Source organism: Nicotiana tabacum, chromosome 19, assembly GCF_000715075.1.
Source record: "Nicotiana tabacum cultivar K326 chromosome 19, ASM71507v2, whole genome shotgun sequence".
Classification (NCBI taxonomy): domain Eukaryota; kingdom Viridiplantae; phylum Streptophyta; class Magnoliopsida; order Solanales; family Solanaceae; genus Nicotiana; species Nicotiana tabacum.
The window spans coordinates 59,180,690-59,252,778 of NC_134098.1; the positions used below are offsets into that span (position 1 = coordinate 59,180,690).

Sequence of the window (72,089 nt, forward strand, 5' to 3'; positions counted from 1 at the left end):
ATGACAAATTGGATATTGCAAACAAACATTAAGTGTCATTATTAACGTGCAACACACGTTAATAAAAACTCATTTTAAAACACGGCCCACTAGTTCGACTTGTCATAGCCTTGATAACTTCTAATTGGGTATGGAGACTGTATCGGACAAAGGTTTCACAAAAAAAAAACATGGCCCCCAATTCGGGCCCTTAAGGGTAGACCCGTTCGGTCCGAAACCGAGATCGATATGGCTCATCCTTAAGGGGGTGGGGTTAGGCCCGATAGCCTAGTTGACAATTTACATTAAGGCTATTATGTAACAGACAAGGAAAGAATTTTATGCCGATGTAGGTTAATGGAGTTTAAAAGGGAATGCGCTTAATAACCTATTTGGCCAAGCTTCTAAGAGTTTGTTTGGCCAAGCTTCTCGGAGGTTAAAAGCATTTTTTTTGTTACCAAAAAAGTACTTATTTAGAAATATGAGATGTTTGGCCCAAACAGAAAACTACTATTGAGCAGAAGGAGAAGCAATTTTTCTGCTTCTGGGAAGAAGCTACAATTACTTCTTCCAAAAAGCAAAAGCAGAAACAGAAAATTAATTTTTTCAAGACAAAGATACCATTACTGTAAAATTATTATTTTTTGATCACCCCTTATTAATTAACCCTTTATTTTTTTTATCTCTACCAATCCCTTTTTTCTCTTTTTATTTGTAACGTATTTTTATTCTTCTTCTCTTATTCCTATTTTGAATAATCTCTCCACTATAAATAAATCTCTTTTTTTTCTTCCGTCATTTTTTTTGTCTCCTATTACTCTTTAAAATAACAAGGTTGATTACCAGATTCAAGCACTTTCTTCATATGGTGATTTCATTTTTTCTTTTGTAGTATACCAATGTTATACGATCTTCAGTTAGTTTTATTTATATTTTTTTGATGTGCATGCATATAATATAGTTATTTTTGGTAAAAGCATATAATATAGTTGACATAATGCAATACTACCTAGTTTGTTGTTTTCTCAATAATTAATAGTCTTTTTCGTATTGTAAGCATATATGTTCTTACCAATATTATTGCTTTTACATACTTATATTTTATATTGATTAAAATTTTTAACATATATTACTTTATATTTTATACTTTAATTACGTAAAAATAAAAACTATTATTTACTAAACCTTTAATGTCCTTTTGTCGTAATGATACTCAAAAATATTTTTTGGAAAGATTGGCCAAACATAATTTGTTTATCAAATATCGCAAAAAATACTTCTCAAACGAATTAGCCAAACACAAACTACTAATTTTCAAAAGTATTTTTTTTGAAAAGTACTTCTGAACAAAAGTACTTTTCAAAATAAGTAGTTTTTGACGGCTTGGCCAAACAAGATCTTAAATTAGCTTATTTTAAAAAGTAATTTTAAGTTGTTGTGACATAATTTTTTTAATTTTCTAATTAAATTTTATGTCATGTCAGATTTCTTGTAAGAATATTTTTGGATTTAAGTCAGAATGATGTTTAAGTGATAATAATAAAGTTTAGTGACTCGTAAGTGACAACAAATAGATAAGTGATTTTTGTGAAATTAAACATTAGTTGGATAACTTTTAGTGAAAGATTCGAAACAATTACATTGAAAAAAAACAATATAAATAATATTGTGAAACTGTAATGGAAATTGTATAAATTACAGAAATAATAATTGTCGCTAAAGAAAAGCTAAGGAAGTTTTCTCGGAAGTCGGATCTCAAAGTGAGGTGAATAAGGTTTCATAACTTTAAGTTTTTTGTTTCCGGATCTCAAAGTAAGATAAATGGTTTTGTTGACCCCAAAAAATTGGTTTTAAGTGACAGTTTTAAAACCGAATTCCAAGTGACAGTCTTTCATTAACCGATTTCAAAGTGGCAGTTTATTGATAACGGAAAGAACTAATAGGATAAGTGAGTCTTGCTTAGTTGGTAAAAGTACCTCCACTTACTATTATTAGGTTCTGTGTTTGAGTCATGCTTGAGGGAAAATATGAAAACATTATAGATCCTCATAATTTGTGAAGGGTTTTAAAAAATAAAGTAGTATATTTTTACAAAATGTATAGTACGACAGTACCACGAGGAATAATTCTGTTTTTTTTGTTCAACTGACAAATAGTTTAATTTCTAAAAAATATATTTAGTGTTTAATTGAAGAGTAAAGAATATTTTAAAAAAGAAGTATTTACTACATTAAATATTAATAACAATGTTAGCAAATTAGATGGTTCCGAAGAAACTCGATATTATTAAAAAATTGACAATAATGTGTTAATTGAAATAATAACTTAAATTTAAAAGTTGAGATAATTTATGAAATAAAAGATCTCCTCGTGAAATCATTTTTCTGCATTTGATTAAAACAAGTAAACACCAGACAATAACCTATCTTTTCGTAAAATAGTTACTGTCAATAATGTCGTAGTCACTAATTCACTATTGAACATTTTCGAATCGTGAAAAAAGGTGACTTAAAAAAGGGGGTAAGCTTTCCCTCCAAATTCATTCCTCAAAAATTTCAGGGCATTTTGTTCTGCACACAGCATACGACTATCATCATGATTGCCACCACAAACTAATTCTTTCAAATAGTATTATCCCTTTATCTTTACTCCAACTCTCTCTATTTCCTCTCTCTCTCCTCTTTTCTAGGGTTTTTTTCTGGATCTCTCCCTCTTATCCCGCTTCGCCATTTCTAGGGTTTGTTCCAACCAGTAAGTTCCTTTACTTAATATCTCGTTTCTCTTTACATTCGTTTATGTTAAGAGTTCTATTTGGTTTCTTTCGATCTGATTTAGGATTTTCCTTTTTTTTTTTTTTTTTTTTTTATCCCTGTTGACTTTCGACTGCGGAATGAGGACTTTCGGTTTAACTCTCTATTTTATTTTATTTTATTTTATTTTGTATTACTTCATCTGGCCATTTGTTCAATTATGGTTGCATTTCTCGCTTTTCATCATTTGAATGATTTTTTCTGCTCTGTTAAGCCAGTCTTTTTTTATTAAGTGGTTCGTTTTGATGAGTAATGAGATTCAGATTTTGTGTAATGAATCAAAATGTGGCTTAGGTTTGTACAAAAATAGAGAGCAGTAACCATTTGGATGGAGTTTATTTGTTTATAAATCAACCAGTTATGCCTCAGTTTAAAATAGTTGTGGTCGACTATGTGAATCATTTATCTTGTTCCGCTCTGTTCAGCCATTTTTCATTCTGTTTAGTATATGCATATACAGATATTGAACAAGAAATGCATACTTATTGATGGCCTACCAGGATAACTATGTTCGTGGACTTTATTTGTATGTAAAGGGGAAATGTGATACAACTAGAAATGTAAACTCCAAGTCACTACTTAGGTGGTTTTACTTATACTCTAAGACCATCAGTAGCTTTGACAGAACCCTTGTCTTTCCAATCTTCTCCTGGTGATCTGCAGATAGGTGTGACTTTGTAATGTCCCAGAGATTTTAAAGGAGACCATTCTTAATTCTTGATGGCTTTTGAAATAACAAATATTGAGCACCTCCTTGTATCTCACAACACCAGGAAATTGAATACAAAATGTCTATTGTTTAGAGAAATTCTTTACTTGAAGAGGGAGGGAGGAAGAATCAAAATATGGAGACTCTTCTTAGCCTATGACTATTCTGAAAATGTCCCACTAATAAATGCAAAATGTGAAGAAATCTGTCTCTTGTTTGCCTTTGGAATTGTATTCGAGTTATTGCTTGATGCAAGGGGAAAACTTAAATGATACAAAGTTACAAACTCAGAAGCTTTGAGATATGCCTCGAGCATAGTAACTTTTTGCGTGGTATTTTACTGACAAGGTTAATAAAAAACTATGAGAAGTTTAATCACGGATAGTAGCTTATCATAAATGCATTTCCTTTTTTTGTGGCGATGAGATGTCAGCGAATTCGGATAAATTTGTTCACTTCCTTTTTGAGCTTTTTGCCCCTTAACAAAAGAGAAAGAGTAATATTTTAAAGCATAAACAGAGCTCCTAGTTTTCTAATGAAAAGACTATGGGTTTGCTTAACTGACAAGAGATATATAACTGTTAAAAGTCTGAATTCAACGTGAATAGCGCATGATGGAGTTTGAGCTAATACTTCCAAACAGAACAGTGACCTTCTTTTGTGGCTCAAATATATGATTTGCTATTTTTCTTAAATACATGGTATTTGGTGTACAGGTGAGATGTTATCGGGAAAAAAAGATTTCCTTATTGCACTAGGGGCTAGGACGCTTATATGTAATTGTACCTGTGGTGGATGTTTTTGCAGCTTATGACCATGATCTGAATGTCAATATGCACCAACCTTACTCATGCAATATGACTAATTACCCTTTTAAAAAGGTCTTGCATTTATCAGGCAAATGCTTATTCTGTTTTTCCAGTGAGATAAAATTAATTGTGTTGCATCATTTGACCAGAAAATAGCAAATTGCGTAGAAAATAGCAAATCTTGGTTGAAACCCAACTATGGAACACAACTGTGTAGAAAATAGCGTTGTGTTGCTGATAATGCGTTGTAGCTCATTGTTAGCCCTGTTTATAGTTATTGTTTCTTATGAAAAAGGTACCTCTAAGTCAATCTTATCAATGATTAAACCTTTATCGAAAAAGGTTGAAATAGGAGTAGTCATTATAGTAAATGGCATCTTTCATTTGATCTTCTTATTGTGATCACACAGATGCTTTGCCATTATCTTTTTCACTTATTTTGATATTCCATGTGTCTGTTTGAAGGGAAAAGGAATGTTTAAAATAACAAGGAAACATTTTTCTTCAAGTTCTGTACACATTTTGCAGGATTTTATCTAGAGGGAATTTTTTTGTAGGAAATGTTTTTACCATTTTTCAGACAACTTTCCTGAATGCAAGTTAGTTGACTTTCTAGGCACTTTTCTTTTCATTTCTTGGCAACATATGGTACCAAAGTCTGAGGGGATTCATAATTGCACATGATCAATTGTTGATGTGCTTATCTACTGATGTCAATCACGAACACGCTGAAAGCATAAACATGAACCAAGCACATTTGTTATTGTTTCCCTTGGTCTTAGCTGCCTTATTTCAATATTTCAGTATTAGTGTAGCAAAAGCTCAGAATTTTTTTTTAGAGGGTGTCCGTGAGGAATGATTTGCAAAATTTTAAATGGCATATGTAGTGGATCATTTCCTTATTCTTCTTTTGTTCACAGAATAATCTTCTGACTGCAGCTGCTTTTCCGGGCTATTGAAGATGGATTCTGCAGGATTCTCTATGAAGCTGTGGCCCCCAAGCTTAAGTACCAGACTTATGCTTGTGGAGAAAATGACCAAGAATCTTATTACTCCATCCATCCTATCCAGGAAATATGGCCTTTTGAGTAAAGAAGAAGCTGAGGAGGATGCCAAACAAATAGAAGCTGTGGCTTTTGCGTCTGCCAATCAACATTTTGATAAGGAGCCAGATGGAGATGGAAGTTCTGCGGTGCAACTTTATGCTAAGGAATCTAGTAGGCTTATGTTAGAAGTTATTAAAAGAGGCCCTCAGACAAAGGAGGAATCTGCAGAAGGTGTAATACCTGAGAAGGTTAAAGCATCTGATGAAACTACTGTTTTTGATATATCCAAAGGTAGACGGGATTTCATCAATGCAGAAGAGGCTGATGAGTTATTGAAACCACTAAGTGAACCGGGGAATAATTATAAAAGGATATGTTTCAGCAACAGAAGCTTTGGTGTGGATGCTGCTAAAATTGCAGGACCCATTTTGTCCTCTCTTAAAGATCAATTGACAGAAGTGGACCTTTCAGATTTCATAGCGGGTAGACCAGAGGAAGAAGCACTGGAAGTCATGGAAATCTTTTCTTCTGCTTTGGGTGCCTGTGACTTGAGGTATCTCAATCTTTCTAACAATGCTTTAGGTGAAAAGGGCGTAAGAGCTTTTGGGGCACTTTTGAAGTCACAACGGAACTTGGAGGAGCTCTATTTGATGAATGATGGCATCTCCGAGGAAGCAGCACAAGCAGTCTGCGAGCTAATTCCTTCAACCGATAAACTTTGTATCCTTCATTTTCACAATAACATGACAGGAGATGAGGGTGCACTTGCTATTTCTGAACTTGTGAAGCATTCTCCTGCATTGGAGGATTTCCGGTGTTCATCTACAAGGGTAGGATCTGAAGGTGGGATTGCTCTTTCACAAGCTCTTGGAGAATGTAGGAATTTAAAGAAACTTGATTTGCGTGACAACATGTTTGGTGTGGAAGCTGGAATTGCCTTGAGCAAAGTACTATCAATCTTTTCTGACTTAACTGAAATCTACCTTAGTTATCTGAATTTGGAGGATGAAGGGTCCATTGCTCTTGCTAATGTCCTCAAGGGATCTGCTCCATCCCTTGAGGTTTTGGAGATGGATGGAAATGATATCACAGCTAAAGCTGCTCCTGCTCTGGCAGCCTGTATAGCTGCAAAGCAATTTCTTACCAAGTTGAGGTTAGCAGAGAATGAATTGAAAGACGAGGGCGCTATCTTAATTGCAAAGGCATTGGAGGATGGTCATGGTCAATTAACTGAACTGGATATGAGTACCAATGCAATAAGAAGAGCTGGTGCCAGGTGCTTGGCACAAGCTGTTGTGAGCAAACCTGGGTTTAAGGTGCTGAACATCAATGGCAACTTCATATCTGATGAAGGAATTGATGAGGTTAAAGATATTTTTAAGAATTCACTTAATGTTCTTGGGCCTTTGGATGAAAATGATCCTGAAGGAGAAGATTATGATGAAGAGGCTGATGAAGAAGCAGATAATGAATACGAGTTGGAGACAAGGCTCAAGGATCTTGATATCAAGCAGGAAGAATAAGCTTTTAAAGAAGCACAATATGGCCTAGTCTAAATTCCCGTTATACTAGGTCATAATTGCCAGATTGTGCTTAATAAGCTAATCTAGCTTTTAGTACTATCATAATGTAGGTTAGATTTCAATATCATTTCTTGCCATTAGTATCAGGTTCAAACTCTTCTGTCCAACCTGCGCTTATGGAGGCTGAGAATTGTTCTTTAATAGTTGTTATGACTTTATTAAACTTCATTTGTTGCTTGCATTGTTAGTATAATGTATTGAGTATATTTTCCCAAATACAACCTACAACATGCCAAACTTAGTTTATAATATAAGCTTTTCCCTTTCTCCATTTTTTGCTGGATCAACTGATCAAGTATTTCGCTTACCTGATAACCAACTTAAATGCCATTAACAATAATTGATCTGGTGGAGCATGCATGAGTAACATAATCATGTTTAAATGTGATAGTCTGCAGATATGCCTGGTCTATTTTAGTGCCAATGATGATAGAACCAAAACGTAGATTTTAAGCTCAAGTATTATCAGTAGCGAGACAAATGTTCGAAATTTATGAATGGGACTAAAGGGTGCAGAAAGGGAGCAAGTGTAATGCAGCAAGCCTTGGGCCAAGCTTGTCATTCAACATAAATAACTTTGCACATAACGTGCTGAACAGTTTAGATCATATATCTCGATTCTTGAACTTGATCATTTTCTTACAAAATTTAGAGAAATTGTAGGGAAGAATGATAGACATGCACCTTCTCTATAAATAGCACAAATTTAAAAAGTTGAATGTAAAAATATGCGGGATGAGGTTAATCAAGCAGCAACTGGTACTTTTAGAGCTTCTAGTATCTTATCGTCTAGTTCAAACTTCATTTGTTTCTTATCTCTGCCAATCTTCACGTACTCATCATATCGCTCCTTCAAATCTTCCGGTAGGTTAGTCGTAGCACTCCATCCCAGAATCTCCTTCGCAGCTCTAGGCTCAGAATAGAAATGCTGCAAAGAAACACCAGAGGAAATTAAGATCTGATACAGATAACAATGCCTGGAACATGAATAGGTCTATCATTTGAAAATAAATCATGAAAATTTGTAAAGTGAACACTCAATGCACTTTCCACCTTACATTGACAAGAAAATGTGGATACATACCATGTTGCGGAAAGGGAAAGCTTTTTTTGCATCAACTCCCACTGCTTTGGGATCATAATGCACAATCTCAACAGAGAGTCCAGCAGCTTTAGCGCATAATTTGGCCATTCCATCCAATGTCACAGCACGGTCACTAACACAGTTGAAGATGTGACCGCTAGCAGCAGCTGGATTCTGGACAGCCGCAGTAAGCATGGATGACAAGTCCCTGACATGTGCTATGTTGGTTAGCTGCATTCCAGATCCAGGTATTGGAACTGGTCGTCCACGAACAATACCTGTATGATACGATTAAAAAAAGAGACACGGACCATTAGTAGAACTCAAAAACTGGCTGCAATCAAAATTATGCTATTTGAATCTGAGGTAACCTTCACATGTCACTAGTGTTTCTAAATGGTTATCCAATTATGCAGTGCGGATTCAACAATGGTTAGCGAGTTCGGCAGAATCCAGGTTTACGGAGTCAAACCCGATATATATACATTTCAGAACTCACAACATTTAAATTCTCCAGTTGTCACTTCAATTATGTCATAAGTTATTACTAAAGTGATCTGAAAACTAGCAACAAAAACACAAAAGCAGTGAAACACCAGTCCTTTTTTCAAATACTAACAAAAACTGGTACTGTTTATATTATGCAGGCTTGTTTACTTACGATCAAAGAACCATTCCTCACAATCCTTGTTATTGCCAGAGCCAATCATATACTGGGGACGGAAGCTTGCCCAACTATCAAATATCTCGGAGATGTATTTCTCGACTCCCACATGGCCAGCATCAGCTTTCACAGCATCCTGTAAGGTCGAAAGTTTACTTGACAAAGAAATTTCTGTTTATACAGGCGACAGCTAAACATTAATCCTACCCCTTCAACATGAGGAGGCTCATCAGTTGACTTGTAAATTCCAGCGCTGCTGATAAACAAAAATTGCTTCGCACCTGAACTCTTGGCCCAGTCAGCCACAGGCCTACAGAAGAAATTTATTAGAAAACTTTGATTAACTACTTATGTTGAGATTGCTACACATCTGCAACTTTCATCAAGTTATATAACCAAAGAGGGTAAAATACTGATGGTACTTATGAAGAGTACATAAATGCTGAAGCTTTTTGGTTTGGGAGAATGCTCCGGTCAAACCAATATCAATCAAAAGTAGTATAATTTCTTCGATTTCTGCAAATTGCCAACTTCCCAATCCTCCTAACTTTATGTATTTATACATTCAAATTCACTAGCAATTGCAAATACTGTAGCCCAAAGATGAGCTAGCATCGACCATACAGCTGCTTAATGGATCTAATCCCATTTGGAACTTGTCTAATCATGAAACTGCAATCATTCTTCAAGAAAAGAAAGCATTATTAACCCAAATATGTAAATAAACAACCCCACCTAACTAAACGAGATATTGTCCTCTATTTCTAGTACTTTAGCCAATAGTCTATTAATCCTACTACAGTATCACTGCAGAAAACAAGAAAAGATTATGTGATCAACAGCTTCTAATCCGAGCGTTTGATTCCGCAAGCATTTGTCCACTACCTGAGGCGTTAAGAAAAACTTACTTAACTAAAGCTCTGATTTATTGTTAGAACAAGGGGGAAAAAAACAAACCTTACAGCATCCAAGTCTTTACCGTTGTTGTCCAAAACAGCATCAAATACTTCCCCCTCTAAAATCTTCCCAACATCTGCGGGATCACCCCATACTGTTCGACCACCAGCACCGGTAATTTCCTGAAAATTAGGCGATTTATAGACAAAATTAGATCCAACTTCAGATTCTAAACTCTCCCAGAAACCGTCAATTCAATGTTTGAAGTTCAAAATCACTCACTCCGTCCCTATTTATATGACACTTCCTATTTTAAAATGTTCAAAATGTTTCACACCATTCCACTTATATACAATTTTCAAAATTAGATAGTTTCTCTATCAAACTAATCTTTCAACCATTGCTTCAATATTTTCTCCCATGAGTAGTACTAACATAACAATCCCTCCGTTTTGTTTGATATGACAGTAAAAAAGAAAGAAAGACCTCTGACACAGACCAAAAGTAGGATTTTAAAGAGTGTCACATAAAATGGATAAAGTATTTTATAACTCTACTCCGTGGTCAATCAATTAATATTGTATAAAAAGACAGTAATTCTTAACTGAGAATCTGTTGAAAGGAGTTTTCTTCATCTTATCAGAGCTCTCTTCTCCAACAGTAAGAATGGTAACATCATGACCAGAACCCAGCAATTCTTTAGCAAAGTAGAACCCAATGACTGCATGACCACCGCTGTTTGTATTAACAATAAGCACCTTCTTCTTCTCAGCTGCACTTGCCTGGACAGTGAAGTACTGGGAGATAGAAAACCGCCTAGAATTAGTTGTTGGGTATGCAAGGAAAGATGGTGAAATCGAAAGAGAAGAAGACAGAGAAGAAAAAGAAGAAGAAAGTTTAAGAGAGAAGCGTGAAACAGTGGAGATTAATGAAGTTGAAGAAGAAGAGTTGAAAGAAGAAGAAGAATGGAGAAGAGAGGACGAAGAAACAAGAGTAGCCATTGGAGGAGAGTTTGAGGATTGTGGACTTGATCTTACGAGAGCCAACAATTTATATTGATTCTAATGTATGGAGATAACTCAGATAAGTGATCAGTTGATCTGGGCGCTATGTTTGGTTACAATGAGAAATAAAAAAGGGAAGTGGGAATTATGATTTTTCTTTGGGATTTCTTTTTTTTATTATTTCTCAAAGCATATAAAAGGAAAATAGGATACAGAGGATAGGAGAGAAAATGATCAAATAATCTTTATGGCCACGGGTATTCATAAAAATCCGAAAAATCGAACCAAACTGACCAAAAAAAATGATACCTCCGGTTTGGTTTGGTTTTGGTTTTGAATTTTAAAAACCAAACAAATTTGGTTTGCTTTTTATTTTAATAAAAAAATAACTGAAAAATCCGAACCAAACCGATTATAGAAGTAGCTATTTAAAATTTATTATTACACCTATATATATATATATATATATATATTTTTATACAAAGTTTCTAAAATTTTATGGTACATATTAATTGTCTCCTTTTAGTTTAGTTCTTTGCTATATAATAATCTTTACTAAGTACGAGAATCTATTTTATTTTTAAAATAATCTATTTTTAATTGAGCGCCTAAATTATTCTATCACTATTTGATTCAATTATCATCAATATATCTTCAGAAATGATAGATTTCTCAAAGAGCAATTGGTTTGATAGTGTTACGTTGAAAATATAATCGCCGAAATATGTATTTGGTAGTGTATCTCTCATCTTTAAGAAAAAACGGACAGAAACTGACATAAACCGAATCCATAAAAACCGAATTAATTGGTTTGATTTGGTTACAATATTTAAAAAATCTGACTTATTTGATTTGGTTTCTTTTCAAGGAAAAATCGATTCAAACGGAACTATGAACACCCCTACTTATGGTATATGGGTTGTCTTATTTTGGTCCTTCATATATACCGCTCGATAGATGAAGTCCTTAATATATGTATAGAGGTGACCAATTTAGTCCCAAAATCTAATAGAATTTTCAAGTAGGATTCTTAATAAAGTACAAAATATTAGTTTTTTTTCTTTCAATTATTATATAATCTATTTAGTTTTTGTGTGTTTTAATATAAAATGAAATTTTATCTTAACTTTAGTATACTATATCAATATATGGTGCTACAACAAGCTAGAATTAAAAAGGAAAAAGTATAGGAGCAATATTATTGGTAAGATTTAAATTATTGAAATCATCTTAAAATTGTCTAATTGTGCAATAAATAGTTTCCATATAACTTTACCGTTGAAGATATAAACACAAAGTGATACATTCTTTTTTTAAAGTATTATTTTTACTCAAATTATTTGATGGTCAAAACTTAGATATAGAAGTTTCTTATTTGAATCATGTTATTCAAATTACAATTTAATGTGATTAGTATTTTTTAATACTGTCAGCTCATTGCATGAGTACTAATACTAGTATTTGTAAACAAAGAATATGTCAAACCAATAACAAAAATAACTATTTTAATTATTTCTAATTTGATAAGTTACATTAAAACTTACTACTTCATGCTACAAAATTTATATGACTCTTTCCGTATTATGATATGTATAATAAGTCAAAATGTTTGTCAACATTATGTTCTTATAGAACTTTCAGAAATGTTCAAGAATTTCAATTTATTAAACCATTCAAAATTAAAACTTTTCTATACTGATTTTTTACCAATTAAATCATGAACAATTATATTTCTTCCACTACTATTAATACTACAAATCAAATTATTAATATCTTAATTTTCATTCTAAAAGCATCACATTTTACAGAAAAAAAGAAATTACTTTCTCGTGATTATGATGATTCGGTTTAAAAGGACAAAAAAGAGATTTGATTTTGAATTATAAATCTAAGCAAAAGAAGTTGGTTACTTGATTTTAGAATTGGCGCTTTACTTGAAGCTGCTCCACTGGTTCACACTTCACTCTGAGCACATTATAGATAAGATAAGGCCTCTCCGTCATTCCTCCTTCTCTTTCACCGCCGTGCTCCACCGTCAATTCCGTCGTCGCCGTTACAAAAACAAAGTTTCGTGCACACAAAAATTCGTTATTCTCTATGGTATCTCTACAAACTCCAAACTCCACCGTCCGTTCCACGCCGTGCCCTCTCTTTCCCCATCCCACGCGTCGCCAGTGTTTGCACTTCTGGCGTCGCCGAAATAACTACTCCGTGTACTCCTCCGCTCGGGTCAATGTCAAGCTCGTGATAAACAATCTAAACCGACCCGAACAAACTCCTAGAACGCTTTTCCCCGGTGGATATAAGCGGCCGGAAATCAAAGTGCCCAGCCTAGTGCTAAAGCTGAGCTGCGAAGATGCGTTGGAAGATGAAACCGTTATTAATGAGATAGACCGGGCGGTTTCGGGTCGGGTTGACATTGTGGTGCTCAGTGGCGGTGGAGCAAGCGGCGGGAAGTTGTACGAGGCTGCGTGTTTGTTGAAATCTGTAATTAAAGGCAGGGCTTACTTGTTGATCGATGGACGTGTCGATATTGCCGCCGCGATTAGTGCCAGTGGAGTTCTGCTCTCTGATCAAGGTTATGTTCTGTAACATGGTACTTATCGTTTTGTGTTGTGTACTTCACCTTACACGTTGAGTTTGTGCTATGATGGGTTGTCTTATAATTCGAAATGAATATTGTGCAAAGTGTAAAACTACTTGGCCATCTTAATAGGTGATGATCTTAATTTAGCGCCAATTCACCATTATAGCGAAACCTACTAGTTTGGGATTGAAGTGTAGGTGATTGATTGAGTGATACCCTAAGACGTTCATGTTAGTATGTTTTGTTGCATAAAATTGTAATCTCAGATAACCAAGACACGAACTTTATTTTATTTGTTACATATAGTTGCTAGTACTGGTAACTTTTACTTATTAAAAAAATTACGAGTACTAGTTGCAATAGGGTTATTCATGATGGTGCGTTGAATGAAGCTGTTTCCTATATAATATATATCTGTCCGGTCATGAGATATCGCTAAGTGTAATATGTTGATTATTACATACTGAATGAAACAAATGTTGATTATTAGTGTCTACGGTGGTTCATCCTGAAACTAACTGTGTATGAATCATAAGTTCAAACTTCGCTAACTTTGGTAATAATCTCTAACCAACTTACAATTAGCCACCACTGACTCTCAGTTTTAGGTTCACTCATTTGGCTTTGGTTGAATGCAAACTTTGAAAAGATTTGTGGTTTATCTTTTAGATGCAAGATCTGTTGTCTAAAGTGAGTGGCCTGCTATGTAAATTCGTTGCAGTTGATAACCTATTCTCCTTTGTAACAGATCTTCCTGCTATCGTGGCCAGAAACACTATGATGGATTCAAAATCTGAAGAGTTAGTAGTTCTTCCTTTGGTAGCAAGAATTGTACAAACACGTACTGCTGCAGTGAATGCTTCTAATTCTGAAGGAGCTGATTTTCTTATATATGACGTCGGTGGCAATAGCCAACATGAGGAGCTGGTGAGCTCAGTATTTGAGCATGTGAAAATTCCTGTTTTTGTCATGATTGGTTCCCTTGGCGATCGCAAGTTGTTCAGTGAAGCACTAAATTTTCTTGAATCAGGGGCTAGTGGAGTAGTTATTTCGATGGAAGATTTGAAGTCTGTGACTGATGATGATTTTGGCAAACTGTTTTACAGTGCATATGCATTGAAGAACAAAACAGAGGAAAAAGTTCAAAGTAACAGTCAGCTTAACGTTTTGGACTTGGGGAATGGCTTTCCTGGTAAGAAGGCAATGGCTGGCTTTACCAGTTTACATGATAGGGAGCAGCAGTTGCTAGAAAAAGAAAAACTGGTTTTGCGCGAGGCCATACATGTTATTGAAAAAGCAGCTCCAATGGTGATCTTCTTTTGTCAAAGTTTAGCTGCTGAATTGTGCTACAGATAAGAATTCTTCTGTCAGTGGTTTGCTTGTTTAGACTAACCTGGGCTACTACTGGAATGGCAGATGGAGGAGGTCTCACTTCTCAGTGATGCTGTTTCTCAACTTGATGAACCATTTTTACTGGTTATAGTGGTAATTGTGCGCTGAACTTCAGCAAATTCTGGTTCCAGGGATATGCATGGGTATTAGCTCTGAATTTCAAATGAGTATTTCCTTCTCTGGTCCAGTCTAAATTTTAAGCTAATGCATAAAACTAAGATCTTGTAGATGCGAAAATTCTGTTTATACAAGTTTCTTTTTACGTCTTTTTTGCACTATTTCTTTTTTCCACTTCTTGCATTTGTTACTTCTTATCTCTGTCTCTTTCTGTCTGTCTCTATCTCTGTTTGTCTGTCTCTCTCTCTCTCTCTCTCTCTCTCTCCATATTACTGTTTTCTTAAGACCATATAATATACCATATTCAGCATAAACATTGTTATTAATACTTCATCCCCTTCTTTCTTGTGAATTCTTAATTTCCTGATAAACCAGGGAGAATTCAATTCTGGAAAATCTACTTTCATCAATGCTCTTCTCGGGAAAAAATACTTGAAAGATGGCGTTGTTCCTACAACAAATGAGATCACCTTTTTGCGCTATGCTGAGTCGGATGTCGATGAGTCGCAGCGTTGTGAAAGGCATCCAGATGGTCAATATGTTTGCTACTTGCCGGCTTCAGTTCTTAACGAAGTAAGTTTTCTTGTCTGAAATTGCTACTACTTCCAATTGTACATTTCATCAAGGAATTTAAATAGATATCTCGTTCATGTTGGATAATTGTATGTGCAAGTAATAATGTTGATGAATATGTCAATAACGCCGGCATATCACAGGGCACTATTGACTTACCGTTTTGTGTTTCTCACTTATTGACTATGTCTTTTGGCCTGATTTGAGACACATTTTAAAGTTGGATACTTTGTTTTCTGTTGGTTTAATATGCAATTTTTAACCTTTTGTAAGATCATTTATTACATTTTTTTTTGATAAATAGAAATTTTATACAGTCTTCACAGAAAGCCCAATCAAGAAAGAAAACCTGGAGTTGGACAGAAGGCCCCAAGCTCCAGTATTCATCAAAACTCCTATCTGCTACTAAACTAGCTAAGGATAAATATTTAATTGATCTAATCTTCCTGCCAGTTTATGCTTCAGCTGTCCCCTACACAAAACCTCTTGAATCACTTTTTTTGTTAGCACCTTCAGTTCCCTCTGGTCCCCTTGAAATTGCCTGCAATTTCTTTCTTGCCATAGATAAAAAATACATCCAACTAAGGACATTCTACAGACTTCAGCAAGTGGCTTCTTTCCGTTCATATGTGATATAGCCCAGAGCAATTCATCCTGCAAACTCTGAATGTTCCTTGATATCCCTTGTCATCTAAGTAAACTACTCCAGATCCCAGCAGAATAAGCACACTCAAAAAACAAATGAGCTATGCTTTCATTTTCCTCTTTGCACAAGGTACACTTCTGGCCCTCTATTACCCCCCATCTATGTAACCTGTCCTTGGTATAAAGATTTCCATGAGCAACTATATTATTTCCTCCAATGGACTTTAGGGAAGCTGCCTCTTAATTTCTGATACATGGAACTAACAGACAAGGACTTAGTTTCCTGCAATTCAGCCATACTAATGCCAGCCTCTTCAACATATTTCATTGCCTTCAGTATCTTCTTCTTGCCTTCAATGTAATAGCTATGTACCCTTTGAACCCATACTTTATCCTTTTTCTTGCATAAATTCCATAACAACTTGCAGATAGCAGCTTTATTCCATACTTGAATATCAATGACATTAAAGCCCCCTGCAGATTTTGGTTGGCACACTTTCTCCGATTTATTACATATTGTGATCTGCAAATGTTTGTTTAAGTTTCAAAAATTTATTGCACATATGCTTTTCACACCAATTGTTACTAGTTTTAGTTTCGAAGGCTTATTGCACATTTACTTTGATGCCAGTATTCGGCACATATTTTGCTGAATTTTGTTCTTTATGCGAAATTTAGATGCTTTCTAAACTGTGTGCATTTAAACGCTCTATTTTGTAACTAATATGGGTTAGTTGTGATCTAGATTAAACTTTAGAATTGGACTTCAAATGGGCTGGAGTAACTCTCCACATGCCTGGTCGCAATTCCATAGAGAACTCTTTGAAAGAAAGTTAAATTATCTGCTTTTGTATTTGGCTAATCTAATATTTGATTGCGTGTATAAGCTGCCTCACTACTTGATTTGGGTTCTTAGTTTCCATGCTCTAATTTCTTATTTGTCTGTTCTGGCAGATGATCATTGTTGATACTCCAGGGACCAATGTGATTCTTCAAAGGCAACAAAAGCTGACGGAGGAATTTGTGCCTCGTGCAGATCTGCTTCTGTTTGTCATGTCTGCTGATCGACCATTAACTGAAAGTGAGGTACAGTTTTGTCACTTTTATGATTACCAGTTCAGCGTTTTTAAGGTTATAGAATCTGGGACCTTGTCTGTCTTAGGCCTGTGTCCCGCAAGAATGAGGACATTTGGGTTTATGAGTTTAAGGTGGGATTGCATATGGTTTCAATTTTTCACGACAAGATTACCCAATTTTGTGCTCTCATCTCAATCAATCTACAGTACAAGTGAATATTTACCATTGCAATTGTCAGATAAGGTTATGTGTCAAAATAACTTATACAACAACAACCACGCCTCAATCCCAAGCAAGTAGGTATCGGCTATATGATCCTCATTGTCCACGTCACTCTATTTAAGCTCATATATGTCCAAGATTATATATAATAAAATTAAAAATAAAAACAACAAGTAGTAAAAGTTCTATATATTTTCTACTTACAGATATATTTCTCGGACTAAAAGACTCCTAGAAAATAACTTATCAATTAAAAAAAAACGTTTTGCGTTAAAATAAGGCAAGAAACTGGGGCGAATTGGAACATGCCTCTTTGCATCTTAGTGCCTAAATACAAACTTATTACGAGCATTGTGCTTTTGGTGCACTATGAAACAAAGGGACAACCTTTTTTGTCTCAGCCGATCTGACAACACTAATAGCCTGTTTGGCCAAACTGGAAAAATCAGCTTATTTGAGAAGTGCTTTTTTCAAAAGTGCTTTTCAAAAAAGTACTTTTGGAGAAAAACAGTTTGTGTTTGGCTAATCAATTTGAAAAATACTTTTGAACAATAATTTGTGTTTGGCCAAGCTTTTCAAAAAGTGCTTTTATGTGTCAAATTACAAATAAGGAAATGAAGAGACTTGCTTAATAGTTAATATTATATAAGTAGATAAATAATTACAAATATTTATTATTAAAGATAATAATTAAGTTTTTAATTTTATTTAAGTAAAATATAAAAATAAAATTGAAAAGTACTTTATTCCTTCAAGATAATTTAAATATATCGAAAAATCATCCAATAAATATGAAAATTCATCCCAAAAGTCATTTTATATTACTTAATAGTTTAAACTAAGTAAGGTTATTTTGGTACATATAAAATTTTGCAAAGGGTATTTTTGGTAGGAAGAAAAGTCAAAACTGCTTCTGCTTCTGGAGAGAAGCTACTTTTTTCTGATTCTTTAAAACTGTTTCTGCTTCTAACCAAAAGCACTTTTTTTTCAAAAAAAGCTTGGCCGGATAAAGGCACTTTTTTTGAAAAAAAAGCACTTTTGGCATGGTGAGAAGCTTGGCCAAACATGCTATTAAGTGTCATAGTTGTGGCGAGGGTGGAAAGAGCACCTCCAATTGCGAAGGAGTAAGGGAAGTATATATTTTGTGGTAGCACTGGCCAGCTACCTTTAAGCAACCTTCATTTTCATGCTTAAATGTTGTAGCTAGATTGGATTAGGATAAGGAAATTGTTCATTTATTGGAAGGGTTTTGGTGCTTGAGGAAGCTAAGGACCGGTCTACCGGATATCTTTTGGACGTCACTAGAGCTTCATTGCAACAACAATACCTCCCATTTCCGATAAGTCTCGGATTTGATTATCCCACTCTATAGTTCAAATGTGTTACGTGCTGTAGTATTCATAAGGATTTATGAACTGTCTTTTATGATTTAATTCTTGCCACCTGCTTTATTTAATGACTGTAAAAGAGCATGTGATGTTCCTGATGCTCTTTTGCTTTTAGCTTTTACCAATCACTGGAATTTATAGTAAGTACTGATAACTAGGAACCGTTAGTTGCACACCTCACACCTGTTAGTGCTAATGCCGGCCACTGTCATATTTCTGTTTCAGACCTGTGAGGCTAATGCCGGCCACTGTCAGATTTCTGTTTCAGGCCCTAAAAAGTAATTTTAACTATAAATTTTTCGCGTGGTATTCTTTATGAGACAGTCATGAATTAGCATGTAGTCTTTGGGTATTCTTTTCTCCAGTCATACTCCAAGCACCGATTAGACCTGACTATTAAGAAAACTCTAACACAGAAAATTATTATGACTGAAGCTAAATGAATTTTCAGTAGTCTGGCTAGTTCTTTGAGGGATCATCTGGATGTCCTGTTGTTGCTACATTTCTATGTGCTAGAAATTAAAGATTGGGTAATACTCTCTTCCAAACAGATCGAGTTTCTTTTGCATGTTAAACATAGAGATAGTCTTTCCTGAGCTTTGATTATCATAAACTGATATCTACTTAACTTGGGTGGAGACCTTTTTCTTTCACCACATATTACCTCTAATATTGTACTAACATAAAAGTTTATGAGACCCACTTTGTCTCATAAATATCAAACTCATCAAAGTAATAGTATATAGTTCTGAAATTACTCCTTAAGATCTTTCGGTAGCTAAGTAAGGAAGCAAAATGGTGGATTAAGTACAATTCTTTGTCCAAAGGTGATCCTTTCCTTTAACCCCCCCCCCCCCCCCAAAAAAAAGTCATAAAGGTGGATGAATTCAAGCCGTTAGGTGTTGAAGGAGCCTTAATGAGATTATCACTTCTAAAGGTTTAATATCTCGGGCTTGCTGATATACAAAAGACAGTTCAATTTCATGTGCTTTTCGTCATCTCTCTACCTTGTCTTTCTTTTGGTATACAGTAGGCTCTTGTCATGTTTATTTTAGGTTCTTCTTCTTTTGCCAAAAGTTAACCTCACATGCACTTATGGTGCTTATCAGGTTAATTTTCTGCGTTACACTCAGCAGTGGAGTAAAAAGGTCGTGTTTGTGCTGAATAAGTCTGACATATACCAGAATAAGGGCGAGGTTGGTCATACATTCTTGCTGCTGTGATAATGTTGAGTGAGGAAATAATTTCTTATTATCCGTGGATATATCAGCTGGGCCATTTTGATTAGTCTTGTATTATTATTATTATTATTATTTCATGCTGTAGTTGGAGGTGGCCATTGGATTTATCAAAGAAAATACACAGAAATTGCTGAACACAGATTGTGTAACACTGTATCCAGTTTCTGCACGGCTTGCTCTTGAAGCGAAGCTTTCTACTTTTGATGGTGCTCTCAGTCAAAGTAATCGTAGTTCAAATGATAATTTTCATTGGAAAACCAAAGGCTTCTATGAACTTGAGAAGTACTTGTATAGCTTCTTGGATGCATCAACAAGTACCGGAATCGAGAGGATGAAGCTGAAGCTTGGAACTCCAATTGCCATTGCAGAACAACTAGTTTCAGCTTGTCAAGGACTTGTGAGACAAGAATGCCAGCAAGCCAAACAGGACTTGCTCTTTGTTGAGGATCTTATCAATAGTGTAAAAGAATGCACAAAGAAGCTGGAAATTGATAGCATTTTGTGGAAGAGGCAAGTTCTATCTATGGTATGTGCTGCTTTTATTGTGACTATCACAGTATTATTATAAATTTTAACCAACACATGGCATATGCCCTTGTATACCTTTGTACTAATATTCGCTGCGTACACTAAAATGCAGATAAACTCTACTCAAGTACGTGTCGTCCGGCTTGTAGAATCAACATTACAATTGTCAAATGTTGATCTTGTCACTTCATATGTATTCAGAGGAGAGAAATCTACTCAGATGCCAGCCACCACTAGTGTCCAAAATGACATACTCGGTCCTGCGGTTCTTGAAGGACAAGTGAGTGCATCACTCCTTACTGTTCTTAATTAGAGTCAACTCAATTATCTGTTTTTCTTCTTTGTTATTGTTGAAGTATGTGACCATCTCATCTAAAAGCTTAAGCTTTAGAGAGAGCACACTTTATTTACTTAATTTTGTCTTCAACACGCTCTTCCACATGCGGGCTTGATTCTTTTTTCATGGGCCAAGCATGTGAAAATTCTTTTTGATAATGGGTGGTGGTGAGACTCGAACTCAGGACCTTTGCCTGCTGTGATGTTGAAATATGTGACAATGTCATCTAAAAGCTTAATTTAGAGACGGCACACTATTATTTACTTAATTTGTTTTCAACAGTTATCAAAAAGCCAAAGTTACGTTTTTGGAGTTTAACTCGGTCATCCTCAGCTATTAGAACGTTGGAAGCATGATTGAAATATTCAGGAGTAGTTTATTATTTTCCCTTCTGTTGCCACGATGTGAAGGTGGATATTTCCAGAACTTGATTTTTGCAGGTTATTCGATGGAGAAGATATTTTTCTCTCCACGTAACTTGGAAAAATTGACCTCCAATTGATATTCACTGTGATTATCTGTGTGTGTGAAAGAAAAAAACCTCTTGAATGGGCCCAACGCTACAAACTTGCCTTCTTATTTAGGAAGTAAAGCAATTGATGAGTGCTAAGCAACCATGTGAAATTGCCCTTGTACAAGTCAAATTATAGTATAGAGAAGTTATCGTTTTTCAAGGATTGGTTTCTCCACTAAAACATGATTATGCTAGATTACTTATTTGGGAAATTGTAATTGGTGTTATAATTGGTTTAACGAAATAAAGAAATTATATTAGACGTAATTAGAAACCAAAGGAAGGAACACAAGTTAGGTTGGACTTAATTCAATTCGGAAAAAAAAAGTCGAAAAAGATGAGAATCGTGACTTCACTTGATGATTAATGTAAGACAATCAATTAATTCTATCAATTAAGAGACAAATTTTGGATCATATTCTTCAACCTTCTTGCTACTGCATCTTTAGGAAAACCGAACACTGCTTTGTGGTCTTCTTTTTCTTCACCCTTTCCTTCTACCATATGATAGTCTTATCCTAATACAGAAAATTTCATCGAAAGATATTTTCTTCGATATCTGTAGCTTTAATTTGTGTGTATATATTTGTTAATTATATTGTTTATGTTAGTTTACAGCATGTATATAGTGTAGTATTGTCCCACATTGGTAGAAGAGTAGTATGTCCTTGTATAGTATAGCTATAAATAAGGATCTCTTGTATTGTATTGTTCATCTAATATCAATAACATATTTTCTCCCGTGCCTTCTCACATGGTATCAGAGCAATTGTGAGAGACTTATCGCTGTGCATAAATTCCAGCGATTCCGGGAAAGAGAAATCAATACTTTTTTAAGGTTGTTTTCTATCTGCTTCATTTCTGTCAGTGTTGTGCAAAATCCAACACTACCACAAGAGTCGTCACTGTCCGGCGACCAAACCCCAGTGAAAAACTCCGGCAGCAGCCTCCTCACGCGCCTCCACGCGCCACCAGAAGCTCACGCGCGTGAGCTCACGCACCGGCGCGTACGACCACTTCCGGCCATTTTTTGAAAATCTTCCTTCAGAACAGTTGGGTCGCTTGGTAATTCCGATCCTACCCCTACTGTTTTCATTTCATTCCGAAAACTTACAGTACTATTCCGACAGCTACAGTACTATTCCGACAGCTACAGTAGATTCCGGCAGCTACAGTTTCAGTATTCTGTTTCTGTGTTTCCGTACACTGTTTCAGTGGATTACAGTTGATTCTTTCTCCTATTTGGTAATAATTTGCAACAATGTCTTTGGGATTTGATGCTTTTGGGTCTAGAAACATGAGTTCTGGAAGCTCTAGTACTATTATTACCTCGGAACCTTTAATGGGAGGTTCAAACTACTTAGCTTGGGCTTCATCTGTCGAGTTATGGTGTAGATGTCAAGGTGTTCAAGATCATCTAATCAAACAGTCTAGCGATGGAGATGAAAAGGCAATAGCACTTTGGGCAAAAATCGATGCTCAGTTATGTAGCATCTTGTAGCGATCTATTGATTCCAAGTTGATGCCCTTGTTTCGTCCATTCCAGACATGTTATTTGGTTTGGGCAAAGGCACGCACCTTATACACTAATGACATATCTCGCTTCTATGATGTGATATCACGGATGACAAACTTAAAGAAGCAGGAATTGGATATGTCTACTTACTTGGGTCAAGTACAGGCAGTCATGGAGGAATTTGAGAAGTTGATGCCAGTTTCTGCTAGTGTGGAAAAACAACAAGAGCAGCGACAGAAGATGTTTCTCGTTCTTACCCTCGCTGGACTTCCTAATGATCTTGATTCAGTACGCGACCAGATTTTGGCTAGTCCGTCTGTCCCTACAGTTGATGAATTATTCTCTCGATTACTCCGCCTTGCTGCAGCACCAAGTCCACCAGTGATCTCATCACAGATACTTGATTCCTCTGTTCTTGCATCCCAGACAATGGATGTTCGGGCATCTCAAACTATGGAGCATAGACGAGGAGGAGGTCGTTTTGGAAGATCTAGACCCAAGTGTTCTTATTGTCACAAACTTGGACACACTCGTGAAATGTGCTATTCCTTACATGGTCGTCCACCCAAAAATGCTTACATTGCTCAGACCGAGACTCCAGGTAACCAAGGATTTTCTTTATCTAAAGAAGAATATAATGAGCTCCTTCAGTATCGAGCAAGTAAGCAGACATCTCCACAAGTAGCCTCAGTTGCTCAGACTGATACTTCTGTTACTGGTAATTCTTTTGCTTGTGTTTCCCAGTCTAGCACTCTTGGCCCATGGGTCATGGAATCCGGCGCTTCTGATCACATCTCTGGTAATATATCACTTTTGTCAAATATTGTATATTCACAGTCTCCTCCCACTGTTACTTTAGCCAATTGATGTCAAACTAAGGCAAAAGGAGTTGGACAAGCTAATCCCTTGTCTTCTATCACTCTAGATTCCGTTCTTTATGTCCATGGCTGTCCTTTTAGTCTTGCATCTGTTATTCGTTTGACTCGTGCCCTCCATTGTGGTATATATTTTATTGACGATTCTTTTATTATGCAGGACCGCAGTACGGGACAGACAATTGGTACAGGACGTGAATCAGAAGGCCTTTACTACCTTAACTCACTCAGTCCTTCCACAACATGTCTAGTTACAGATCCTCCAGATCTAATCCACAGACGTTTAGGACATCAGAGTTTATCCAAACTTCAGAAGATGGTGCCTAGTTTATCTAGTTTGTCTACATTAGATTGTGAGTCGTGTCAACTTGGGAAACATACCCGAGCTTCCTTTTCGCGTAGTGTTGAGAGTCATGCATAATCTGTCTTCTCCTTAGTTCATTCTGATATATGGGGCCCTAGTAGAGTCAGTTCATTCTTGGGATTTCGTTATTTTGTCAGTTTCATTGATGATTATTCAAGTTGTACTTGGCTTTTCTTAATGAAAGATCGTTCTGAGTTATTTTCTATATTCCAGAGTTTCTGTGCTGAAATCAAAAACCAATTTGGTGTTTCTATTCGCATTTTTCGCAGTGATAATGCCTTAGAATATTTATTTTCTCAATTTCAGCAGTTTATGACTTCTTAGGGAATTATTCATCAGGCATCTTGTCCTTATACCCCTCAGCAAAATGGGGTTGCTGAGAGAAAGAATAGGCACCTTATTGAGACTGCTCGCACACTTCTAATTGAATCTCGTGTTCCGTTGCGTTTTTGGGGCGATGCAGTTCTCACAGCTTGTTATTTGATTAATCGGATGCCTTCATCTCCCATCAAAAATCAGATTCTGCATTCAGTATTGTTTCCCCAATCACCCTTATACTCTCTTCCACCTCGTGTTTTTGGGAGCACGTGTTTTGTTCATAACTTAGCCCCTGGGAAAGATAAGTTAGCTCCTTGTGCTCTCAAGTGTGTTTTCCTTGGTTATTCTCGTGTTCAGAAGGGATATCGTTATTTTCCAGATCTTCGTAGGTACCTTATGTCAGCTGACGTCACATTTTTTGAGTCTAAACCTTTCTTTACCTCTGCTGACCACCATGATATATCTGAGGTCTTACCTATACCGACCTTTGAGGAGTTTACTATAGCTCCTCCTCCACCTTCGACCATAGAGGTTTCATCCATACCAACCGTTAAGGAGTCTAGTGTTGTTCCCCCTAGTTCCCCAGCCACAGGAACACCACTCTTGACTTATCATCGTCGTTTGCGTCTTCTATCAGGCCCAACTGGTTCTCATCCTGCACCTGACGCTGCTCCTGCTGCGGACCCTGCTCCTAGTACACCGATTGCACTTCGGAAAGGTATACGGACCACACTTAACCCTAATCCTCATTATGTCGGTTTGAGCTATTATCGTCTGTCATCTCCCCATTATGCTTTTATATCTTCTTTGTCCTCGGTTTCCATCCCTAAGTCTACAGGTGAAGCGTTGTCTCATCCAGGATGGCGACAGGCTATGAGTGACGAGATGTCTGCTTTACATACAAGTGGTACTTGGGAGCTTGTTCCTCTTCTCTCAGGTAAATCTACTGTTGGTTGTCGTTAGGTTTATGCAATCAAAGTTGGTCCCGATGGACAGATTGATCGACTTAAGGCCCGTCTTGTTGCCAAAGGATATACTCAGATATTTGGGCTCGATTACAGTGATACCTTCTCTCCTGTGGCTAAAGTGGCTTCAGTCCGTCTTTTTCTATCCATGGCTGCGGTTCGTCATTGACCCCTCTATCAGCTTGACATAAAAAATGCCTTTCTTCACGGTGATCTTGAGGATGAGGTTTATATGGAGCAACCACCTGGTTTTGTTGCTCAGGGGAGTCTCGTGGCCTTGTATGTCGCTTGCGTCGGTCACTTTATGGTCTAAAGCAGTCTCCTCGAGCCTGGTTTGGTAAGTTCAGCACGGTTATCCAGGAGTTTGGCATGATTCGTAGTGAAGCTGATCACTCTGTGTTTTATCGGCACTCTGCTTCAAGTCTCTGTATTTATCTGGTAGTCTATGTTGATGATATTGTTATTACTGGCAATGATCAGGATGGTATTACCAATCTGAAGCAGCATCTCTTCCAGCATTTCCAAACTAAGGATCTAGGCAGATTGAAGTACTTTCTAGGTATTGAGGTTGCCCAGTCTAGCTCAGGTATTGTTATTTCTCAAAGAAAATATGCTTTAGACATTCTTGAGGAGACGGGGATGATAGGTTGCAGATCTGTTGACACTCCGATGGATCCGAATTCTAAACTTATGCCAGGACAGGGGGAGCCGCTTAGCGATCCTGCAAGCTATAGGCGGCTGGTTGGAAAATTAAATTATCTCACAGTGACTAGACCCGACATTTCTTATTCTGTGAGTGTTGTAAGTCAGTTTATGAATTCTCCCTGTGATAGTCATTGGGATGCAGTTGTCCGCATTATTCGATATATAAAATCGGCTCCAGGCAAAGGGTTACTCTTTGAGGATCGAGGTCATGAGCAAATCATTGGATACTCAGATGCTGATTGGGCAGGATCACCTTCTGATAGACGTTCTACGTCTGGATATTGTGTTTTAGTAGGAGGAAATTTGGTGTCCTGGAAGAGCAAGAAACAGAATGTAGTTGCTCGGTCTAGTGCAGAAGCAGAATATCGAGCAATGGCTATGGCAACATGTGAGCTAGTCTGGACCAAACAATTGCTCAAGGAGTTGAAATTTGGTGAAATCAGTCGGATGGAACTTGTGTGCGATAATCAAGCTGCCCTTCATATTGCATCAAATCCGGTGTTCCATGAAAGAACTAAACACATTGAGATTGATTGTCACTTCGTCACAGAAAAGATACTTTCAGGAGAGATTGCTTCAAAGTTTGTGAGGTCGAATGATCAACTTGCAGATATTTTCACCAAGTCTCTCACTGGTCCTCATATTGGTTATATATGTAACAAGCTCGGTACATATGATTTGTATGCACCTGCTTGAGGGGGAGTGTTAGTTTACAGCATGTATATAGTATAGTATTGTCCCACATTGGTAGAAGAGTAATATGTCCTTGTATAATATAGCTATAAATAAGGACCTCTTGTATTGTATTGTTCATCTAATATCAATAACATATTTTCTCCCGTGCTTTCTCACAGTTTATTAGAACCAGGACTAGTGATTTGTTGTATGTTTAAATCTGATGATAGGGGTTTGTGTTGCAATAGAGCTAATTTTTTGTATTCTCAATGAAATTATCTTTGGATGCAGAACCTTCTCGGTGAGTACACTAAGTGGTTACAATCAAAGAGGGACCAGGAAGGACAATTCTATAAGCAGTCTTTTGAGAAAAAATGGACTTCATTTGTTAATCCGTCTGACCAGGTTGAGCTCGACGCAATCGGCGTGTTGGAGAGAAAATCTGAAGTTAGCAGAAGAGTGATAGAAGATTTCAGTGCTGCAGCTGCTTCAAAATTGTTCGAGAGAGAAATTCGTGAAGTGGTACGTTTTTCTGCTAATGTTAACTGGTTTATGCCTTCTGCTGGAGTTTGGACCACGTTGCCGATTTTGCATGAGTTTAAAGTCAGCTATCACATTTTGCATGACTTTAGACTCTATCCTTTTCTTTGCTTCATTCCCCTGCCCCACTCCTCCAAACACCCCACCTCGCCGAAAAAAAAAAAAAAGAAAAGGAAATCTCCATCATATAGTAATAGTGTTCTGGCCTCAGTAGAAAATTAGGTATGATTCACAAGTTGTTGACTATCATTCTGTCAAGACACTTCTTTTGCCTGTTCATTCTTTATTTTAACCTTTGAAAGAGGTGGAATCTTTCCTTTTTGGGAGTGGAGGATCAGGTAAAATGTGTAGACACACTTCATTCATGGTAATAGATTTAGACAGAGGTCTGTGGGGCTTTCCTGTTTTCTCTCACAGACAAGGGAGAGGGAGAATTCTGTTATATTGTTGTAGTTCTTTTCATAGTGTCAAAGAAAGATGCCTTTTCTACATTCACTCTTAGCAGTTGAAATTCTTTTAGTTCAATGCTAATATTCGTTGTTGGACTATAACTTTTTGAACAATAGCAAAAAAATACGGAGGTTCTTGTGCATCTGGAAGACCAAAACAGATGCTCTTTTGGGAAGTAATGATTGGCACTAATCCTGCCCTATTATTTTAAGCTCCTCTATCTATTTTATTCCCCAATAAAACCACATTTCACCATTCTATATCCAGTTAGGTGATAGATAATATTTCATACCTTCTAAGAGAGTTTGACGCTCTTTTCAGGTCCTAGACTGATTCGAGATAGTTAGGAGTGGAAATCAGTCACAAAAAAGTTCATCTTTTGCTTGCTAGGTCTTTGGCAAAGCCATTTGTGGGGTGTGCAATATGACTTGTATAGGTGTCCGTAATTTTGAAGGATGCATATGTTATTTAAGATATGATTTACCCAAAACAAATGTCTGAGGTGCTCATTCCCTTTTCAGTTCTTGGGTACTTTTGGTGGTCTTGGAGCAGCTGGTTTATCAGCATCACTTCTAACATCTGTTCTTCCAACGACATTAGAGGATCTCCTTGCTCTCGGCCTTTGTTCCGCTGGCGGGTAATCCTCATTTTTTAATTTAAATATTGCTAATATGTTCTTTAATTTTCTCAAAGTGGTACATCTTTATTTTCATTTAATAGAATTTCCAAAACTTCTTGATAGCGGCCACCTTGCTTGTAGTTGGGTACAACCCATGCTTTCTTATGATGAATCAATTCATAATGTTACTAATAGCTCTGATTTGCATTCTGTTATTTGAGAGGTAATGTGCTTTGTTTGGCACAAAGATCACTAACCCATTGAAAATCTTAGGTTGTCTAATCAGAGCATATTGCATGTTTGGTTGATTTAACTAACATTAAGTCAGCTAGAGCTTCAAGTTTTGTTTCAATATGTTGTAATTGGACATTAACTGCTGGCTCATTGAGGTTAACGATTTCTGTCTCCTGGCGTTTGAATGTTAAGCGAGTGTACTAAATTGAGCATATCTTAATGCCATATGGCCCTGTAAAATAATGCCATACTGTAGATCCTGATCTGAGCAAATATATATAGTTGTTCCTTTTGTTCCAATTGAAAGTCTTTCATTGTTGTCCTCGTATGTGTCTGATTGGCTTTTAAATGGGGAATCACTTGATAAAGCGTAAGTGCTAATGAGATGTAAGATTTCCTCTGAAGAGGAAAAGAACAGAGAAGAAAAGAGAGGTGTCTACTAGGTCCTCCACTGGTTGTGTGAACTAATTATTTCCTGATGAATATCTTTATAATTATTTGCTCATTGAGTTCTTGCATGTCTGGAGAAGTGTTACACATTATCTTTATTTGAAAGGAATTTGTTTCCTTCTTTCAGCATTTGTTTGATTTCTTCGTCATGGATAGTATCTTAACTAAAGCTGTCTTTAATAGTTTATTAGCAGTGTCCAACTTCTCAACCCGGAGGCAGCAAGTGGTAGATAAAGTAAAGAGGACTGCTGATGGCCTTGCACGTGAACTTGAAGAGGCTATGCAGAAGGATCTCTTGGAGACAACAAGGAATGTGGAGGACTTTGTAAAACTCATTGGCAAGCCATATCAAGATAGAGCGCAACATAGACTGGATAAACTTTTGGCCACTGCAGAAGAATTGACAAATATTGAGAAGAAACTGAAAGCATTGCGAATTGATATCCAAAATCTTCATGTCTCATAACAGGCAAGTGCACTTTTTACCTTTTCTTTTTTGGAGCTCATAATTCTTCCACATAGGCTGTTGTAATATCTATATATAGCATTCGCTATTGCATGCCAGGATTGTAATTAGTATTGTATAAGCACAATTGATATTTCTCAAAAAATTAGCTATGTATAAGCAATTTGATTAGACTGAAAGAAATAATCTGGAATCGAATGGAATTTTAATAATAAGCGTTTGATATTATATGATGTCAACAGTAAAAGGAGTAATTCATCTATGATAAAGATTATATCGGAACTCTGATATATTTGCTCGCTTATTGGGCTGGAAGTTTTTTCACGATTATACTTTGCCTGGTGTAGGGTCTTTATACCATTTCTATTCCTGGTAGAAGCATAACATTTGTGATCACTGTCGTCTATCCTAAAATGGAAGCCATGACATATTGTATACATTTATTCAAAACCATACAAATAAAATTACGGAGAAAAATATGATGGAGATCAAAATAATATACAACGATCAAAGACACTCATAATCATTTCACCCATTTGAGCTGGCGTTTAGAAATTGTTTCATAAAGGTAAGCTCTAGCTTTTAACCAAATGTTAATATTGTGTGTATTGTCGCTGGCTTGAATGATTGATTATAGTCCTTGCTAGCTAGTGTGAACAAGCCTATAAGAGACATGCACGATTATTCGAACAAAAGAATGGTGGGGGAGTACTAAGCACTTTCAGGGAGAGAGGATTTAAGTTGATGGTGTAAAGATTGTTTACGCTGTGCATGGAATTAAAACTCAGAGATAAAAAGGTAATGAAGGGCAAACCGTTGAGTATCGACAGGCGTCATTCATGAATGGGTTCCTTGATCTTTATATTTGAGGCCTTTGGAAAAGTGTGTCTTATTTTAAGTTTTAATCAAGATCCAAATGTTCATGCATGTGTTGCTTGAGAGAAAAGGCCGGGTGCTGCAACTAGGTTGGACTTTTACCTGGTCGGCCAGTATGATTTTTGGAAAAATTCTCTTAATAAAACCATCAAACCTAAAGGCAAGAGGTCAAAAGGACGGATATTGGTGGCGAATTAGTGAGTAGTGTTGTATATTAGCCCAGCTTTTTAGAGTAGGAGAGAATCTTACCAGCAGCCTAAACGGGTGTAATATGCTCCATTCGTTCACTTTTAAGTGTTCATTTTGAATTTTTCACCTTCTTTAAGAAACAACAAATAAAATACATAATGTATCATGATACTCATATTAATTGATGCATATTTTTAATGAATTTGAGAAAATAATTTGAAATGAGTAATTAATACTGTAGGTATAAATGAAAAAAAGAAATTGTCTTATCTTGATATGCTAAAAGTGACAAGTAAAAGTAAAAATTTATTTTTAAAATACTGGACAAGTAAAAATGAACGGATGGAATAATTGTACTGGTATATAAGTAGAAAATTTGGAGCGACACAATTATTTTTAGCTATTTTTGCCTTTTTTTTTATGCACTTTAACGAGGCGGTACTATCTTTTTCTTCTCAATAGTTTTTTTTTCCGTGATCTTCTCGATAGGTTTACTTAGCACTTAGCAGCAAGCACTTAGCAGGAAACGGAGAAGAATATAACCTTTTCTTTTCTTTTTCTATTTAGATATTTTGGTGTGTTTCGTTCCATCTTTTTCTCTCACGAAACTTTTAAACCGAGTAAACCATAATTGTTATAAATATATTATATTATGGATGTTCATTTAGTACTCCGTTGTAAATAAGCTTCCTGAAGAAGTTTATCCATATGAGACTCCGTCGTAAATATGTTTATCTATTTAGTACTCTATTGGAAATAAGCCTCCTGAAGAAACTTATCCTTTCGGTACTCCGTTATGGATAAATATTACCCACGGTAGAAGATTATCTATATCTGACACAACAACTTAGAGTAGCAGCTACACATCAGCTTACAAACAGCTTACACAACAGCTTCCTTTCTTCTATAAATAGAGGAGAATTCAGTTCATTATGTACATAAGTTTGAAGTTTGAATAATATATCAGTTTCTCTCTATACTTGTCTTTACTTTACTGTCTTTATTTTATAACACGTTATCAGCACGAGACTCTGTCATCTCGATAAAATACTTTGAAAGTATCACATGTACGAACTTTCTTTTTCTAAATAATGTCAAATCTTTCTAAACTTGAGTTTATAGCCCTGGATATATCAGGCAAAAGCTACATGTCTTGGGTGCTTGATGCCGAAATTCATCTTGATGCGTTGGGTTTGGCAGACACCATCAAAGATAAAAATCAGGCATCAAACCAAGACCGTGCCAAAACAATGATATTCCTACGCCATCACCTTGATGAGGGCCTGAAAATAGAATATCTTACTGTTAAAGATCCAGTCATACTGTGGAATAATTTGAAAGATAGATATGACCACCTGAAGATGGTCGTTCTTCCACAGGCACGTTATGATTGGACTCATCTAAGGCTACAAGATTTTAAATCTATCAGTAAGTATAGTTCTGCTATCTTCAGAATTATTTCCCAATTGAAACTATGTGGTGAAAATATTACTGATCATGATATATTGGAAAAAACTTTCACTACTTTTCATGCCTCGAATATGCTCCTGCAGCAGCAATATCGAGAGATGGGATTCAAAAAGTATTCTGAACTTATCTCACATCTTCTTGTAGTCGAGCAACATAATGGGCTATTAATGAAAAATCATGAAAGCCGACCTACTGGTACTTGTCCATTCCCTGAAGTGAATGAGACGAACTTCCACCAAGCTAAGCGTGGAAGAGGACGTGGCCCCAGTCGTGGTCATGGCCGTGGTCGGGGAAGAAACTCTAATCGTGGTAATAACAATGCACCAAAGAACCCTCCTCACCACCAGCAGTGGAAAAGGAAGGAACAAAAGCATGAAGCGGTTCAAGCAGCAAAGCCAGAAAATGCATGCTATAGATGTGGAGGAAAAGGGCACTGGTCACGTACATGTCGTACGCCAAAGCACCTGGTTGAGCTGTATCAAGCCTCCCTGAAGAAGACAGAGAAAAATGCTGGAGCAAATTTTATTTCTGAAGATAATTTAGACTTCATGCATTTGGATGTAGCTGATTATTTTGCACTCCCAAAAGGAGAAACAAGTCATGTGATCGGTAGTGAATCTGTAGAAATGTAAATATTTTAATTTTTGTTGTTTGTAGTAGATAGTATGGTTATGTAATTGTTGTACATAAATAAAAGTTATGCTTTGAAAATGATGTTTACTATCATATTTATTTTGTTTATGTCATTTTGAAGAATATGGATAATCCTCAAATTATGTTTGGATCAAAGACCAATCATGAAGATATTTGTGTAATTGATAGTGGAACAACTCATACCATATTCAAAGATCAGAAATACTTTTCTTATTTGCATAAGGAAAAAGCAAATGTTTCAACAATTTCTGGTAGTATAAGTTTGATTAAAGGCTCCGGAAGAGCTACTGTATTTCTGTCTAAGGGAACAAAACTTATTATCGACAATGTATTGTTTTCCTCCAAGTCCCGAAGAAACTTGTTGAGTTTTATAGATATCCGCCGAAATGGGTATCGTGTTGAGATAATAGATGAAATGAACGTGGAATATCTTTGTATTACAAAGAATATTTCTGGCCAGAAATGCATTGTAGAAAAGTTACCAACTTTATCTTCTGGCTTATACTATTCAAAGATTAGTACAGTTGAAGCACACTCTATCGTAAACCAGAAGTTTACTGATTCAAATACTTTTGTGCTTTGGCATGGCCGTTTGGGCCATCCTGGATCAATAATGATGAGACGAATTACTGAAAATTCGAGTGGGCATCCATTAAAGAACCTGAATATTCTTACAAATGATGAATTTTCTTGTGATGCTTGTTATCAAGGCAAAATGATCACTAGACCATCACCAATGAAGGTTGGCATTAAGTCCCCTGCCTTTTTAGAACGTATATATGGGGATATATGTGGACCTATTCACCCATCAAGTGGGCTGTTTAGATATTTTATGGTCCTAATAAATGCATCTTCAAGATGGTCTCATGTGTGCCTACTATCATCTCGCAACCTGGCGTTTGCAAAGTTATTAGCCCAAATAATTCGATTAAGGGCACAATTTTCAAATTACCCTATAAAGGCTATTCGCCTTGATAATGCTGGAGAATTCTCATATCAAGCTTTTGATAATTACTGCCTATCAGTTGGAATAAAAGTTATACATCCTGTAGCTTATGTTCATACTCAAAATGGCCTTGCAGAGTCATTTATTATACGGCTGCAATTGATAGCAAGACCACTACTTATGAAAACAAAATTGTCCACTACTGTTTGGGGCCATGCTATCTTGCACGCAGCATCACTTATCCGTCTCAGACCAACACATTATAATAAATATTCTCCGTCACAATTAGTTTTTGGTCATGAACCAAATATTGCCAATCTATGAATTTTTGGATGTGCTGTATATATGCCAGTAACACCACCACAGCGCAGTAAGATGGGCCCCCAAAGAAGGTTAGGAATATATATTCGGTTTGAATCACCCTCTATTATTCGCTATCTTGAACCATTGACGGGAGATTTATTTACTGCTCGATTTGCAGATTGTCGATTTGATGAAACAAATTTCCCACAATTAGGGGGAGAGAAAAATGAAATCAAAAGAGAAATTGTATGGAAAGTTTCATCATTATCTCACTTTGATCCACGTACCCCTATATGTAATCAGGAGGTCCAGAAGATCATCTATTTACAAAATATAGCAAATCAAATGCCAGACGCATTTACTGATTTGAAAAGGATAACTAAGTCGCATATCCCTGCAGAGAATGTGCCTATCCGAATTGATGTCCCAGCAGAACCATCTACTAGCATGAGAGCTAGTGAACCTAAAGCACACCTGAAGCGTGGTAGACCTTTGGGTTCTAAGGATCGAAATCCTAGAAAAAGAAAATCGATAAATGATTAAAATGATATTATGAAGGGATCTCCTGAAGAGACCCAAGATCTGATTAGTTCTGAGATTCCTGAAGAAATCAATGAACCCGAGATTCAAGTGAGTGAGGAACTTTTAATAAGTTCTACTGGTGATGGGATTAATTTAAATCGATCTGAAATAGTGGTGAATAATATTTTTGCTTATAATGTTGCACTTAACACTATGCAAGATAGTGAGGATTTTGAACCCCGATCCGTCGAAGAATGTCGACAATGATCTGATTGGCCAAAATGGCAAGAGTCAATTCAATCGGAATTGAAGTCACTTGCTAAAAGAGAGGTCTTTGGACCAGTAGTCCAAACACCTGCTGGTATAAAGCTAGATGGTCATAAATGAGTTTTTGTGCGAAAAAGAAATGATAAAAATGAAGTTGAAAGATACAAGGCCCGCCTTGTTACACAAGGATTCTCACGACCTGGAGTCGATTATGAAGAAACATATTCACCAGTTATGGATGCCAAAACATTTCAATATCTCATCAGTTTAGCCTTACGTGAAAGGCTTGAAATACATCTAATGGATGTGGTTATAGCTTATCTATACGGGTCACTTGATAATGAAATTTACATGAAAATCCCTGAAGCATATTCAAAATCTCGGGAAATGTACTCAATCAGATTGCAAAAATCTTTGTACGGTTTAAAGCAATCTGGGCGCATGTGGTATAATCGCCTCAGTGAATATTTGCTGAAAGAGGGTTACATAAATGATGTTATTTGTCCATGTATTTTTATAAAGAAAATGGCTTCAGAATTTGTTATACTTGTTGTTTATGTTGATGACATAAATCTTGTTGGAACTTCAGAAGAGCTCCAAAAGGCAATTGAATATCTTAAGAAAGAATTTGAGATGAAAGATCTTGGAAAGACAAAACTTTGTCTTGGTCTGCAAATTAAACATTTAGCAGACGAGATCTTTATCCATCAATCTGCCTATACAGAAAGGGTCTTAAAATGCTTTTACATGGACAAAGCACACTCATTGAGTACACCAATGGTTGTTCGATCACTTGAAGTGAATAAAGATTTGTTCTGACCTCCAGAAGAGGATGAGGAACTCCTTGGTCCCGAAGTACCCTATTTCAGTGCAATTGGTGCACTAATGTATCTTGCTAATGCTACAAGGCCTGACATAGCATTTTCTGTTAATTTACTAGTAAGATATAGTTCTTCTCCTACACGGAGATATTGGAACGGGATTAAGCACATATTGCGATATTTAAAGGGAACTCTTGATATGGGTTTGTTTTATGCTAACAAAGATAGTGCAGATCTTGTTGGTTATGCAGATGCATGTTATTTATCTGATTCCCATAAAGCTAGATCTCAAATCGGGTATGTTTTTACATGTGGAGGTACTATCATATCATGACGTTCCACAAAGCAATCTATTGTTGCTACTTCTTCAAATCATGCTGAAATAATAGCTATTCATGAAGCAAGTAGGGAATGCGTATGGTTGAGATCAATAATTCATTTTATTCGAGAAAAATGTAGTTTGGAATGTGAGAAAAGACCCATAATTTTATACGAAGACAATATTGCATGCATAGCCCAATTGAAGGGGGATTTATAAAAGGAGATATAACGAAGCACATTTCACCAAAATTATTCTACACACACTATCTTCAGAAAAATGGCGACATTGATGTGCAACAAATTCGTTCAAGTGAAAATCCGGCAGATTTATTCACTAAATCTTTACCAACTTCAACTTTTGAGAAGATGGTATACAAGATTGGAATGCGGAGACTTAAATATTTAAAACAAGATTTTCATCAGGGGGAGTAAAATACGCAATGTACTCTTTTTTTCTTACTAAGGTTTTTTCCCACAGGGTTTTCCTTATAAGGTTTTTAATGAGGCAGCTAGCAATGCGTATTACTAAATATGTGTACTCTTTTTTCTTCACTAGGATTTTTTCCCACGGGGTTTTTTCCTAGTAAGATTTTAATGAGGCACATTACCTTTTAATGAATATCCAAGGGGGAGTGTTATAAATATATTATATTATGGATGTTCATTTAATACTCCGTTGTAAATAAACTTCCTGAAGAAGCTTATCCATATGAGATTCCGCCGTAAATATGTTTATCTATTTAGTACTCTATTGAAAATAAGCCTCCTGAAGAAGCTTATCCTTTCGATATTCCGTTATGGATAAATATTACCCATGGTAGAAGATTATCTATATCTGACACAATAGCTTAGAGTAGCAGCTTACACAAAAGCTTACAAGCAGCTTACACAGCAGCTTACAAGCAGCTTACACAGCAGTTTGCAATAGCAACTTACACAGCAGCTTGCAGTAGCAGTTTACACAGCAGCTTGCAGTAGCAGCTTACACAACAACTTCCTTTCTTCTATAAATAGAGGAGAATTCAGTTCATTATGTACATAAGTTTGAAGTTTGAATAATATATCAGTTTCTCTCTATACTTGTCTTTACTTTACTGTCTTTATTTTATAACAAATATATATTTATTGTAGTACTTTTTATTGTATCTTATAGCTTTTAATTGGATCTTAGGTTATAAGTATTGATATATAAATAGATGTATAATAATTTTTTCTTTACACTAATTAAAAACAATTATTCCTTATCCTATCCTTTTGTGTGTGTGTGTGTGTGTGTGTGTGTGTGTGTATTGTACTGATTGACGAGATGCAAGACGGTATTAACGCGAGACTAGAGGTTTGGAGACAGGCTCTTGAGTCTAACGGTTTCAAGTTGAGTAGGACTAAAATAGAATACTTAGAGTACAAGTTCAATGATGAGACCAATGAAACAGGCATAGATATGAGGCTTGATACACAAGTTATCCCCAAGAGAGATAGTTTTAACAACTTGGGGTCTATAAGCCAAGGAAATGGAAAGATTGACAAGGATATTACGATCGCATTAGTGCCGAGCGGGTGTAATGGAGTTTCACATCTAATGTTTTATGTGATAAATATATGCCGCCTAAACTTAAAGGTAAGATCTACAGAGTGGTAGTTAGACCGCCTGTGTTGTATGGGGCAGAGTGTTGGCTAGTCAAGAACTCCCATGTTCAGAAGATGAAAGTAGCAGAAATGAGGTTGTTGAGATGGATATGCGGGCATACCAAGATACTAGCAGGAATGAGGATGTTGAGATGGATGTGCGGGCATACCAAGATTGATAAGATTAGAAAATGAAGATATTCGGGTCAAGGTGGGAGTGATCCCGTGGAGGACAAAATGCGGGAAGCGAGACTTAGATGGTTTGGGCATGTGAAGAGGCGAAGCACAGATGCATAGTAAGAAGGTGTGATTGGTTGGCCTTGGTGGGTCTGAGGAGAGGTAGAGGTTGGTCAAAGAAGTATTGAGGAGAGGTGATTAGGCAGAATATGACGTTACTTCAACTGATTGAGGACGACCCTTGATAGGAAGGTGCGGGGGTCGAGAATTAAGATAGAAGGTTAGTAGGTATTCGAGTTTGTTTCCTTCCTATTCCAGTGATATTAATGTCAGTCTTATATTTTATTATTGTTAGATTTTTATCACTACAAGTTGTTCATTTCGCCTAGTTTTCTTATTATCTTGTTGTCGTTACTGCTGCTTTATTTTCATCTTTCCTTACGCCGATGATATATCGAAAACAACCTCTCTATGTTCACGGTAGGGGTAAGGTCTGCGTACACTATACCCTATCCAGAACCCACTTACGGAATTATACTGTATTGTTGTATATATTGTTGGGAAAGAACGACTATTAAGCGTCTATCAGATAGAACCATTTTGGTAAGCCTTTGCTCGTCTATTTTTGGTAATGTTTTGTATTTAGGGATTTCGATGTAACTCTTGTTCACAAATAGAATAAAAATAGTAAGACAGATATTTGCACATCTTATGAGAGTTGTGGTATTGAAAAGTTCTTATGATAAGATTACTAGGAGATTTAAAATCAAGATGATGATCGTAAGGGAAACATTTTTACAGTTGAAAAAAATAAGAGGGCATGATTTTCCTTAATGATTATGACATTTGGTGGTCCTGTTTTTGACTCAAACGAAGAAGAAATTGCTAACGGACGGTTTGTCACCAAACGCAAACAGTACAATGGTCAAAAAGTCTCCTCCAATCTCTATTATTATGAATTTAGACCTGTTTAATTGTATTGTTACGAGTTTGACACATATAAGCCTTCCTTTTATCTTGTTAAATATTTGTAAAAAAAATAATAATTAACGAGTTCGCTAAGGTTGGAACAAATTGTGATTTGTGTTAGCATTTTGTAGTGATCAAACATTTATTGCGATTAGGCTAAGCAGTAAGCAGTATAACAAGTGAAAACTGACTGAACATAAATGGTATGGTAAAAAAATGCCTACAAGTCTTTAATTAACATACTTTCCTTTTGCACATCAAGAGTAGAGATTAATTATACAAGTTATTCTGTGCTACTCGAACTAAAATATATGTTAAGCACAGTGACGAACTCATAATTAGCATAAAAAGCACTTCAAAGTGGAAATCTAGAAAGGATGGCGTGGCTAATTGGTAGAAAAAAGACAAGCTGACCATGTAGATACAGTAGAGGACAAAAGGTCAAAAAAAAAAAACACTGATTGGGAAATACAAGGTTGCCTGATTCTTACTGGTTAATATTAAATATTAATGAACCAATCAGATAAAGCATTAGTGGGACAGAATACTCTACTGCACCTCTCTAAATAAGTTTCTTACTTTAAAGTCTAAACAAATTAAACGAAACAATGTTTATTTAAGTGTTGGCTTTCCATACATTTTTACATTTACTATAATGAGCTCAAAGAAAAGATTGACCAACGGTGAGCTGACATTCAAAAAGTAACGAAGTGTTGGACCCTTAACCCCTCAAAGAGGCCATGTTTGCAATCTTTAATAGGGGCTGAGAAAGTTTGGAGGATATATCGTCGAAAAAACTAGTGTATTTTGTTTTCTGCAGTTAGTGCTAAGAGGACATCATTTGGTCGGTGACTTAAATAAGCTTTTTGCGATACTTATGCTATGAATAATATTTATGACAAGGACATTTTGATTCTTGTATTTTCTTTACAAACCCATTGTAATTTCACTAGATGAGTCTGATAAAGGTATATACGCAAATATTATTCCTACCTGAAGAAGATAGAGAGTTTTACTACAGTAAAAGAACTTCTATACGAGTATATTATTTAAAAAATAATTATAGGTAATTGCATTATTAAATTGAATTAGTTACCTAAACAAAAAAGAAGGCAACCAGTTATAATATGTTAAATTATATTAATTGTGTAGATTTCTTTATTAGCCAAAAGTTTACGTGGCGTGGCTCCGCGTTTGCTTGATCTTTAAAGAATATCTCCTGTTTTAACTTTGTTGCCAAAATAGCCCTCGCATGTTTATTAGGCGAGCCAAATGACATATATGTCCTATGGATATAACATATAAGCTTGTGTTCTCGCGCCATTCATGTAAATAAGTTGATTATAATAGAGCTAAATTATGCATATATTGGTAGAATGCATATACTTTATAGTCTATCATGTTGTCTTAGCTTGTGTAAAGTTAAATAAACGAGTAGTTTGAGTTAAGCTCTGCCAATTTGGTAGAATTTTCTACCAAATGAATTATTGTAATATGATCAATATTACAATAGATCAATATGATCATAACTTGTCTCTTACCGGGGGTATTTGCATGAATTTTAATAAGCTGTGTAGAAACTTATAGAAGAATGAGAATAAATAGTTATTATATTTGTAGACAAGAACTAGTCTTAGTCCATTAGTTTTGTTGAGTCTTAAGTTAGAAAAGGTCCTTAGATCAGGATTACTTCATTACAATTACCACAGAGACTCCGTCAAATATTTGCCAAAAATATGTTCTAGCTAAGGTTCAAACCGCCAACCTTTTAGAGCAAAATCAGGCACATAACCAACGCGCCAAGAGACAATCTATGTCAAGTTGTGTCACTTTGTTTTAACTTATTTGTTTTCTCACAGTATTAATACATATATAGTAAAGTTTTCTGACGAAGTAATATCGCGTGGCACCGCTTCGTTGAACGTGCGTCCGCTCTTACCTACTACCCTTATCTATTTGTAGATTTGAAATTATGATAACCCGGTAGAGTTTGTGCGTTATGCAATTGGATAGCTAGGTTTAATACAACATGAAGTCCTACCAATTTGTCATAACTTTCCTGTCACCCTTCTAAAAGGTATTTTTTTCTCTTTTTGTTTGTAGCTTTAAAATTATGACAACCTGGTAGAGTTTGTTTGTTATGCAACGCGATATCTAGGTTTAATGCAGTATGAAGTCCTGCCAATTTATCATAACTTATGTATGGCAAAGTTCACCGATTTTGGTTGCTCTTGCCACCATCTTTGCCGCTCAACCTTAGGGTATTTTAGTTCGATTGTTTTTCACTAAACGAGCATCTGTACATATTGGGGCCATTTTTGCAATGTTGTTAATTCCGGAGATAAATTTTCTAGACCAGCCCTAAAGAATCCCCTTTGTGTCAATCTCCCTTTATTAGCAGTGCATATAAATTAAATCTCGAACAAATTATAATTTTGGTTCTCTTTTTTTCTTTAAGTAGTTGGGAAGGGCCATAAAATATCGAAAGATAAGAAACTTAAAGAGATTGTTGCACAAATAGCCGGTCAAATTCATTCTTTACTTTTTCTAACCGGTATACATAGATTATACATATTTATACATATATCATATGTGAATTATATACTATATATTATACATCCGTCGGTTATTTTTAGTTTAAGAAATTAGATGAGCGATTGTTTGGCTTAATTCTTCCAACTTTTAAAAAAAAGGAAAGACCATTTGATGGATTAAAAGCCTGCATCCATGCAGTGTAGGATAAAATACAACCACTAGATTATTATAATTTCAACTCTATTCGGGTTTTTGTTCATTGCTCAAATGATGTACGACAAATTTTAGGTTTTCAACCCTAGTCAAAGTTAAAGAAAAGAATAGGTTAAGTGGAGGTTGAAAAGCACAAGTGAGAAGGGGGTGAAAAAAGCAATATCTATCAAAAAATATTAGAACGAATCCTTTTTGTTGGCTCACTTTGGGATGGCAAAAGAAAATGACCCTCCAAAATCCACACGTTATTTAATCATTCGTTTTAAAAGTAATTCTTAAACTCACCAATCAAATTTTAGCTGTTGTAACCAGCCAAAATCAATGTCTTCTACCTAAAATTGTAAAATAAGAAAAAAGAAAAGAATAAAAAAGAGAAAGAGAGAAAATAATACACAAACAAAAAGGACCAATGAGCTTTTGTCCAACTTCAAATTATTTCTAGCGTCCCATTTTTCTTTGATCCTTTTCTCAATTTATTGTGTGGCAGAGTGAAAGCAGAATAATTCCAGTGGCACCAAAAGTTCAACTCCTCCTCTTTGCAAATTGAGAACCTCTTCCCCCACCCCCAACCTCCCACACCCACCCACGCCCCCCCCCCCCCAAAAAAAAAAAAAAAGAGAAAGAAAAAGAAAACCCCTCAAGTGGTTACTTTTTAGTCCTATAAATTCAACCTTGCCCCTTTCACTTCTCTTTCATGTTCTATCCATTCTCTACCTTCCCTTTCTCTATCCTTGTTTTTTTTTTAAATTTCATTTTTACCTTCAATTTGCCACCCTCATAAGCTTTATAACCTAGGTACATTTTAGAAACCAAAAATGGCTCAATGACATAGATTATTTATCCTCATTTAAGCATATGATTTTCTCAACGCTAAAAAAACTTCACATTTCTAGTTTCTAGTTAAAAGTAGACCAAATCCTCTGTTTTCCCCTGTTTCTGCCCTGTTCTTGCTCTGTTCATTTATTTATTTGCATATTGTTCTAAAACAACAATGACCTCAACTTCCACTCTATATCAAGGTCTGCAATCTTGTCTAGAGCCTACACTTCTTGAACCACATGTCTTAATGAACAAATTGCCTCCTCTTATATCAAATTACCTACAATCTACCACATTGCTTCAAATGTCTAATACATCTCCACAAGAAGCAGAAACTGAAGAAGAGAATGAAGTAAATGGCCTTAGTTTCAATGAACTGCAAAATCAACATGACAATAGTGACATGGGTTGTGGATGGAGCTTCATACAAGAACTGGAAAATCCATGTCAATACCCGAAAAAAGGCTATTTAGAGGACGAAGAAGTTTATGTTCATCCTCTGGAAAAGTTGTGTACTCTCAACACAAAGAGTTTGGAAATGTGCACTGAAAGCTTAGGAAGCGAAACAGGCAGTGACATTAGTGAAAGCATGGAAGAATTCTCTCCTTTCTTGTCCGAAAAAGAGACGAATTTTCACCGATCAAAAAGTCGAGAATTCACGAAAAAATTCAACAGGGCAAGTAGTTTTCCACCTCCTCTAACATCAATGAGTGGAAATGAAGGTGTTCAAGTTAGACCTCATCGCGAAGGTGGTCGTTTAGTATTAAAAGCTGTGATAATCAATTCTTGTAACTCTTATTTCCAAGCTGAACGTTCAGATGGTAGGCTTAGGCTTTCCTTGTTAAGACATGAAGAATGTAGCTATGGAGAAGAAGATGACGAAATTAGCCAAGAGAATGAAGATGAAAATGAAGATGATGAAATTTGTAGTAGAAAATTAGGAAGTCATGATATTGGGGTAGGAGAGTATGCAAGACCAAGTAGGTGCAAAGCAAGTGAGAGTAGGAATAAAGTAATTCCAAGCTGGGAGTCATTTTGGGTGGCTATTTCCTAAATGCTAGTATAGTACATTAGTACTCCTATTATTTATTTCTCATCATTGTTGCTACTATATTAATATTATGTTTTTCTCATTTTTAGTTTTCTGACTTGATTATGTAAACGGTAGTTATTATGGTTATTGGACATGCGATCCAATTTACTCTATTGTTAATTGGAACGCGTCTATAACTTTTTATTACAACTTCTTTTGTATGAGTTGCAACCATGTGAGGATACTGACCAAGCAACAATATTATTATTATAGTATTTCATATTTCTGTCATCACGAACCAACTACCATAACTGCAATGCATGAAGGTGAGGGTGGGGGAGAGCTGGGCGAGAGCATCCAACGTTTGAAATCATTGGTCCCAGTAATTCAGACTCGCGTTGCATAGGGTTTATTGATGGGAAATCACTTCCTATTAGGAATTTGTTTATTTCCAAAACTCAGATGAAGGGTTCCATCTAATATCCCACCACACTTTTTGGGGTAAAATTATCAATGGTCTCATCCACATGAAAATAGCATATTCCATCTAACAATTGGTTCTAATAACTGTTTCAAACATGGGAAAAGGGGGAAGAGGGCCCTTTTTGTTACTTGTTATAATCATCAAGATTGTACTAAGATGACTTTTCCCAACTAATGGCGTCACTTTTCCATCACTGATCAATAATATCTGTGAATATATCACATGCATGTCCATTGGTCCATTCCCACTATAGTACTCAATAGGGAGCTAATTTGGGACAGTTAACTAAAACATATATGGCAGCAATGTCCCTCATGGCTAATGCAAGTGGGGTTTCGTACTAGTGGTGTGTACGTAAGCCTTGTAACTGTCATTGCTTATACCACATTGGACTGGCATCATAGTCTGATGGCAAAATATCACATGTCCATGTACCCTAAACATTCGAGACCTACTAGGGTTTTGATAAACTTTGGACTGCATGTCGGATAAGTAATGCTTTTTGGAGGATCCAACATGGATTTAACAGCATTTTTTGAAGAGTACAAACAATATATTTGAAAATTACAACAACAACAACAACAACAACAACCCAGTATAATCCCACTAGTGGGGTCTGGGGAGGGTAGTGTGTACGCAGACCTTACCCCTACCCTGGGGTAGAGAGGCTGTTTCCGATAGACCCTCGGCTCCCTCCCTCCAAGAACTCCCCACCTTGCTCTTGGGGTGACTCGAACTCACAACTTTTTGGTTGGAAGTGGAGGGTACAAACAATAAATTGTTGAATTCTCCGTGTAGATGCTATTGTGGCTCAAAAATATTGCTTTAGCGTGCATGTTTGAATCCTAGGTATGCCACTCTTAGCATTCCTAGCTCCTCCACTGATTGTGCAGGCATGGGCGGATATAAGCTAGAAGCTAACTAGTGTCTTTAGCTCAAACACTAGATATATGTTTAAAAATCTACTAAAATAAGTAAAAGTAAAAGATTCCGAACTTGATAAATCAAATGGGTTAGATAGAATTTCGAACTCGAATCCATAAAGTTGAAATTTTAAATCCGCTTTCTGTGGAGGTGGTCCTGGAGGAAGAAGCAGTAGGGTTGTTACTAGTACAAGAAGTTAGGTACTAAGATCAGACTGTTATCTTATAAATGTATGTGAAGGTACAATGGGCCATTAAAGGGCAAAGGAAGAATGCTCCATATCTTTGGAAAGAGGACCTAAATGCCCGAGCGTGGACTCAAGCCTTCCATTCATTAAGGTTCCCTTTGATAGAGAAAGGAAAGCTCTTAACAAAAAAAGTTACCGCGAAGAGGAATATGCCTAACTGGTTAATAAATATACTGATATACAAGTAAAAAATCTAGACGCCAATATCAGCATCTCTGCCTAATATTATCTGTTTATTTCGTTATGCAAAAGAAAACGTTGTTTCAGTATATAATTAAAATGGGTTGGCAACATACTTCTAAAAAATACAGAAAGCATGGCGGTAAACATGGTAGAATTAATTACAGAAACATGAATTGAAAAGTTAAATCAATCATCACAGTCCATAGATCCAACTACCGTGAAAAAAATCACAGTTGGTTGCTCTTGGTTCTCTGAGTGACTGAAAAGCATCATTTATAATATTGTGAAGTACAATAAATCTCGTAATAAAATTAGTATTAAGTATCATTAATATAAAGAAAAATTGATTTGCAACTGAAATGTTTCATTAATTGTTCGTTTGGGTAATAGTCGTGACTTTTCGGATTGTTGTAGTCTGGACCAACGTTTACAGTGGTGTCTTTTGGGCTTTTACAAATATCACATAAATAAATCAAAATAAAGGAGAAAACAGCAAAAATTTGGGAAAAAAGATAACTGTGAATTCTGTGATTATAGCATGCCACATCACCTCCCCAATGCCCCTCAATTATATAAATATATAGATTACTTCCAATAAAATAGCAATCTTTAACATAGTTAAGTTCGCACTCTTCGTGAGATATTTTGATCTCCAATTTCACATCAAAGGTTTATTTAAGGTAAACTAACGGATTTTCATGATAGAAAACACTAAAAAATTAAATTATCAGTTGAGCAGCACACAATTAGGTCAGGTCTCTTATCATTTGTATGTCTGCTTTCTCTGTAAAGTGATTACCTAATTTAGAAATTACTAGCTTTAAAAAGGGACCCCATTTTATGGTCATGTGACCAGTCCCCAGGCGTTCATATGGTTGGGCAGAGGTTTCCATCATATACCAGAAAATTCGAAGGGACCAATAACAATTAAGTGGTCCATCTACTAGTACCAACTCTATATTTATTAGATTTAAATTATATACATCGACAATATTAATTTTTTTTATATCGTAGCACGTTAGTTGCCTCAATTTTCAGGTTATTAATTTCATACTTATTATAAACAATTACTTTTAGTTATATTTTAAATGTTTTAATAGCTATACATTATCAGTTTATGAAAGTTAATTAAGCTCCTTCGCCTGCAAAACACTAATTAGGAATTTCAGTTTTGCCGAGCAGGTCAAGACAGGTTTTACAAATTCTCAAACTACAAAAATCTCTGTTCCAATTTGTTTGCCATAGTTTGACTCGGCCTTCGATTTAAGATATTAGAGCACTCTGTAATGGCGGAGAGGGGTTTCGCCTCTAATCCAAACGATTTCTCTTCTTCTCTTAAGATATTTCTAACTTAATCGAGGGGAGTAGATTGAAGGAATTATCTCTTCTCCTACTGCTGCTCTCGGCCCCGTCCCGCAGTCGACCAATCTGCTGCCTTAACTTTAGAAAGATCGTTGTTGTTCAACATTTTTTTTCTAGAAGGAGGGAAAGTAAGAGAAGCGTGATTTAAGACCCTCACGGAGCGGTAAGGAGATTGATGAGTTTTTAATCTTCTTCTTTATGTATGAAATTACAGACATATAATGAATGGACGAGCCTTCAACTTCGAAGCAACTTCTTTTGTACTCGACGTTTAAGAAAGAAAATAAGGCTTTTAAAACTTGTGTCTTAAATGTCATAATATTAGGGTTGCTATAAAACTTTTAAAATTTGTGATCTTTAACTTGCCATAATAATATTTGTACTATTATAAAACTTATATATATATATATATAAATATATATATATATATATATATATATATATATATATATATATATATATATATATATATATATATATATGGGACTGGACAAATAAAAAATAGTGCTAAACAAAGTGGAATTACATATATGAGCATTGCTTTGAAAGGCAAAATTAAAGGGAAACCTTTCTACAAAAGCAAGAAAAGTTGAAAAAGCTTCAAGAAGTTAGGGTAAGTGCTGTGGAAATTGGACCCATCTAACCCTCTGAAGATAGTTTTGCATATGATGTTGGTTAAGTTGTGAATGACATGTGAAGGGTGTAAGGAGTTGTTTTTTGAATTTGTCCATTGTGATACTTAGAGATTAGAGACCATGTTATTTCACATGTGAAGTTGCTCAATCTGATGGCATTCCCTACGGCACATTGACGCTTTCCTAAGAAGGGAATTAAGCTTCTTCGTCTTTCATTTGAAGACATAATAAGAAAAAGATCAAAGATAGATTATACTGACTTTATGACTTTGCAAGAGTAGTTTCATTAGTGGAAGGGAAGGAGAAGGTTGTTCGACTGAAGCCCGACCTCTACGATAGCTAATTACTAGAAGTAGAACATATTTATCTCATATGACTTAAAAAGAAATAAGAAAACGGAAAATAAGTATGATAAGGAAACTGTCCAACATATATTGCTATTGTACTATCCGAATTGTTCAATTTTACTTAACATCGCGCTTTCTATTCATTCATAATTTTATCATTAGTAAATCGTCTTTTATTTGCAATTATTATTAATAGAGCTTCAGCATGAAATAGGTGGACTCCACGTGTCTGGTTTTTTTTATTTATTAAAAGGATACAAAATTTACCCTTCAGCTTTTGACTATATTCTAAAATTACTTTCAGGTTGGAACTCCGTTAAGGGCCAAGGACAAAATTATGATTTTTTTCCTTATGGCAAGAGTAATGTTAGACCAAAAATTTAATGAGAGAAAACTTTGTTCAACTTCAAATTAAATAGTACAAGAAAAGTTTAACCCTTTTCCCTGTATATTAATGTACAATGTCAAGTAAACTTTGCTTTAAACAGAAGAAGGTATCTGGGTTGTGTTGCGTCTAATTTAGTCATAATCGTTGAATTGTATGGCTACTTTATATAAAAGTTTAAATTAGACTGCTTAATTATGTTTTCAATAATACGTTCCTCACGTCCGTGTTTGACTTAAATCTAATCTCTCTTTCTTATTTGATGCTATGTAAACTTGTGTGACTATACTCATTTAAAAATTTAAACTTTTAAAGAGTACACTTATATTTATTTAATTTTGATTTCAACAATACTCACGTTAACCAAGCACCGTACCTATATATATGAGGTATTATCATTTTTACCCCGTACCAGAAACTATTTACATTCGCTAGTTGAAAAAGTATATGAAATTTGTATAATTTTTGTATATGACATACATAATGTATATATACAAAAAATATACATACATTTTTTCGGCTATTATTTTGAAAACGGCTATACAAGTCATTTTTCTTTTATATATATATATATATATATATATATATATATATATATATATATATAATGGATAAACAAGACAGCAGTGTGGTGATTGTTCTTTTTGTAGAACGATTAAGACCTCATGAGAAAGAGAAGAGGAAACCAAAACTAAGTCGTTATGGCAACGGGCATTGGCTGCTGATTTTAGATATTACGCAGCAGCACAAAGAAAATAGAGATATAAACAAAGGGATGACATCCGAAGTAGACGACGTTTGACTGGTTCCCCATTTTCAGCAAAAGTCATAAGTACATTAATGTTTGTAAAATTAAGCTGTCCTAATATTCAGGATAACGCATCTCATATATCAATATATACACCCACAGGTGTATTTTGTACGACGGATCATTACGTACTTAGGTAACACTCAACCTATTGCAATATCTTAAGATAAAATTGTCTGTTTTAATAAATTAAATTACAAAGAAAATTTGTATGATCAAGATATATAGTTGACCGAAATAATTCTTTTGAAAGAGGCAATATGATAAGTATATGGGGGACGTGGTCGAGGTCATGGCGCGACCAACACAGCATATCTTACGTGTTTTACTTCATTTCTCCCCACAAATATAAGCTAGCTAGCTAGTTTATTTCTTGAATTTGTTTCAACTTTACATATTCTAGTCACGATCCTTTGGGCTTTAATTTGCCCACATTAACTGGATTTTTTTATACTATATACATGTTTATCAATTTCAATGTACTGCATATGTGACTGTCATCAGTCTAATCCACTCTCTCTTAGTAATCCTCCAACTCTTTGCTTGGTCAGCACAAGCAAAACTTATAGTACTAAACTCCGATTCTGACTAGGATTGGTATTTCCAACGTCCTTCTTGAAACAGATACTTTAAAGTTTAAAGTTCAAATATTTAGATAAATGAATTGGTATATATTTCCTATTCTTCTTCTTTCTGTCGTGTGTTCACCGTTGGCCGACAGACACCTAGTGATACATAACATAGAGAGAGATCCATTCAGAATATGAAATGGGGGACCCCAACCCCCCCCCCCCCCCATTTCTTTGAAGCAATTCATGATTTTTGGAAATCTTTTCAAGCTTTTTGGGATTTAAGAGATTCTCTTGTCTTCTCTTCCTCCCAATAATACTCCCTACTTAAGCAGCTGTAGTAACCTTCTCTACACCATATAAAACATCCTACTTCAGTTTTTATTCTCAACTGAAAAAACGTGTGATCCCTGCGTTAGGGATTAATGTAAGATAAAGGACCAACTATGCAAGTAATTAATTCAGTCAAATTAAATGAGAATCTGGAATATTTAATCAATTTTTAAGCCCACAGCTGGTAAGTTTCTATATGATTTCTTTTGAGTGGATATAAATATGTTGCAGCATGTGATGCTTTTAGAGGGGGTAGAATCCCCATGATTGTGGTACATAAACAAAATGCAGTGGAGGAGGACATGACCACGACGTAGATAAGCTTGTCCTAGATGATTTATATGCTCAACGACTAAGATTCTTGGAAAAAACTTGCTAGAAATTGGTGCTTATACTAAATCAACGATACCGTGATAATTGTTTTTTACATGCACTTTTATCACTTAACTATATATAAATAAGCCTGTCCTAGATTATTTATATGCTCAACGACTAAGATTCCTGGAAAAAACTTACCAAACATTCGTGTTTATACTACATCAATGATAACATAACAAGTGTCTTCTACATACACTTTTATCACTTAACGATATATAGTTAATTAATTATTGCATATTTTTCCTTAATTTATTAGTTAGCTACTATGTTAATAGTATAATGTTTTTTGGTGTAAACATCACTTACACTCAACAATACGTGAAAATAAATACGAAGATGCAGCAAATGAAAGGACAAGGTCATCTTTTTTGGGAAACCAGTGAAGTGTGTTTTCTAATTGTAGGAGAGATCCATTATTCTTCAACAGCACCTGAGAATACGTTTCGTGTTCCAATTGGTTTTACAACTGTTTTTTTCCTGATGAGACTCCCACAGAGACAAGGCTTGTATTTCTTCTCCTAAATGATTATTCGTACCTTGGGCAAATTATAATCTTTACATCAGTACATGTATGCATCAAACGTTTTTATTGGTCAAACGGATAATAGATGTCGATATCAATAGTACACGGAGGGATTCTTTTTAGGTATAAGCTTTACCAACAAGTTAGGATTACATGTTGGTAAATATTTAGTACGTACCCAGCGACAAATGAATACAAGATGCGTATTTTTCATGCACGTATGTACTTGTAGCGAAGCTAGGAATTTTCTTAAGGGTATTCAAATTTGAAAGAAGTGAAAAAATAATTCTCGACAAAGGGTGTTCAATATGTGTTATATACCTCTAAAACGTAATATTTTAATTATATACACAGTGCAATATTTCGACAAAAGGTGGTCAGTTAACCACCCTTGTGACCATGTGACTTCGCCACTGCGTATGTACCAATTAAACTTGATAAGTGATTCTTTTATTTTAACTTTGTTCAATTTAAATTATTTGATTTAGTGTAAATAAATATTTACCTTAAAGATTAGTGTTTCTCAATAGCTATACCAGTGATTTGGAGGAGATCTCTCAAAAAAGTATTTAGTGCACACTTCGGTCAACTCTCCATCATCTTTCTTTGTTTGAGCGGCATGTATTTCCACGGTACTTGTTTTTCTAATTATGAAGCGTGGCTAAGTAATCCAACTCACATTGAGCGTAGTGCTCAGGTGGTTTGGCCAATGATGGGCCAAGAAATATTAAATGGTGACGTAGGTGAGAGTTTCCGAGGAAATCTAAATGGCTCATCTTCGTATTTATTTTTTATTTCAATTTAAGCATATTGATTTATGCCTAGTTTATTCCTGGGGAGTTATACATTTGTGTATTCATAAGACCGTTTACTCTTTCTTGAAGTTCAATCTCTCCCCCGGATGAACCATATAGCCAAGAGAAATCATGAATCAGAGTAGAAAAGCTTGTCCCACCCATGAGTAATCCTATGAAACTTTTGATTTATTTAGAGATTTTAGATGGAAATTAATGTATTTATGTTAGAAAATCCTAAATTTGTCTCAATTATATTGACAATTGAATGAAAATGGTAGACATAGAGTAAAATATATAAAAGATTAATTCATTTTGCAAGCCCACCTAATAATTTGGCATTACGACCTAAAAACAACGATGGTTGTTGTTGTTCTGTATTGTATCTAGCCCCAGAAAAATCCTTTACAAAAGTATCTGATGCTTAAGAAAGTAGAGTAATATATTATAGTACATAGTTTATCCTACGAGAAAACCAGTGGTGGAGCTAAGATTACAGCTTCCACTGTAGGACATGTGTTGAAATGAGTGCTTTAGGTAGATAAGCTTCAGCGCTCTCATCTTGGTTTGGTTCGTTAGGATATGGCTCTGCATTCTTTACGATCATAAGCTCGATCACGAGGGTCCAAATCAAGGTCTCCATCTCGCCTTAGTGATTAACTAAGTTCGTGTGACGACCCGCTAGGTCGTTTTGAGTACTATCCCTTATTTTGTGTATTCCGAGATCTCTAATAGTTTCATTTGATGTTTCTTGATTTGCATGCATAGTCCGTGTTCAATTTTTACATAAATAGTTGAAGACAATATAATTTTTGGCTTTAAAAATAATGTGAGTTGACTATAGTCAACATTTTGGGTAAACGACCCCAGATTGGTATGTTGACGATTTCGGTAGGTTCGTATTGTGATTTTGGACTTGAGAATATGCCCAAAATTGAATTCGGAGGTCCCTAGGTTAATTTGACTTGTTTTACCAAAAGTTAGCAATTTGAATGTTTGAAAATTTTCTAGATTTGACCATAGGTTGACTTTATGGTTATCATGTTTGAGTTTTAGTTTTCGGACTTGGAATAAGTCCGTTCTTCTATTTGAGATCTGTCTGCAAAATTTGGTGCAATTACGAGTTGGTTTGATAGGAATCGAACGCTTGATTATGTTTTTAGCTACTCTTGAGTTTTCTTTTGTATTTCATGTGTTTTGATGTCCGATTCGTGGTTCCGGATGTTATGTTGGTGTTTTAATCACGCGAGCGAATTAATAAGATGTTATTACACTTGTGTGCATATTTGGTTTGGAGACCGAGGGGCTTAGACGAGTTTGGGGGTGTGTATCAAATGAGTTTTGGATGATTTGAGTTAGCTGGTGTGCGTCCAGTTCTAGTGTTGATATGCAAATCTTGCATTTGCGAGGACTGGCTCGCAAATGCGAGCCTCACTTTTGCAATCAAGACATCGTATTTACGATCATGGGCTTGGGTTGGGTGACCTCGCATTTGTGAGAAAAAGGTTCGCTTTTGCAAACTGACTAGGGTCGCATTTGCGACCACTGGAAATCTTGGACATATTTGCAAATGCGAAGGGCGTATCCGCATTTGCAAAGGGGGAAAGTTTGCATTTGCGATAATAATGTCGCATTTGCGACTTCTGAGAATCTGATACACTGATCGCATTTGTGATCCGTGTGTCACATTTGTGATGTTCGCAATTACGAACAAGAGTTCGCATTTGCGATACCTGTAGCTGGGTAAAAAGGTGATAAACGGGACTTAGCTCATTTTATACTATTTTTCAACCCTAAACACTCTAGAGGTAATTTTTCAAGAATTTCTTCTTCCCAAAATCATTGGTAAGAAACTCTAATCCACTTTCTTTCAATTGCCCATTACTTTTCATGAGTTTTTAATATAAAATCTAAGATTTCCATGGTAGAAATTAGGGATCTGGGTAGAAATAGAGAATTTTATAAAATTGAGATTTAGACCTCAAATTGATGTCGGATTTCGAAACAAATCACATAACCGGGCTCGGGGGTGAATGGGTAATCAAATTTTGGTCTGAACCTCAATATTTTACCAAGCGGGACCGCGGTTGAGTTTTGTTGACCTTTTCAAATTCATCAAAGATTGAACCTTTTTTCATTCGTGGATAATTTCTAAAACTTAGTTTGAATTGTTTGATCAATAATTGGCTAGATTTGGTTGGTTTAGAGGCTTGTTCGAAAGGCAAAGTCGTGGTTGATTGTTGAGTTGGTTGTGCGAAGAGATAAGTGTTGTGTCTAACCTTGACTTGAGGGAATTGAGACTTATTGGCCTATTTGCTATGTGAATTATGTGGGAAAACAATGTATATGCGAGGTGACGAGTGTATATGCTCCGTCGTACGGTTAAAGCATGTGTGATTATGCTATTTATTTCCATGTCTTCTTTTATTCTATGTTATCTCTTGTCATATGCTTTAGTTTATACATGTTCTTACTTGTTATCCATGCTTTATTGTTACTTATTGTTTAATTGTTACTTATTTCGATTTGTACATTTCTCACGCAATATCTGCTTACCTGCTGCATGCTTCTAATTGTATTAATTGCATATTTTTGTTGTCTTATGTTCTAGTTGCTTTTACCGTACTTATATTGCTTGAAGTACTTTGTTATGTCATTCCGTTTATGTGAGCCATCTAGCTATTTCGGTATTATTGATTTGCCAAGGTTTGGGATTGCGAAGTGTTGGCTATTCTTCATTTCCTTATTGTTCCGCACGTTTCATTTCCTTTTTATGTTCATATTTCTTAAATACTGGTGTTGAGTTATTTATGCTAATAAAATAATATTGGGGGATTGGATTGCGCGCCGCAACAAAATGAGAAATGATATGATATTGATATTGGAAATGAGTTGTACATTGTAAAAGATCTTGTGTTGAAACTTGGGATCGGGTTGCATGCCGTAACGAATTTGATGTATTGTAGTTGTTTGTGGTTGTAGTGTTTATTCTTGGCATTGTGGTATGATATTTGAGATTATGTTATTCTGAGGCCCTCTAGTAGTTGACCCTCGGGTCCGTTTATATCAGTTTAATGCTTTATTTATGTTACTGTTTTCTGTCATCATTATTTCGTACAGGTTATTTGTGAGTGACTTCCTATAGCCTCGTCACTATTTCGCTGAGGTTAGGCTCGACATTTACAGAGGACATTAAGTCGGTTGTACTCATGCTACACTTCTGCACTTCTTGTGCAGATACCGGTGTTGGTCCTGATGGCGCGTAGCTGAGACTGCTCAGATTCAACTGCTTTTGGAGACTTGAGGTAGAGCTACTGGCGTTCGCAGTCCCTGAAGCCCCTATCTACAATATCTTTACTGTTTTCCTTATTTCGAACAATTGTAATTCATTCAGACTTTATCTGTAGAATTCTAGTATGCTCATATATTCGTGACTCCAGATCTTTGGGATATGATTAGACTAACGCTAGTTGTATTTATCACATCTATTTGAGACTATTGTAGTATCGTATTATTAATGTTCTATTTTAAATTATTTAAATTGGTTAAGTAATTAACTAATATTGGCTTGCCTAGCAAGTGGAACGTTAGGCGCCATCACGACCCTAAGATTGGGATTCCGTGTCGTAACAGTTCATGGCCGAAAAGAATAGAGGAGTAGGATCCGAAGCGGTGGCTGTTACAAGAATAGAATATTCCAAAGCATTCGCTTCTGAAAGAATTTGAACTAATTGTGCCACAGTTGAGCGTTTCTGTCCAATCGCTACATAGGCACAATACAATGTCTCACTCTCAGAAAAAGAGATAATCTATTATTTTTCCTTTTAGAAAATTCAAAATTCAATAAAAAGAAAATAAGTAAATAAGAGACTGGAAATGAAAGTCTCTTTCTCGGATCTATTCTTCATCATACTGTTGGACAAAATAAAAATACCGGATGCAATGACATTGAAATATTTGGTACATGAAGTCACGATCTGATAGATATATATATATATATCGAAATCTACAATCTACTTAATATATAGATAGTAATTAATGATGAAATTAATCTTTGATCTGGAATCAAAGAAAGATAATGAATGGATCTTATGTTGTGACTTGGAAAAAAATATTTCTCTGTAGAGGAGCGGCTGGATTACCTCCTATTCAGGGAGAGTTAATACTTGTTGGGTATTTTGGTTTGACAATGCTTCACATCCCCAAGAAAAAAGAAGGGAGCTACGTCTGAGTTAAACTTGGAGATGGAAGTCTTCTTTCCTTTATCGACGGTGAAGTAAGACCAAGATCATGATCTTATTATACTAGGTCGAAACAAGTTGATAGGACCTCATTTTATACGTCCCCATGTTGCCACATGCTAGCGCTCCTCGTTGCCTTTGTTTGCATGGTCTCATCATTTAGTGGTCTGATATGCAATTAATTTCATCTTGTCTAAGATGCTCCATTGTGTCATGAACTACAAGTTAACTGTTGTTTATCCTGTTTAATGGTATTGGACAAAGTTAATTATTATATATGATGGATAAGATGAACATAACCAAAACTATGACTAAATCTTGAAACTGGTGAGCCACATGCTTTCTATGGAAAACTCGAGACTCTTTATAATTGTGAATTTCTAGTTATCACACGCACTTGGTGCTTGACTTTCTTCAAAATTCATTTTTAACCAAGTGTTCAAATGACACTTTTGGGGTATTCTGAGCCCGTAAGCCAAAAAAAGTTTGACTTGAACCTACCTGTGCTAAGAGAAGGGAAAGACAGATTCAAACAGTTGAGCGGCTGCCGGCCAGCAACTTCCGTGCACAGAAATAGATTCATTCTTCATACCTGGTCTACCCTCACAATTCTTTGCGGGTTAGTAAGAAGTCAGTCTTATTTGATAAGATGGAGTTGGACAAAGAAAAGAGAGTGCTCGACCGGAACGAGGAGAGGGAGTTGGCTGTAATTTAGATATATTTTTCGAGATTGTTAACCACTTTTTTAACCGTAAACCATCATTGATGGACGTTGCACATGATACGATCAGTTCAACTCAAGTTCTGACGCTAATAGAAGTTGCTTACTTTCATATTAGTGAAGGAAAAAGCAGGGCTTTTTTTTGTTGTAGTTCCTTACTTTCTATCTTGTCTAAGCTTGCTGGATTTTCCTATTCTGTTGTATTGAATCAAATCCTCAGTAGCCATACCGAAAATGAACCAATGCCGACCCCCCTCCATACCCACAACAAAGAGTCATTGCTCCAACATCCGCACTACAACAAAAATATCGGCTGGTATTAAGGTAATATTCTACTTCTCCTACATATACTTGAGTTCACACTAGTTGTAGCTAGATTTTTCGGTTGATAACTTGTGAAATAAAGGTCGGAAATCGTATATGATGTTGTTGTGAGTTGCTGGACTATTTTGAATTTGTTCTAAGTTATTTTGCGACTGATTTTTGAGATTTAAGGCAAGAATCTTGTTCTTCTTCATATATAAGAGATAGTTTAGGTGCTTGATATGCTGGATGATTTAAAACATGCAAGATGTCGACTAGAAGTTGTAAACTCGATATTGAATATTGTCATGTCGTATTATTGAGCTGCTTAGGTGTGTTGTGGTGCTGGAAGTATATAATTGAAGGTTGTATGTGTTATTATTATTTTTATATACTCTAAAAGTAAGAAAAATGGGGGAGATGTTGTCCGATTTTATATAGAATAAGCTCACTTTCAAGCTCATAAACTTCAAACCCTAACTCAGTCTCTGTAGAATCTACCGTAAATTTTTGCTAGCATATTTGCGACTTTGTTGCTTTCTCCTAATTATTAACCTCCAAATTGCAGTCATTGGTAAGTACTGTAATTACCACCTTTTGAATCTTCTTAATAATTGCTCAAGAGTCTAGGCTTATTTCCAATGGCGTAAACTTGTGTTGAATAGTGTTTACCCATAAAACGATACAGTTAAATTTATACATGGTTTCTAGATAGGTGAATTAATTTGATCCTGAAATAATAAAGTAATCGAAGAATTATGCAATACTTAGCCTTATGATATAAACGAAACAACATAAGCAACAATTCCGGTAATAGGATTTCCGGGCAGATCAACAATGAAATCAAAAAAGTAAGAAGATAAGATTGTATTGAGCTTTGTATAGAATGTAGCGTAAGTCTGCCAGAAAATTCGTATCCTCTACAATGATAATAGAGCTTACTATTTATAGCTACACCTAGGATTAAGGTCCTAGGATCAAGCCCCTCTTTAATGTCAATTATGAGGACATTAATGAGGATGTAACAGTGAACATAAATGCCAAATTACCTGTAACGGGTAATTATTCTTAATGCCACAAAATATTCTCTATTAAATGCTACCGAGTGAAGAGAATTTATCACATCTTTATGAGCGTTATTCTTTCCGGTGACAAACGAAACAGCTGCCTTCGGTCTTTGGCCATCCCCTCATCTTGTGTTCCACGTGTCCTTTTTTTGGACGGCCACGTGTCATAGCATATTTTACCCTATACAGATAGTCCCCCTACTTTCCAGTAACATAACTTTGTGTTACCGGAAAGTTGGTAAAAATACTCTTTTGACGGGAATTACTATAATTCCCTCTCAAAGATTTTGACGATTGATTAGACGCACGTTTCTCCGCATTTAATGCCTTTAACACGCGTCATCCCATGATTCAACATAACTTTTATCGATTATCGAGGTAATCATGTCCATGAATTTACCCGCTAAACCTTTACTTATACGTATCAAATTTCTCCCTTATACTTCATAATTTTTCAAGCTTTCCTTGTCTAACTTACATCTTGCTCTTCATCTTTTCTTTAATTATCTTCAAACAAAAGAACCTCTCCTTCTTCCATATAATGGCTTCTTCCTCAAAGCGTATCGGTTTTTCAAAAAGTAAGAATAAGGCTGAGGACTCTGCTCCTCCAATAGTGGGCTCCATCATCCCTAGAAGTCTTATTACCATAAAAAACTTCGAAGAGAAATTCCCTACTGCTAACTCTCGAACATGGGCCACCAGTAGATAACCTTCTTCCTTACGTCCTTCTAGCATTCCTGCTGTGAAGGAAGATTTTCGCTGCCATGACTTAGATATTATTGCTCCTGATCTATGGAGTGGGTCACCCTACCCAAGGAGGATTTTACATATTTTTACACGTATCTCTTTACTTTGGGTGCGTTCTCCTTGAGCGGAGAGCTTGACTCCGTGATTGCGGAGTTTTACCTTCGCTACCAAGTAAGTTTAGCGCAAGTAAGTCCTTCTATGTGGAGGACGGTTGCTTGTCTTCGGCGTTTGTGCCAGGAGATTGGAGAGGAGCTAACCTTAGCTCATATGATGAATCTCTATTCTCCCAAAATCATCCGCGGGGGAATGATAAACCTCTGCAAGCATGGCCACCATGCTCTATTGTCTAGCATGGATGATGACAACGACCATGGGTGGATGGAACGGTTCATTGCAGATACCCACCAATGACATCATTCCGGCAATGGCTCCATCCTTTTCGGCCGTTTGGAACTGCACTCGTAAGCTTTTTGTTTAGTATTTCCTTTTACGAAATATTTTTCTGTAGCCGTGTTGATCCTCTATCATTCGCCCATTTCAGCAACTTGATGGATCCCTCTGGTGGTTGAAGGTTTGGACCGGTGGGTACAAAAGATCTTGGACGTTACGACGCTCGAGACTCGCTTGTGGAAAGAGTTGGCCCCTAAATACAGGTGGAAGGCCAAGAATCATGGTAATTCAAACTCACCTTGTTTCACTTTTTCATGTGAAGAACTTGATTGATCCCTTCTAACCTGTCTATGAAATTAAGTCTACATGCGGGCTCTGTTGCTGTTCCCGAGGAGGATTTTTTGGCTGATCCCACTGATGCAGCGAGGCTGCTTTAGTAGGCTCTTACTCGAACAGGTGGCTCCGGGCATGCTTCGGGAGCAAATGTTTCTTTACGGAGTCTCCGGACGAAAGACAAACAATCAAAGAGAAGACGCTCCTCTGAAGCTGGGGAAAAGAATAAGAGGGAAAGGACTGATGCCCTCGAGTCATCTCCGATAGCGATGGTGACTAGTTTTCCTCCCGGGTCAGTCATAGACACCGTGATGATCGACGATGATAAAGAAGCTAGTGATGAGGGAGATTATCTACATAGAAGACGACAATCCTCATCATCTCAACAATATGCTGGACCTGCTGAGAGAGGTACACCAACTCAGGATGATACCTCAGCACTTTGGAGAGAGTTTGATTTTGTAGATAATGTCAACTCCCGTTTTTAGGCCCGAATTGTTGTGTCCGGTACTGCGGGGCTAAATACCGGGTCCCTTCTGTCTTTGGTTGGCGAGCATCCTACGACCAACACTACATTAGATGCAGCTACTGTCACGCCCCTACCTCGGGGGCACGACCGGTGCTCAACCGAGTGAACCCGGCCGAGCAAGCCTGCTAGATTTCTTCTACCCAAGCTCATCCATGAATAAAGAAGAGATGCACTCTATTAATCAAACACTGAAAAGATTTCATTAACAACTCCCATTTCATTTTCATTAGTAGCTTCATTCATAATTTTCAAAATATTACAAGTTTATAGATATAATGAAAAATATGTTTTCCAAATACCAATATTTCTAGTTCAATTCCCCACATCAAATACCACACACAACCTGTCTACGAAGCCTCTAAGTACAACAGAAGAGTAATATGAAAATTTCGGCAATAAGGCCCCGGCTATACCTCATAACACAAGGTACAACATCAAATGATATCAGGCCCGGAATAGAGTAGGGCTCGCCAAAACCTGCTGAATAGGAAGTAACTGCTAACGAGGACCAAAGTTGCCCGCTCATGAACCATCTGCATCCATTGAAGATGCAGCGCCCCCAACAAAAGGGACGTTAGTACATATGGAACAATACTAGTATGTAAAACTAAATGTCCTCTTTCAAAATAGAATGCCCATATATGAAAGGGAAAACCATAGAAACATCAAGTCACAATCAACCATATCCAATTGTCCAGTTAAAACATAACAATTTTTAAAATACGAAATTAATATATATTTTTGGTTGGGAGATCATTAGCACCGATATACCACCGTATTATTAGCACGGAGTCCGATCACGCCCGATCGGCTATGCCATCTCCCCACGAACAATGTGGTTTGACATGTGATGCGAAAAAGGTGTTACCAAGAGTAGTACCACCATGTGCGCAACATGGCATCCGATCTACACCCGATCAGCTAGGCCGCGTTCCTACATATACCGTGTGGGTTGACTTTTCCAATTCACAACTATTATCAGTTTCATCCCAATTAAGGGGAATAATATCAACCTATCAATCACATCCCAAATAAGGGAAATAATCACAATCCACTCCTACACTGGCATATGTAGTTTTAGGTGTGGGTTGTTACAACCCACCCTTTCTCGATTTGCTAATAATACTCCCAAAAATATTATTTTTATTTTTACACACAAAGGTAACATAGGTACAAATGTATTTACCTCATCATATTTCACATTGTATAAATCTCCACTAGTATTTTCAACCAATCACAAAAATAATATTTCCTTGGCTCTTTTGGCCATTCACAAGATTCTTTATTCAAGACATGATGGACGTATTTTATATTCCACACTTTTATATCTTTCCTTCCATGGATCATCATCATAAATATCAACATCTATAATATTCCGGAAATCACAACTTTAAGTTCGTTAGAAATGAAGGCTTTAAACACAATAGATTTCTTTCCAAGAAAATGGAGTAAAATGATTGGCAATCGAAGAGCAAGTTAAAATCATAAACAAGCAGCACATCATTTATTCTTGAAATACTTTTTCCCAAAAAGGAAAATACACAATTTCCACTCACGAATATGTAAGAACGCAAAACACATTGAAAAATACTTAGAAAGCATAACATTTGTTAAAATAGCCACATATGGGCACGACTTGAGTACATAAGCTTTTAGGCAATTCTATTTTCGAAGTTATTTTAAAACAGTTGAATCAAGGCTTATTTCTTAACCTCTCTCACATCATCTAATTTCATTGGCACCATTAGCCACAAGTATAACTTTCATTCTTGGCATGTTGGCCACACCCTATATCCCTAATTCACTTATTTCCTTTTCAAGCATCTTTATAAATTACCAACAACAAGGCATTTTTAATCAAGACCTTAGGTACACATATGAGCAATTAAGAGTCATAAGCATATCGAGTTTTTCTCACACAAGTTGGCATACTACCTTTCATTTGAACACGACTCAAAGCCATAACATTTTAATACGCAACCCATACTTTGAACATGTATCTTTTGACATAAGGCTCATTCGGAATAGTCAAGTTTATAAGGGATAACCCGAAACATAGGAATTAGGAACTTGAGCCAACCATACTTGAAACTTACGAGAACATTATGAATTTTGATTCTAAGAGAGAAATTTTAGCCAACATACCTCGCTTTGAGCTTTCCTTAAAAAACTACAATGTTCCGGAAATCCTAGCAACTTACAATCTATTTTGATACATAACAAAATTGAACACAAATTAGGAAGATATTCATGGTCTCAGCTCATTTTAGCATTTTATCAAACACTAGATGTGCAAATTTGATTAGAAGATTCTTCCACAAGATTTCCTTTATTCCACAACCCAATCTCTACCCATTTAAGCTCAACAATATTCCCACAAACCTTATTGGTACATGCATGTATACATAATACTTTTACTCCCAAGAATCATACTCCCAATTACCCATCTTTTACCCCAAACTCGAAATTGAAGTCTACGATTAGAACCTTACCTCTTGAGTGAAGATCTTGTGAGATTTCCTTATTGGATTTCAAATCTTGGACAAGATATTGATGAACAAAGCACTTGAGCTTCTTCCTCTCTCTAGAACACTCTCACTTCTCTCTAAAAATATCAGATTTATGCCTTCAAAACGAGCCCCAAAGGCTATTTATCAAAATGGGGCCGGATTATAAAAATAGGAAAATAAACCCTCCGAACTCAGATATGCGATCGCAGAATAGACCATATAATAGGTATGCGGTCCACAAAATTGACCGCGAAAGTGATGCCCAAAAAACGGAAATGATTTGGACAGGTCTGCAACCGATATGCGGTCTGCATACCTATTCTGCGGTCCGCATAATGCAACTGCTACATCACTTCCATCTTTATCCACTTTTCCACTAGCAGTTGCTACATCATCTCCACCGGCCGCACCTGACCATGAAGAAGGTGTTCCTCTTCCCCGGTCCACAGTTCATGGGAATTTGGGGCAAAAATTATGCTGCCCCTTCTGAAGTTCCACAAAGGAGGAGGAATGTTACTCTTTCGATTTCTATCAGATGTAACTTGCTATCTCGATAGGTGGAGCTTGCTAATTATCTGAAGCCTTTGGCTTCACAGAAAGACTGGGAAAAGATTCAGGAACTCTTAGGAGAGTGTTTGTTGAACAACGCCATGCACAACGTCGCAACAGTACGTTCCTTTCTTCCTTTATTACTCCTTATATTTTTAGGTAGGAACATATTTTGAATTTTACCCTCCTTACTTTGTAGGCCAACGTTCTTGCATCCGAGGGCCTTCAGAAGCTGATTTTTGAAAAGTAAGAGATTACCTCCACAAGAGATCAACTTTTGGCAGAGCAGGGGCAACATGTCGCTCGCCTTTCGGAACTGGAAGCCAAAGCTGCTGAGGCTGTTGTATTGGAGGCTCGTTTGTGGCAAAGCGAGCAAGAAGTGGTAACCCTTAGCCAAGAAATTGGCCCGCTGATGGTTAGATTTGACGAAGCCAGGGCTGAAGTCCATAATGTCATTCTTGCTGCAACTGAATGCAAGGCTGCCTCCGCTGAAAGAGTGATCAACTTAGAGGCATCCTTGAACTCCAAAATTGAAGAGCTTGCTGCTACGGGGGCAAAACACGCCCAGTTGGAAGAGAAGTACAGGAAAACTATCGAGCATAATAGGCTTTTTAGTTAAACTATCTGTGACCTTGACGTTAGCCTCAAATCTGCTAGGTCCGCCCGGGAAAACCATTTTGCCGAGGTAACCCAACTCAAACAAGAACTTAAGTGTCGAGCGACTTCCCTCATTGTTGAGAAAACTTACGCTATGTACAACATGAGGAGAAAAACCTTGGAAGAGGCCAAAGATGGTGTCATTGATTTTGATGCCGAAATTGCTAAGGCCCGTGAGCTTGAGTTGGCTGCTAAAAGTGGACTCCCAGCAAGGTCTGATGCACCTGATCCTTTTGGTTCTGGTTCCAAGTTCTCGGGAACTGAAGAAGAATCTGAGGATGACGATACTGAAGGCCAGACTGGTGAAAATATTGGGCCATCGGTGGGTCCGTCAACTTCTCCCAGGGGCACGGACACTTCTCTTCCTCCTGGTTTTGGAGATACTGCAACTTAGCTTTTCTTTTCTTATTCCAATTCTTGTACCTATGCCATTTTAATGTGTTTTTGTAAATAAAAACATCTATTGCTCAAGTATTATTTGAGTCTTCCTTTCGTTTGAATAGTCATGCAAGTCTTTAATCCTTGCATTTTCTTCCTTTTGCTTAAGAATTTTGTGCAAGCTTTTCTGTTTTGCATCTTATTATGTGAAGCCTTGGGTGTATTCTCCCCGAAAGCATTTTTGGCATCAACCATTTTTTCGTGAGGGCTTTGATAAGTATTTGCGCAAGTTTACATTTTGCGTCTTTTCGTATACGACTTCGGGTGTATCTTTCCCCGAAAACATTTTGATTCAGGGCATAAATTCTTCCGAAACCAACCCTTTAACGTGAGGATTTTTGTAAAAGAGGGCCCTCTTATGTTTACAGTACTCTTGAAGAGAACATCTGTTGTTCATTATGACACTAGCATTTGAAGTACTTGTTTAACCTTCAAATGACAAAGTTGATTTATCGTTCAGACAAGAAACAAGATAAATACAACAGGATTTCATTTTATTCCTTGTATTTTCAAAAAGTACATAAGCATTTGCTGTGCTGTAAAGAAATTGCCATTACTTGTGGCTAACTTATATAACTTGTTTCTACGGGCTGGCCGCGTAGTCCCCGGTCCTGATGATGCAATTATACTTCCATTTTTTTGTTTCTCGGTCGTTGTGGCAGTCATTGTTGCCGTATCCTTATATCATTCCCCCTAGTGTTCGAATACGAAGAGTGCGAATTGGAACACTGGAAGTCTTGTATCTTCGAAGATTCCACTAATGCATTTCTAGATAATCCTTAATTTGGTAACACACTTTACTTCCCCTTAGGAATTTATGCTATCGAGCGAAGGACTATCTAACAACCCTCTAGTGGTTTATGCTCGTGAACGATCAGATAACCTTTATTCAATAGAAAACTTAACTTCCGATGAGAATTTGCTATAGAGCAAAAGATTATCTAACCATCCCCGAGTGGATCTTTGCTTGTGTGCCTTGCTATTAAATGTCTTATTGCTGATGTCTTCGTAGTATGCTTTCTGTTACTGCCTCGTTAAAAACCTTGTCAGAAAAAACCCAATCGAGACAAAAACTGAACGAAGGGAAAAAAAAGTGTAGCACATACTTTCTGACGGATCATGTTCATCAGCAATAATATCTTTTGAGGTGTGCCACGTTCCAATTGCTGGGAAACGTTTCTCCATTTTGGTTTTCCAACTCGTATGAACCTTTCCCGGAGATAGCTGAAACCCAGTAGGGGCCTTCCCATGTCGGACCTAGCTTCCCCGCGTTTAGCTCCCGGGTGTTTTGAGTTACTCTCCTTAAGACCAAGTCTCCTACTTTGAAATAATGGAGGTTGGCTCTTCGATTATAATACCGCTCCATTATCTGCTTTTGAGCTACCATTCTTACATGCACCAAGTCCCTGCGTTCATCGAGCAATTCCAAGTTGACTAACATTACTTCGTTGTTCAATTCTTCATCTGCCTGGAAGTATCTCAAGGTGGGTTCCCCTACTTCTACCGGGATTAAAGCTTCTGCACCGTACACGAGGGGAAAAAGGGGTTTCCCCTATGCTTGACTTGACGGTAGTTTGGTACGCCCATAGAACTCCGAGTAATTCCTTGAGCCATTTACTATTAGCTATTTTCAACCTTTTCTTGAGGTTTTGAATAATCACTTTGTTCGTCGACTTTGCTTGACCGTTTGCAATTAGATGATAGGATGAAGATGTGATCCTCTTTATAATCAAATCTTAGAGGAACTTTGTAATTTTTGCGCCGATAAACTGTGGGCCATTGTCGCATGCTATTTCTTTTGGTATTTCGAACCTGCAAATTATAGTTTCTCACAAGAAATCCACAAATTCGAGTTCTCTGATCTTCTGATAAGGCTTTGCTTCCACCCACTTAAAAAAATTGTCAGTCAAACTTACAAGAAATATTACCTTTTTGACGATATCCATCCCTCATTTCTTGAATGGCCAGGGGGATATAACCGAATGTAAGAGTTCTGCTGGTTGATTCATCAGTCGTGCATAGCGTTGACACTTATCACATTTTCATACGAAGTCTTTGGCGTCTTGTTCCATGCGGGGCCAATAATATCATGTCCTTACCAACTTCAACACTAAGGAATCTGCGCCCGAGTGATTTTCGCATATCCCTTCGTGAACCTCTCTCATGATATTATTTTCTTCAGATGCCCCTAAGCATCGGGCCAACAGACCTTGAAAAGATTTTCTATATAATTGGCCTCTCTTGAAGCTATATCGCGCTGCTTTGGCGCATAGTGCCCGGGATAGTTTAGGGTCTTCAGGTAGCTTCCCGTGTTCGATATAATCAATGATTTCATTCCTCCAGTCCCAAACTAGATTAGTCGAATTTACCTCACAGTAACCATTTGTATCCAAAACCGAGTTCATCAGTTGTACTACAGTCCCAGACTTTGATCCTTTATTTCCATCGACGATCCTATATTTTCCAATACGTCTACTTCTGCGTTATCTTCCCTTGGGATATGAGTAATTGACCCTCCCGGAATCATGCCAACAGAGCTTGAACCTTTACCATATATTATTGCAAGCGCTCCTCTTTGGTATTGGAGATCCTGTAGACTTGATTTACCACCAGCTGTGAGTCGCATTTAATTTCGATGACCTCGGAGTCAAGTCCCTGGGCCAACTCGAGCCCTGCAATCAAAGCTTCATACTGTACTTCGTTGTTAGTTAAATGGACCATCCTGATGGCTTGCCTTAGGGTTTCCCCTGAAGGCGTGATTAAGACTATACCGAGCTCGAACCCTTTTACGTTGGAAGCTCTATCCGTAAATAAGGTCCAAATCTCTGATGTCGATTCTGACACCATTATTGCTTCCTTGGATGCTAGAGGCAATAATCCCTGACAGAAATCGACCACGAAGTCAGCCTAGACTTGCAAGTTAATTGCAGTCCTTGGTTTATATTCTATGTCGAATTCACCCATTTTGATGGCCCACTTGTCCAATCTGCCTGATATCTCGGATTTATGGAGGATATTCCATAAGGAAAAAGTAGTCACCACAGCTATCGGGTGGCACTGGAAATAAGGCCTCAGCTTCCGAGCGGCGACTACCAGAGCTAAGGCCAGTTTCTCCAAATATGGGTAGAGAGTTTCTACTCACGTTAAGATTTTACTAACATAATAAATGGGAGATTGCGTACCTTTGTCTTCTTGGACTAAAACCGCACTTACTGCAACTTCTGAGACTGCGAGATAAACCAACAACGTTTCACATTATTTTGGTTTTGAAAGCAATAAAGGGCTTGACAAATATTTCTTTAAATCCCTCAAAGATTGATGGCACTCCGGGGTCCATTCAAAATTATTTTTCTTTTTGAGCAGTGCGAAGAAATGATGACACTTTTCCGATGACCGGTAAATGAACCTGCTCAAAGCTGTCAATCTCCCCGTAAGCCTTTAGACTTCCTTCACGTTTGATAGTTGGTCTGAGATATCTTCTATGGCTTCGATCTTATCAGGGTTTACCTCAATTCCCCTTTGTGATATCAGAAATCCCAGAAATTTACCAGAGCTGACCCCAAACGTGCGTTTCTCGGGATTAAGTTTCATATTATATTTCCTTAGGATGTCGAAAGTTTCTTGGAGATGTTTAAGATGATCACATGCATTTAAAGACTTAACGAGCATATCATATATATAAAATTCCATAGTATTTAATATTTGATTTTCAAACATCTTGTTCACGAGTCGTTGATAAATGGCTCCGGCATTTTTCAACCCGAAAGGCATCACATTGTAGCAATATATACCGTAATTTGTTATAAATGAAGTTTTTTCCTGATCCTCCGGGTTCATCTTAATTTGGTTGTACCCAAAATAAGCATCGAGGAAACTCATTAACTCGTGCCCGGATATAACATCAATCATTTGATGGATGTTTGGTAGTGGGAACGAGTCATTCGGGCATGCCTTGTTAAGATCTTTATAATCTAAGCACATGCGAAACTTATTGTTCTTCTTATGAACTACTACTACATTTCATAGCCAGTTTGGATATCTTACTTCTCGGATCGAACCGATATTAAGTATGCAGGTTACCTCTTCTTTGACGAATTTATTTCTGGTCTCAGCAATCCGGCTTTTCTTTTGTCTTGAAATCGGCCAAGATCGAGGAAAGCTTATCGAGCCAAAAAATAGAAAGCCGGAATATCCGCAATTAGGCGAGAATCTCGGCGGAAATTCCGGCGCATATTAAGGAGAGGCCAATTAATTAATCTATCATAGGATTTCTTGTTGTATTTAGAAATTCTATTTAGAATAGGACTTCTCTGCTATATAAAGGGGGTCTGATCATTTGTAGAAGGATAGATATATAAAATAAAAAAGCAAGATACTGCTTTTCTTCTAGTTCCCAATATTCAGTCATTTTATTCTTGTATTAGTTTACCCTTCATTCAGTTTGAGGGTGATCAGACTTGAGGGTCTAGGCCGATTGATTCATTCGGTTTACATTTATTTCGTTTATAGCTAATTTCGATGCCCGATATGTATATTTTCTCTATTTATACCATGCCGGGATCCAAGCTTAACTTGTGTACTACTATCTCTATCAGGATGCCTGTCATATCCTCATGGGACCATGCAAAATAATCAGCGTTAGATTTAAGGAATTTAATAGAGTCGGACCTGAGTCTGGGTGCAGTCCTGTCCCCAAGTGGAATTTCCTTTCTAGAAATTCTTCGAACAATGCCACTTGCTCCAGCTCTTCCGCTGTGGACTTCGTTGGATCGGTCTCCTCTGGAACTTGGAAATATCTTGGCACCTGATAATATTCCGATGCCTCTTCCCTCGGGTTAACTTCATCTTGTTCGGGAGTAGGTGTCGGTCCCTGTAATTGCTATGACGCGTGTTCCTTTCCTTTGCTAATGGAGACCAAAATTGCACTCATCTCCCTTGTCACCGGTTGATCACCCCTTATCTGCTTAATTCCTTTGGGCGTTGGAAACTTCAACAATTGATGATAAGTTGATGGTACAACTTTCATCTTGTGCAACCATGGCCTTCCCAGAATGATGTTATATCCCATATCACCATCCACTACTTCGAAGAGAGTTGTTTTCATTACTTCTTCAGCATTTGTGAGTAATAAAATTTCTCCCTTGGTTGTCACACTTGCGAGGTTGAATCCGGCGAGGAACTTTGTGGACAGAATAATGCTTCCGGTGAGTTTAGCTTGCTCATATACTCTCCATTTTATGATATTAGCTGAACTTCCTGGATCCACTAGAACACATTTAATCTTAAAATATAGCACATTTAATGAAATTACTAGTGCGTCATTGTGTGGTAGCAGCAATCCGTCTGCGTCTTCTTCTGTAAAAGTGATATCGTCTTCCCGAAGCCTTTTGCTATGCGTTATTGATACTATCATCTTCTTTGATAATGAAAAAAGTGACCCTGTTAATCTCATTCCCTCCGAAGATCATGTTGATTGTTTGATATGGGGGATCTTCTCCTGTTTTTGAGGGTTCCGCATTGTCCCGATTATGACTATAATTGTTCTTAGCTCGGTCACTCAAGTATTTTCTCAGCTGACCCATCTTCAATAATGTTGCCACTTCTTTGCGGAGGTGTCGAAAGTCCCATGTCCGGTGGCCATACGTCCCGTGGTATTTACACCACAAGTTGGGATCCCTCTAGCTGGGATCAGATCTTATCGGTTTTGGGAATCGTGCTTCTTTGATGTTTCTCATGGCCAAAACCAACTCCACTATACTGACGTTGAAGTTGTATTACAATTACTTAGGGTAAGAAGGGTCCCGTGATCTTAATGCTTCTTTCTCCTGCAGTGATTGATTGTTCGACTGCGATCAGTCCTCTTATCAATGGCGAACCTGTCCGCTGTCCAGAAACCTCTGTTGCAGCCTTCGGTCCGTTCGTAGGGCAAAAATTGGCCCCTCGAAGTCCGCATGTCCTTGTCATAATAATCCTTTGATTTTTCTCTATTCTTTTCTCGTCCCTTGGTCGACGATGGAAAATTAACCTAATCATCCTCGATTCTTATTTTTGATTCGTACCAGTTGTGGACATCCGCCCAGGTCGTTGTTTGAAACTCGAGTAGGCTTTCCTTCAATTTTCAGGAAGCATCTGAACTCCTCGGATTCAATCCTTTGGTGAATGCTTCAGCCGCCCATTCATCTGGGACAGCCGTGAGAAACATTCTCTCCTTCTGGAATCGGGTAATGAATTCCCGTAGTAGCTTAGACTCTCCTTGCGCAATCCTGAATATGTTAGCCTTTCAGGCCTATACTTTTCTAGCCCTAGCATGAGCCTTGATGAAAGAATCCGCGAGCATTTCAAAGAAGTCTATAGAATGCTCGGGTAACAATGAATACCACGTCAAGGCTCCCCTCGTGAGGGTTTCTCCAAATTTCTTTAGCAATACTGATTCAATTTCATGAGGCGCTAAATCATTTCCCTTTACTGCCGTTGTGTAGGTGGTAATATGCTCCTGGGGGTCTGAAGTTCCATCATACTTTGGCACTTCAAGCATTTTGAATCGCTTTGGGATTAACTCTGGTGCCGCATTTGGCTTGTATGGCAATTAAGTATACTTTTTCGAGTCCAGACCTTTCAGCACTGGTGGCGCGCCCGGGATCTGGTCCATGCGGGTGTTCACTTCCCTCTTGAAACGTAAAAATTCATTCTTGAAAGGATCATTCTTGTTGTTGAGGCTGGATCCATTCCCCCTGCCCCATCTAAGCCAATTTCACCCCTGGGAGTGTTGTTGTCGACCCTCTGTATTGTTTCATTCATTGGAACCCCGGGAGGAATCAGATCTCGTCTGTTTGCATTATTTGAAGCTCCCGACAATGCCTGCTTCGACTCCGTCAAAACATTATCCTGTCACATGAGGTGACCTAGAATGATACCCTATTGCTCTTGCAAGACCCTTACCACGCCAACGACATGTTCCTCATCAACATCATCGGGACTGGTCTCCCGAACATATTGAGGATATTGCTTGTCATGCACCGGTGTAGCGTCATTCTCCTCATTATGAGTGTCACTGATTGAGTCCTCAAAATGAGGCTGATCCTCTCGAACCTCGGGGTTGTGCATGTCATTAAATAATATCTGCCATTTCTTATGATTTTTTCTAAGACAAAATAATCAAAACACGTTAGTAAAAAAGACAAGGATCAATTTAATTACATGACTGTCTAGGCCCCACGGTAGGCGCCAAATTATTTACCCGTAAAATGGTACAATTGAATTTATACGTGATATCTAGACACGTGAATTAATTTGATCATGAAATAATAAAGTAATCGAAGAATTATGCAATACTTAGCCTTAGGATATAGACGAAACAACAGAAGGAACAATTCTGGGAATAGGGTTTCCGGGCAGATCAACAATGAAATCAAAAAAGTAAGAAGATAAGATTGTATTGAGATTTGTATAGAATGTAGCGTAAGTCTGCCAGAAAATTCGTGTCCTCTACAATGATAATAGATCTCACTATTTATAACTGCACCTAGGAAACAAGGTCCTAGGATCAAGCCACTCTTTAATGTCAGTTATGAGGGTCATTGATGAAGATGTAACGGTGAACATAAATGCCAAATTCCCTGTAACGGGTAATTACTATTAATTTCATGAAATATTCTCTATTAAATGCTATCGGGTGAAGAGCATTTATCACATATTTATGAGTGTTATTCTTTCCGGTGATAAACGAAACATCTGCCTTCGGTCTTTGGTCATCCCCCGTCTTGGGTTCCACGTGTCCCTTTTTTGGATGGCCACGTGTCATAGCATATTTTACCCTATACAAATAGCTAATTTCAATTACTGTTGGAATTATACAACCAGGTCATGTACAATGTAATTACAAGTATATTTCTATAATAAGCATTAATTAATAGTCTGATAATAAAGATAGATGAACTATTATTATAAGTTAAAAGCACATTGATAATATAAAACAAAAAATACATTGTTCAATGTTCAACAACTTGATCACGAAACATATTAAATGACTCACCAATTCTTTGTTATCTCACGACATCATCACTAGCTATGAGCTTAAACTCAACATTTGAACGATTATCAAGGGCACATATTTGCAACTTTAAACTGATACGCAACAAGGTTGTATACGGTCAAAACCGAATTTTCCCTTCGTATGACTAATCGAGATTGGAACGTGGTAATCTGAGGATTATCATTGTGATATCGAGACATGGTGAGAATTATATGTTGCCAGGCTCGAGATCGAGCGACCGATCAAGATCGAGATCGAGCTCGAAGACTCAGAGATCGATCAAGATCGAGATCGAGCCAAGGGACAAAAGAGCCGTTATAACCGCAATTAGGGGAGTAATCACGGTGGAAATCATAGCGCAAATCAAGAAGAGAATAATTAATTAATCTCTCATAGGATCCCCACTATATATTTTTTATTATATCCAAAGTAGGATTTTCCCACTATATATTTTTTATTATATTTTTTATGGGCTG

The 72,089-nt window shown here is 36.7% G+C and overlaps 4 protein-coding genes across 6 annotated transcripts; 3 read left to right on the forward strand and 1 right to left on the reverse strand.

The window, feature by feature from the left end:
* The first annotated feature begins 2,519 nt into the window (after nucleotides 1–2,519).
* LOC107804233 (RAN GTPase-activating protein 2-like) lies at nucleotides 2,520–7,152 on the forward strand. Of its 3 annotated transcripts, none has more exons than XM_016628082.2 (2): nucleotides 2,520–2,730; nucleotides 5,228–7,152. In XM_016628082.2, the coding sequence occupies exon 2, from the start codon at nucleotides 5,269–5,271 to the stop codon at nucleotides 6,874–6,876; it is 1,608 nt and encodes a 535-aa protein (XP_016483568.1). In that variant the 5' UTR covers nucleotides 2,520–2,730; nucleotides 5,228–5,268; the 3' UTR covers nucleotides 6,877–7,152. The 3 variants fall into 3 exon arrangements, with proteins under 3 accessions (XP_016483568.1, XP_016483567.1, XP_016483569.1); XM_016628081.2 differs by having other exon boundaries at nucleotides 2,521–2,730; nucleotides 5,247–7,152; XM_016628083.2 differs by having other exon boundaries at nucleotides 2,521–2,730; nucleotides 5,269–7,152.
* Nucleotides 7,153–7,469: 317 nt separating this feature from the next.
* LOC107804230 (chloroplast stem-loop binding protein of 41 kDa a, chloroplastic) lies at nucleotides 7,470–10,678 on the reverse strand. Its single transcript, XM_016628078.2, has 6 exons — nucleotides 10,187–10,678; nucleotides 9,642–9,763; nucleotides 8,892–8,994; nucleotides 8,682–8,820; nucleotides 8,021–8,298; nucleotides 7,470–7,864 (listed from the first exon to the last, which is right to left on the reverse strand). Exons 1-6 carry the CDS (start codon nucleotides 10,580–10,582, stop codon nucleotides 7,682–7,684), a joined length of 1,221 nt encoding a protein of 406 aa, XP_016483564.1. The 5' UTR covers nucleotides 10,583–10,678; the 3' UTR covers nucleotides 7,470–7,681.
* A 1,797-nt stretch (nucleotides 10,679–12,475) lies between these two features.
* On the forward strand, nucleotides 12,476–29,566 carry LOC107804231 (putative transmembrane GTPase FZO-like, chloroplastic). The gene is made up of 11 exons (XM_075237788.1): nucleotides 12,476–13,163; nucleotides 13,921–14,480; nucleotides 14,589–14,657; nucleotides 15,057–15,254; nucleotides 16,854–16,985; nucleotides 19,696–19,782; nucleotides 19,913–20,353; nucleotides 20,468–20,635; nucleotides 26,916–27,146; nucleotides 28,136–28,251; nucleotides 29,101–29,566. Exons 1-11 carry the CDS (start codon nucleotides 12,683–12,685, stop codon nucleotides 29,381–29,383), a joined length of 2,766 nt encoding a protein of 921 aa, XP_075093889.1. The 5' UTR covers nucleotides 12,476–12,682; the 3' UTR covers nucleotides 29,384–29,566.
* A 12,388-nt stretch (nucleotides 29,567–41,954) lies between these two features.
* LOC107791985 (protein FANTASTIC FOUR 2-like) lies at nucleotides 41,955–43,236 on the forward strand. The gene has a single exon (XM_016614149.2). The coding sequence runs from the start codon at nucleotides 42,264–42,266 to the stop codon at nucleotides 43,143–43,145; it is 882 nt and encodes a 293-aa protein (XP_016469635.1). The 5' UTR covers nucleotides 41,955–42,263; the 3' UTR covers nucleotides 43,146–43,236.
* The last annotated feature ends 28,853 nt before the right edge of the window (nucleotides 43,237–72,089 follow it).

Coding starts and splice junctions, on each gene's coding strand:
- LOC107804231 (XM_075237788.1), top strand. CDS start 12,683: ATGGTATCTCTACAAACTCCAAACTCCACCGTCCGTTCCACGCCGTGC. Junction 19,783..19,912: donor TATACCAGAATAAGGGCGAG/GTTGGTCATACA, acceptor TTCATGCTGTAG/TTGGAGGTGGCCATTGGATT. Junction 20,636..26,915: donor CTGCGGTTCTTGAAGGACAA/GTGAGTGCATCA, acceptor CTTTGGATGCAG/AACCTTCTCGGTGAGTACAC.
- LOC107791985 (XM_016614149.2), top strand. CDS start 42,264: ATGACCTCAACTTCCACTCTATATCAAGGTCTGCAATCTTGTCTAGAG.
- LOC107804233 (XM_016628082.2), top strand. CDS start 5,269: ATGGATTCTGCAGGATTCTCTATGAAGCTGTGGCCCCCAAGCTTAAGT.
- LOC107804230 (XM_016628078.2), bottom strand. CDS start 10,582: ATGGCTACTCTTGTTTCTTCGTCCTCTCTTCTCCATTCTTCTTCTTCT. Junction 8,995..9,641: donor AAAGACTTGGATGCTGTAAG/GTTTGTTTTTTT, acceptor TTTCTTCTGTAG/GCCTGTGGCTGACTGGGCCA. Junction 8,299..8,681: donor TGAGGAATGGTTCTTTGATC/GTAAGTAAACAA, acceptor CGTATCATACAG/GTATTGTTCGTGGACGACCA.